Here is a 72,089-nt window from a genome sequence, read left to right as displayed (position 1 = left end):
AATCTAGCACTCTGCAGTGCAACTAGAGACTGAAAGTCATTAATCAGCAGTTCATTTGACACTGGAAACTGTTAAGGTATTTTATTTATTCAAGGGGAGTGGTGTTGAACAAACAGAGGATGATACAGGCTTTTCCATCACAGCATGTGCAGTCTGACTTGATAAAACTTAGGAATATTTTAATATCATTAAACAGCTGTGTTTGACTAAAATAAATCAAATGGCTGATACATCTCTGTACTCTAGGGATCCTGATCACTGACAAAACAATCTATGATATCCTGGTATTTCAGGTGACCAGAACTATTGCAGAGAAACACAGTTAAAGTTACCACTGAGTATTACCTTTCTGTGAGTACAACCACAGAGAGGAGAAAGAGAAGCAACTCAGTTGCTTGCAAATAGTCCATTTCATGATTTTTGAAATGAAAAAGGGTCGCAAAAGATTTTATTCTTCCAAAACACTCGGCACTAGTGTAGGGATGGTGTTACTGGGATTAGCAGGCCACCAGTCTCAGGGCTTTGGAAAACAGATACACACAAAGTACTTTGCTGAGCACATTTCAACCAAATTCTATGTGAGCTAACAAATCCCAAGTATATTAGAGATCTAAAAAATGAACAGTACAGACCAAAGCTCTCTTTTGCCCTCAGATAGAGTTGTTGATCTTTTCCCTTTCACTTTTCTCCCCTCCCTCCTCCAAAAAAATCACATACTGAAAATTAGACAAATAAGAGTTTATCTTTCTGTCATATACGCACAGCCGAATGCTTAAGTGCTTTTTAAGGATACTTATTGTTGAAAATTGTATTATCCTGCATAGGTAGAGAGATGATTAGCCAACATTATTAACTATTTTTGTTAGATCAGTATTTATAGTCTTCAGGAAGTTTACTGATCTAGTCAGCATACAGAGTAGAAAATAACTTCTATTTCAAGAGCCTAGTATTCTCCGGTTTCTTTTGCAGAGGGAATTTTAAAAGTAGAATTCTGCCATTCAAATTATGCTGATTTATGTAGTGCAGATACACTCACTTATGTAGCAGTGGCAAATTACACTGGAAAGAAAACCAACATTCTTGTTCGGGTATAATCACATTCACATAGGAAATCATGCTAGTAAAATGAGACAAACAAGCACTCTACAGATAACTATATGAAAAAGGTTACCACTCATCAGTCTGCCCCCAAGCATCTCTGCAACACCATCTGCCAAAGGTCATCACCTCCTCAGCCCTAGCAGCACCACTCACATGTTTGCTTCCAAAGATGTTTCTGTCAGACCAAGCCAGGTTAACTTGCACAGTTTAAACAGATTCAGGTTTGCTTAGCCTAAAGCTAACCTGGAAATGCTCTTGTAACCAGCTTTGCTCGTGAATCTGAGCAGTGGTAACCTCTGGAAAGCTATAAACATCTGGTAGCATTTTGTACCAGCACAGCAGAACCTGGAGAGAGACAAAGACATTTGAACCCTAATTAAAGCCACAGAGATATGTGGGTAGGTTTCCCCAAAACATGAGCCCACCTACAGAGCCAGGTGGTTTGAGGCTGGATGGAATGAAAACTAAGACATAAATGAGGAAGATAAACATCAGTGATCCCTATCGTTTCTCTCTCAGACCATTTTCTGATAGCAATATTAGAGCCATCAGTCTTGAACAAGCAGTTATAAGGAAGGTAACCACAGAGATGGTTCTACAGCTTGGCATGGGGAGGGCATTGCATACCTAAGGATTTGCCTGAAAGACAAAAGCAAATCGTTGGGATAAGCTGAACTTATGGAGGGTGATAAAAGGTAGGGGGTCAACTGCTTTTGTGGGACGATATGGAAAGGACTCTGATGAAACTCAGAACAGTGGTTAAAGAAGGCAAACTTGCCACTAGAATTTTGACTTCCTGATAATCAATGCAGAAAATCAAAGCAAGACGTGTTAAAAGGTGAAAGCACTAACAGAAACTGCTCACTGAAAGCTTGAAATGAAAAGAAATGCTGAAGAAAATGAAAAAAAAATAAAGACTACTGTGCTGCTGTGAAGGACATGCCAATGTCCAATATAGTGAGCTGAGTCTTAAAATTATCTCCGTGTGAATTAATGTGCATATATGCAAAAGTACTTAAAGGTGTCAGGAGGCGGCAGTAAGCCCAGAGGTAATTTGTTCTGGAGTCTCCAGTGGAAGACCTCCACAATATTCTCACATAGAAAGAAATTTGCTTGACCAGAGAAATCAAATGAAGGCACTTGCATTCATAATAGGAACATGAAAAAAATCCAAAACTAAAATAACTGCTTCAAGTTTCGTTAGACAGTTATCATCACTGTGAGGTTTTATTTGAAGCACAGGACAGCATGGCAGCATGCTATCTTTTTGTTTAGCACAGCGCTAGAGTTTGGGTTCCTGCAGCATGAGAGCAGATTTCCCTTCATTTCTACAGCCATAAAGGGAACCCACTGCATCTGTAATCAGAGAAAACCACTCTGTATAGGTGATAGCTCCCATAAGCATATTTGGCTATTTACGTTGGTGCACTATTTTCACCATTTACAGAACAAAAAAAAAATATTGTTTGTGTTCATCACTTTTCATGAACATTTCTGTGATAATCTCACTGCTCCTTGCTGCAATACTCTGAAAAGAGGATGAGGAGCCAAATCATTTGTGATCTTGGGAGGTTGCTTTCAGCAATTTTCCATTTGCTGATTCACTATGATAATAAGTGGGGGCTAGATGCTTCAGTTCCCATTACTAAGGGAGTGCAGGAGCTCATCACTTCACAAAGGCAGGCCTAGCAGGCTCATACTTAAACAGTATTGACTTCAGTGGGCTTCCGATCAGGCTGTGGTCATCTACACATTTTATGTGAGGGAGCAATGCCCAGCTGCGTGCAGCAGTCTCAGTGGGCAGCACAAAGAGGAAGATCTGAAGATACTGAGAATTATAAGACAGTGGTTACAGGGAAGAGAAAACTGAAAACTCAACTGAAGGGAAACACTGTCCCATTTAAGTACAAGTGTAAGCAAAAGTAAATGTACCAAATATTTTTCTAAAGAAACAGTATGTCTATTTTAAGTAGCCAAATCAAAACTGCCATGCCCACAACTGAACAGAAATAGGTATACTACTAGACTCTTATTGCTTCAAACAACATTATAATATTTAGTTACAACTAAGGACAGCCCCAAAGTTTGCCAGTTTAACCTTTGGCTAAACACGCACACAGCATCCCTCATCTGCTTTGCACCAGTTTAGATATTCATGAAGCATGCAGCATAAAGTACTTTTCATTTTTGCTATAATCGGTAAATGAGCCAGCAAGAAGGGAGCAGATAATAATAGTAGATTCCTATTTGATGACAGGATTTGATTTGATGCATCTTTTAGTGTTTTCATCATTTGGACTGAAGGTAAGATGCACACAATTTGGTAGCTGGCAAAGCGGGATTTAATAAGTCTCCTGTAAAACACAGCATGTATGCAAACAGCCCAGAGGATTAGACTCCACTTGCTTAGCTTAGAACTTGGTGCAGCCAACCTGAATAATCAAAAGGAGGAACAAAAGTTGTGAATCCCCTCAATGGACTGCTTCATTAGGATCTCCTTACAAAAAAAAAAAGAAAATGGGACTCATCTGATCAGCAGATTTTATGGCATCTGATTAGACCACCATTTTCTCAGCAGGTCCCCTTTCTTTAAACTGTTGACTATGGATGGCCTGCTGAATAGGATGAACTTTGGACTGCTAAATTGCAGCATTATGGTTATTTAGTGTAATTTATGAAAAAGAGAGAAGTCGTGATCACCTACTTCCTATTGCTAATGATATCTCCATTTATCAGAACAGGTATGAGTTTGGATCATCATTTTTGCCTCACAGTCACAGAACACTGTCCAATTAGATACCAAAAAATTATGTTTGCCAATGAGGCTGTACGAATACTAAATTAAGATTTAATAGTCCTTACATAATCACTTATTACTGTTGACTGCTGCCTTGCATTAAGTTCCACATCAGCATGTTTACTTCAAAATTTCCTATTCATTCAGTATTTTCTATTTGCATTTTACTGTGACTAGTCTAAAAAATAAAAAGAAAAGGAAAAAAAAATTGAACTTGATTTTTGTACTCTGTGATGTTTAATCTAAACAACAATTAAAACCATATCAAATTAAAAAGATGCTATGAGAATTATATTACAGTGATTTCAGTGTGAAAGTGCCCTCACTCTGAATGAAAAGAGGTAGATTTCTAATTACAGAAATTATCACTTTGTCTTTTTTTCCCTAACAAATAAGACTGCCAAACACTTTCCAGTGAGGCAAATTTCTAAATTGCTGATTATTATAGGTAATGATCTATTCACTACGTCAGCTTCCCAGCCATTCTTAAAAGCTGGAGTTAGGCAAGTTAACAATGAACTATCAGGGAGAGGAGGAACAAGACCAGCAGGCAATGCTACCAGGCAGAAGCCCATTACACAGACATGGCGGAAGCAGAGTACACAAGGACTGAATATGTGTCCTGTCTCTGATCCACACAAACCACTGGAAGAGGTTCTTGCCTCCAGCCCCCTCACAACTAGTTATATATTGCTAGCTATGCAATAGCTGTATAGCTCAATACTGGTAGCTGACACTTGCTGCACTGCTGCCAGGTAGGAGGTTGTATGGGCACTTCTACCCCAGGCTCAATGAGTCGGGGGGTATAAGCCCTAGAAACACACAGCCTTCAATCCAGCCAGGTCACTAGACTGAAAGAAGTTTGGGTAGACCAAGCATGCTGCCACAGGCAAACCGGAGGGCACTATGATCTCTGGCAGAGCACCTTGGGCATGCAGTGCGAGACTCCCTGGATGACTGGACTGGGAGGTTTGCCTAGAGCCTAATTCTGAATCCAGCCTCAGGAAATACATTTTTCTTGCCACTTGTTAATATACGGCCATGAGGAAGTTGTTCTGGAGTGGCTAGAAACTAAATGTGAAATTATTATTGCACCATCGCTTCTGGGATAACGGTGTGAACACTTCTGTTCTGTTCTGGTTTGAATCCACTTTGGAACAGTGAATCTATTCATGCAGTTCTTCTAAAAGAAGAACCTGTCTTGTCAGCTTCCTCCTGCAGTCAAGCCTCCACATGCTTTATTTGGTGTCTTCTCTGCAGATATTTCTGCTGTCACAACTCAGATTCAGTATCCTCTACTACATAAAGTTTTTACATAGATACTCTCTAAGACTCAGCAACTTTCTCTATAGCCCTCAGCAGAAGCTATTTGCTCTCTAGAATATTTTATTAACATGCTGACTGCAAGAGTACAGTAGGATTATCCTGTGGTCACAGTCCATATTTGCTCTCACAAAGACCTAGAAATCACGGTAGACTGATAAAAGTTCTGAATCTTTGGATTTTTATTATTAGAATCAAACAGTAGGATACAGTGAAACATCCCCAGAGTGCACTCAGGTGGGATGGAGAGAAAAAGCAGCAACAACTGAGGATATGTCTGTCAACCCTCCACAACAACACTACCCCTCAGAGGCAGCAGAGTTCATTACACTGGACTAAGACCTTGAACAATTGACAACTTCTATTTATTTCCCATCCCAAATTGCTATTTCTTAGTCAACAAAGGAAAGCTTGCTGCAGCAGTATTCCCAGGCAAAGACTTTTTCTTAGATTTGCTACTGTTCAGATCTCCTAAGCCATTAGCTGTTAACCAGCTGTAAAGTTACTAGCACAGCTCCAGCTATGCCAAGTAGTCTTGTTCTCCGTATCCAAGAGAGGTCCTAATTTGCCCTCCTTCTTACTCTGTACATGTTGCTCAAGCAGATTCTCAAGAGAAATGGCGAGAAACTCTGTACAGAGTAATATTACATGATGACATGTCTCCAGTGTTATTCACTGTAATAGCTAGAACGTTCACCCAAGATCATCCTTGTAAACAAATGCCTGTCTTGTACAAAATGGTTGTTTGTTAGGAAAGTCAACAAGGGGTTTTCTTAGGCACCAAATGCAGCTTTCTGACTGGCTCTGCCATATAAGATGCTGATGCCTCCCATTTGCAGTGTGCTCAGTAATAACAAGTAGAAGGGAGGAAGCTAGAAGAAAGCCATTAGTTCAGCTGTCAATGTACATAAGTGTCCACAGGTGTCATCAAGTGTGAAGAAGCAGTGGCAGCCTCCGTAGAAATGTTTACAGCAGAGGCAGAATTTGCTAAATTGTGCCAGTGCCAAGCCAGAATTCATCATCTCGTGGAGCATGGTATCTCTGGATAAAAGATCCCCTGGCAGGTGAGTAGAGAGAAATCAAGGAAAACTCTTGGGCAAGACAAGTATGCAGCACACAGACCTTCAATTCTTCTGCAAGTAGCAGGAGACAGAGCTCTGCTAAAGCTCTCCAAGCCTCCCGCCATTGCAATATTTGTGTGTTGGTTGTTAAAGACCAGCATTGCTCTGGGTACAGAGCAGGGACAATTTTCTAAAAGACTTCTGTTGAACTTTCTATTGGTGTTTGTGGAAGAAACCTTCCATCTCAGAAATCACCTGCTTGCATTGCACCAGTACAACCCTCAACAAGCTCAGCAGATCCTCTGAGGGACCTTGGCACAAAAAAGATGGTAGTGGTAGTAATGCATATTACGAAGCTGAGGATGAAAAGCAAGGAAGGTACAGAGGTAATCAATTCTGTGGGAACGAGTTTTTCAGGAAACAGGCTAAATGAAAGCATGACTCTTCCTGTTGCTGGAACCACAGTAGTATCACCAAATGAACCTTGGTGACAGGAACATAAACAGTAACTTTTTGACCATTCTCACCTCCACACATACGCTATTTCCCATGTAACACAGAATAAAGAAGTAAGGGGTTCAAGCACTTAGAAACAATCCTTGGTCCAGAAATAGATTTTGAGTTGTATCATTTTATGGTATTGGTAATTTGTGATTGTAATTTAAAAATCAGGTCTACAAAATGGCTCAGATATGTTTCAGTAAGACTTCTTTTCTCCCCTATGGAAAAATGCAATATGTATTCTAACAAATATTACACCTTTATTCTGTGCATCAACTCTGTTTCTAAATGTTTGAACTGACAGCATGTCTGGTCACATGAGTCCAGTCGACAAATTTGGCTAACGGTAATGCTTTAGGACAAAATTATGAAAAAAATGACAAATTAGCAATGGCACCTAGTCAATAAATGACACAATATGGAATCCATGAAGCTGATAATGCAATCTCACAATTCTCTCATTTCATAAAATAAATTACTAGACCTAAACATGTGCAAGATGATGTCTCATTTCCAGTTAGTTCTCCCCAACCAATAACAAATTTATCTGGAATTATATAGATTATATTTCTAAAATGATCAGCAACACACAATTTTTAGAACCTGGCTACATTTAACCCTAAAATAGCCGTTAATAACTAGCCTACCATGTGCCGTTGCCTCAAGACACCCTTTGACGGAATATGGTGTGCTTCAGCAAAAGTTCCCAGCTACAATATTACCACTACACTGAGTAAAAACCAGGAAATAGAGTGACAAATGAGTTTATCTTTCCTAAAGGAACTTGATAACTTCCCCACTTCATCTAGAAAAATACTACCACAGCACTGTCACTTTGGGAAGAACTCTTAAAATATTTAAAGATTTAACTGGCTTTCAAATAAATTTTCTGTCATCACAGTCAAATCCTATGTTAAAGTACCTCAGTAATAACACTGTGAAGTCTGAGATTACTTACCTTTATTCTTACAACTAGCTTTGGTGACTTATCTAACCTGTGCAGGCTGACGTTTCTCATTATGTGGTTTGCACAAAAAAAAAAATTCATCTTCAAAAAATTCTGAAGAAAATCTGTTTTATGATTTTGAAATTATCAGAGAGCAAGCTGAGTTAATCACAGCAGAGAAATTACATTCAGGCATCCCCTTTCTGCTATTTTCTGATCACTCAGAGCAAATCTAGATACAAAGAGCCCAAATCAGCCATGTACATCACGCATTGAGGGAAATGTGCTTTGTCAATTTACTTATCTGGAGCGGTATTGAAGGTACTCCAGTTGGTGGGCAGCAAGTGAAGGACCCAAAAAAAACCCACTCCTTAAATTTTCTTTAAAATGCATTTTGCAAAAATCAAACAGAAAATGTCAAACACAGTAGATGCTGGCATGCTCAGAAGGACAGATGAGATCGACATTTTTATTTTCTTGTGGCTGTGTATGAGAATCAGCACATACTTTTGCATGAAAGTATACACAATTGAATGAAAACAGCTACAAGAGCAGAGTCCTATATTGCCAGCACACGAATGTTGGTTTTGGTGAAGAATTTAAAACCTTGTTGTTTTGAATACGGCAGCCATGAATACAAGTCTCTATTTTTCAGTGTGTTTAACAGGGGGAGAGGAAATGTTTTATTTGAGGGAAAAAGAAACTGTATTTTACCGTGATAAAAAGAAAGACTTGAAAAATAAATAAATGAAGTTACTTTGTCAAAAGCTATTTAAAATCTAAGAGACTTTGCAAACAGAGGACTTTGCTAAAAAAGAATGCCTTAATGTCCTGACAAAGAAAAATAATGATGTTGATTCACATAGTCAAGACAGACCTGTTTGCACCAAGGACTGTATTTAACTCCATATGCATATGTCAACCTTTACTGTTAAGAGTACTTATATTCCAAATCAACAGAAAAAGTTATAGATAATAAATTGCTAAATAAAAAGGGTTTTTTTTCTTATCTTGAAAAATTGACCAAAGATACACATTGATAATTTTTAACCAAATGCCTTAAACACACAATTCTGACTACTACATGTGCCCTTGCAGCAGAGAGCATCACAACGTTCCCAATCACACCTACAAACATGACTTCATTGCTTTAAATCTGTGCTACACTAAAACGGTTCACACCACATTCCTTGTTCACAGCCACTCTCCTCTTACACTTCAGCTTGCAAGAGTTAATTCAGCTGAAAAACCATTCTGGAATAAAAACATTAATTTACAGCAGCATCAGCTCCTTGATCCAGCTGACCATAAGAACACTAGCCCTGGCATAAAGCAGAAGGCAGCACCTTCAGTTGCAGCTCAGACTTACCATCAAACTGTACCCCAAGGCCTCCAAGTCCTACTGCCAAGCACTGCCACTGCATGAACATTAAGTCAATAAAATAGCATATATAATTAACAGAATGCCAGCCCAGGACTGGAGGGTGTTTGGCAGGAAGATATCATTCCTTCATGCTTGGACTCATACCACCCAACATGTGCAGTGATCTCCAAGTTAAGTTGCTGTAGTATATTTTGGGTCAATTTACACACACCTCTGCACAGGATCTCAAAAAAAAAAAAGAAAAGAAAAAACCAAACAAACTTATTTCAACAGATTTTACTATCACCTGGGAAAAAAAAAGAGATACAATTAAGGGCCCTTCGTTTGCAAAAATACCAATTCAGTATCTACATTCAAACTCAGAGGAAAATCTTTATCCTTGGCAGAGACAGGTGAAAACTGCCCAAAGTCACCAGGAAGAATAAGCTGTTAGAAATACTGCAGTGGTAGCTCTACTAAATTATCTACAAATATTTATGTATTTCCCATATGTCCCTGTTCAAGCACTCCCAATTGTTACTCTCTAAACAGACATATGCTTGTGTGTGTATGACAGGGAGAAAAGAGATTTTAAGTATGATTACATATCCTTTGAAAATCTAACCCCTCAAATAAGCTATTTTCCAAGCCCGTGGAGAAGGCTGTCTCCAGCCAACATTCAGAACAATGGGCGGTGCAGAATATACCCCCAATTTATATTCATTACGATGAAATGTGTCTCTATCACCTCCCGTCGCCTTAATGAAGGGTTAATTTAAGAACCTAATTGGGAGCTAAAAGTGCCGATGTTATTAACTGTCTGACTGGAAGTGAACCTGCACAGAGACAAAATACCTGCTAAAAGCACTGGGCAGATCTGCAGCTCTTGATTGTGCTCAACGACTTGTATCTCTGCTGAAGTAATGCCTACCACACCGTGCTTTCAACCCATAAACACTTTATAAACGTTAGCTTTGCTACAGAATGCCAAAGATCAGGAAACTAAGGCATAAAAGGGGGGGGGGGGGGGGGAAGTCACTTGTGTAGCAGATGTAATGATTGACCCTCTAGAAATGGGTAAAAAGTTGCAATTACCCTCCTAGGAAAAATCCTACACATACTGATGTATATCCATCTGGACAACCAAACTGACCAAAAAGTCAATCCCAATTTTTTTTTTTTCTGGTTAAAATTTTCAGTTAATCTTAAAAAGAAGCTCTTTTCTACCTTTAACATTATTTGCAACAAACTGAGTCCTTTGCTCACCTATCTAGCAGTGCTAGCCTATAACCAGAGTTACGAGCCTTTGCTTCCAGACAATCCTATAATCCATCTCCACATCACTTTTAGAAATCTTGCTCCTTCATATTTTTAATGTTTGCATCATTAGTCTCATGCCTTGGTCAATTTTGGCAATCACATCATTTTTGAGTGGTTTGGTTTTGCTTTTCTTGTGCCTCTGTGAAATTTCACTTTTACATTTAGCATTACAGAAGGCATCGCTGTGTTAAGACACCACCGCCTTTGCAAGGAAGCGCAGGTGAGGCCAGCGTGGAGAGCCACTGCTCAGCTGCACTTTGCAAAAGTCTAGGCTATCATAAAATGTCTCCTCTGCTGTAGCTCAGGGCAAAGTTAATCAGCCCTAATCCAACCCTCAGCATCTTTTTTTTTTCTAAATACTCAGCCATATTTTTATTAATTCAGGGTAGAGGATAATAAGAATATCTCTTTTCCAGAGGTGAAGGGCTAGGGGAAAGATGTTTCAGGGTTACCTGGATATTTTCTGCTTATCATCAGGACAGATGAAAGCAAACACGCTGCTTCCGACCGTGCTCCACCCGTGGGTGGAAGAGCGCAGAGGAATGCGGTCCCCTCCCAGCCCTCAGACCAGGATGGGCCTCCACCTCCTCCCCGGCCAGCACCTTTCACAGGGACTTTACAGGTCGGGGTCCCTCCTCCCCCATCTGATCATCACAGACAACAGTAATGCCAAGGACATAAGAAGATCGCTTTAGGGCTCAATAATGGGTTTATCACACTTGGGGGTGGCAGGTTGGACACCTGGCAGTGCCCCATACGTCCAGGCAGCAGGGAGAACAGCGGATGGTCTCGTGTCCAGCCCACGGGACCTTGATTCTTGCTGGAATTGTTCAACCGGGGCTGCTTATAAATGTGAAATTAATGTGCAATCATTCTCTATACCTCTGAGTTTCCCAAAGGGCCTTTCTGCATGGCAGGCAACGCTGCTAGAACAGCACTAGACATCTGTACCACTCCCTGGAAGGGTACTGCCCATTTGCTAGGGCAAAACTCGCTGTGCTCAGGGCACTGGCTGGGAAAAATGGGGATGGCATAGTGTGGGGTTACCCCAGCGCACCCCAGTACATCCCCAGCACAGCCACAAGCCAGGCAGCTGCTGAACTCAAGTGTTGCACGTTTTTAAGCAAGCTAAAATCAGTCCGTTTCCCTCAGACATGCCACTTTACCGAGCAGGACAGCTGAGCAACCCGTTCCTGAGCCGCCGAGCTGCCCGGGCAACATGGGTGGGGTGGAGAGCTGGGAGTGGTGAGCTGGTCCAGTGCCTGCAGCTATGGATCCCTTTGTCAATCGCTTCACTTAAACAGCCATCAATGTGGGGCTGGCCTCCATTCATTCAGATCCTGCCTGTAAATCCTTCTGAGCTGGAACATCTACATCCAGGTCGTGACTAAGCCCGGTTTGCACTTTTACACAAAAGGGTGAGCCTTTAGCACCTTCCTCCCAGGCCCTCACCAGCCCCGCCACCGAAGCCACAGTCACAGCTCTGGGCTGTGACCGCCCAGGGGGCTGCACTAGTGACCTGGATGGAGGGGACAAGGCACCCATCCTGCTGGTCTTTTCTGTCTGCAAGAATTTTCAGAAGCACCTTGGGCTCCTCTGGCCCAAGTATTCTTAAAATTGGAGTTACAGAACTTTACTGCCTCCACAGTATTCCTTGAAAAGCACTGTGCAAGACCTAGAGTTTAACAGTACCAAGGTTGTGTGTCACATAAGATGACAATTTCATGTTCCCATGTCTTTGCAGCAACCAGCAGGAACTGGCTGCACTGCGCGGATCGGCTCAAAGTCAGGTACTGAGTAACTCAGATCCGCACCCAACTCTTCTCAGTGATTTCAGCACAAGGCACCAACGCTCACATGCTCCATGCTGCTGTGAGGTCTAAAAAGTTACGTGCTGTGCTGTTCATTTAGGGACTGGAAAAGGTGCTGTAAATCCCTGAGAGCTCTGCTGCACAATTCCCACTGGATTCAGTGGGGGAAGCTGCACAGATGCTCCCCTCAGACGCTGTGTAAATACTCTGGGCTGCGAACAATAAGGCAGGCCTAAGGGTGGGTTATGCTATAAACCAGACTGCGAATTGCAGCAGTTCAGGAGCACATCCCTGCTGCAGTTCTTCTTTAGGCAACAGGTGATCTCAGGCAGAGGAGCAGGAAAGGCAGATGAATCGTTCAGCATGTTGCCAAGCTGCTGCAGAAAGTGTTCCCAATGCCTGTATGCCCCTCACTGCACCGAGGCTGAGCTTGCTAGGTTCCAGTTTGGGAAACTGAAGGGTTGTAAGTTTGATCTATTGCTTGGCGTCACAAAGAGTCATCGCATATAGTAAATATTTGTTAAATTAATTGCAATTAGTAATCACTTAAACTGTCACAGCATAATAACACCTTTGTATTTTTCATTACAATACTTAAAATTTACTTCCCACAGAAGTGTCATTTTTTAGAGGATATAAAGAAAAAATTAAAACCTGACTTTAATGCTTTTTCTAAGCCAAATGGGTTTAATTTATTTTACAGCATCCTTCTTAACACTTCCTCTAACACTTAAGACTATAGTGTGTATGAGTGGCTGGTGTCTAATAAGTTAGACACCAGGTTGTATTCTCCAATATAATTGTAGGTCCCAATCTTAGGCAGTTGTGTCTTTTCTGATATGTCAAAAAAAAACTCACAGTGTTTTAATTCCATTACTCTTATGCTAGTGGGCTTGGAAAGCAAGTCTCTTTTTCCCAAAAGGAAGAGAGGAATTTACCAGAGAAGGTTTACCAGAGAAGGTTTAGAGTCTAAGAGAATACGGGTTTTATCTTTGGGGCAAGATAATAGAAGATTGATGTGAAAATATGTGGCATCCACCAGATACCCAGAAAGATAGAGAATAAAAATATTCAGCTTGGAAATAAAGAGAAAAGACATTCTGGGTGCTGAGTCTGCAAGCTAACAAATAACTCATTCAGCCCCGTGCTTCAAGATAAATTTTTTTAAGATGAACTTTTACATTACACAAATCAGTTCAGGGATGCCTCAACCAGTTGTCCAGCCCACAAGCGTGAAAAAGAGTTACGTAACACCTGTAGAAAGAGAGAAAAAGTTAAGTGACTATTTTTGATGGAAAAAACCAGATTCTCAGATCTATTAAAGAAGATTAATAAAATGTAATTTATAAAAAAAACCTGTACTACATCAGCTAAAGGCATAATATTAAACGGAGTTATCTTCGGTGCATGAACACACCCTCTCTTTACACATTCAGGCTCTAACATTTTGGCTTTATTGTCTGTAAGCCTATGCCAAAGGTACATATTTCTAGTCTCCAAGGATCTCTTATCATTATCCAGGGATCACAGAATCATAGAACGGTTTGGGTTGGAAGGGACCTTCAAGGGTCATCTAGTCCAACCCCCCTGCAAGGAGCAGGGACATCTCCAACCAGATCAGGTTGCTCAGAGCCTCATCCAGCCTGGCCTTGAACATTTCCAGGGATGGGGCCTCCACCACCTCTCTGTGCAACCTGTTCCACTGTTCTACCAGCCTCAATGTAAAAAAATTTTTCCTAATAGCTGATATAAATCTATCTCCCTCTATTTTCAAACCATTACCCCTAGTCCTGTCACAACAGGCCCTGATGTTGTAAGACTCCTAGGATCCTGGGCACCAGGGAGTATGGGTACTTGTGTCTGAACTCACTGAAGTCTGCACAGTGATTTGAGGTCATTCCTGGGTGGAAAGTGATGTGGGAAACCAAAGTTTGTTAAGATATGAATGCAGATGCAGGATGCCACCCGACAGCTTCCAGTCCCTCCATGGCTCGCTCATTTACTGCGACTGATGGGGCACTCTGGCATCCCTGACGTTGACCCACTGATAATCAGGACTTTGTGCATTTGCTATCACCTTATGTGATCTGCCATTTTAACTCAGAAATGTTGAAAATTCATCTAAGGGTGAAAAATAACAAACTCATGAGTTATCTTACGAGCCTACTTCATACTGCAACTGTGTTTTTCAGTGCTGTACTCTGAACCAAGCTTACGAGCAACTATGATAGAATTGAAGAGGTGTTAGAAAAGAGTCACTTAAAAGCAGTATGCTCAGAGTCCCCTTTAAGATTTTCGCAGCACTGTTAGCCATGCATTTTTCCTTTTTCCTTTACAGCTACAGCTAACTGTCTCCCATTTTTAGGTTCTTCCAATTCTCCATCTGGTTGATGGATTATTAACCATCTTCTAGCCCATGGGATCAGAAAACAAGGAAGGCAGTGGTGCTGGGTAGCAGGACTCAGAAAGCCTTGGACTTAAATGAGCCTTTCTATATGGCACACTTAGCAGTATTTTAGTTTTCTCACATGAGCTAGCACATCAGAAGTGTTCATCATCACATGGCAGATGGATAGCTGTCTCACTCATTAGAGAGGAAGAAAGTGTGAAGAGAGCAGACCTGCCAAGCAGTTGTGAGCAATGCAACACAGAGGATTCAGGCTGATCCTAAAGGGTTAAAAGTGTTCTTTTCAAGGAAGATTTTGTATCCACTAGCATTGGCTGCAAATACAATAAACTCGAAGGAGTAACATCTGGCAAACACCAGCATGATACTTTCTTTGACAGTCCTGTTGGCTGCCAGAGTATTTCCTATTCAACAGTCCTATTCAACTGTCCATCTACTAGAGACCTGAGCAACGCTGCTCTTCTGTTCAACTGTCCTTTTACTAGAGACTCGAGCAAAGCTCTTCGTCACTCTCCGTTCACGTACCATGCGGCAGTCACTGCTCACCAAGACACTAATAACGCTTCTTTAGATGAGTAACTGGCGTCATCACTTTTCATTTCCTCTGAAATAAGTCAACAACAACTAATATAGGATGAGCTTTACTGGTCTGGAAAAAATCAAACTTAGTTTTAAGAAAGGAAACCTCACTTCAATAAGGCTTTTTTCTATTTATATTTTTAATAACAGCATCATTTTAAGGAACTCTTTACCCCTTCTTTCCTGAAACAACCTACAACTTTAAATCTCACATGTAACAGGCACTTTTGGTGGTTTTGCAGAGTCCTCCTGGATTATATTGCAGTTGTATTCCTCTCACACTACAGGCCTTGGAAGTGAAACCTACAGTAAATTTTTATTTCAGCCACACCTTTGTAAAACTAGTTATTCCACACTAAAGCATATAACAGAGATTGAAATCTTGACCATTAGTGCTAGAAGCAACAACTCTCAGAGATGATAACCTCTGGGTAGAGTTCCAGTTGTGACCCATTACTTACATAAAGCAGTCTTACTGAAGATGGACATCATGCACGTGAAAGTACGTAATTTCAATTATAATTTTAGAACAGAGTCTGGACCTGGTTTTAGAACAGAGTCTGGACCTCAAAAAAAACCCCAACTTATTCCCCATATATATTCCACCTCCATTCCCACCAGTGTCTCTCAGTGCTGACCTCCCCCAGCCAATCTTTTCAAGGCACATCACCACTCAAGTCAGCAACCCATAACACAGCAGAGACAAGATGAAGAGATAAGCACCCAATCCTGCATTCCTCCCACACTCAGAGCTCCCAGCCAGAGGGCAGATAAAGACAAGGGAGCTGGCCCCTAGGAGCAGTTATGTTTGAAACCACTCAAATAGTGTTGCTAAATGATTATGTCACAGTATTTTAAGACTTTTACAGGATGGAGGCTGAGTATGTGCTTGATTGTTTATCCCTCTGCATGTGCTTGTGTCCGTTCCTGATGGTCCATTTAGTAACTGGCTTGCAGAAATACCTGATGTCAGTTGACTCCATCCAGTACCCAAAGCAGACACAGAGAACAAATCCAATGCCCTTTGCTCACAAAGGCCCAGTTCACTATGTTTTGAAGTCAGGTTGTATACTTTAAGCTTTTACGATGCTGCAAACAAGCAGGCAGCCATTATTATGATATTTTGTTTGGTTGTATGCGCAAGGAAAATGGATTCTAAATTGTGAGCTGTTCATTCAGAATGCACAGCATAAATTCTGTGGCTTTAACCGGGACATTTTGGTAGGATGCTGTACAGAAGGGTCACATAGAATGAAAAGGCTGAATAAATCCCATGGCAAATTACATGGTCACTGAATCATGAAAAGGCCAGGCTCCTGGAATTTTGCAGCTGCTAGTAGATTCAACGGATGCAGCAAATCAGCAGCAAACTCAGCTACAAGTTACCCTGCCACAGATTTGATTTGAAACAAAATAAACTTACATCTAATCCCCATCCTTTGGAAGTTTTGCAAGGGAACACTGATAGGCTTTCATTCCCATTATCATTCCTTGTCTTTAAGATTCATCTGTATACTTTACTGCAAAACACATAAAATGCCCTTCGTGTGTAATGAAAAGCATTATATAGGCTTCAAGAGACTGTATTTTTAGTAAAATTAAGCCTAACATTTAAGTGTGGTTGTTTATTGGGAGGAGGAAGGGTATCTTTAAATTAAAAATACTTGAATGAATTTGTATTGACTGGTTTCTGAAGTTCCACCTAGCTTGTAGCACGAAGCACCTCCTGCACACAGGGCCTTGTCAGCACCAGAGAGGGCATACAGATTCTTCAGATCTCCAAAGCAATCACATAAAACCTCCAAGAAGGCTCAAACAGTGCTGAGTAGCCGAGCCATCCTCACACACTACTAGTTTGGCTATCTCTAGAGAAGCTCTGGCAGTCCACACAAGGAAAAAATAGGAAACAACTACAGGACTGTTTACTGTCCCTCTACCAGGGCAACAAAGCCCATATGACACAGCAAGATCACCAGCCCTCTACGATAAGTAGTCCAGTGTGTCTGAAAACACAATTGGGTTAAGATAGTATGCAATGGCCGAAGAGCTGGCATATATACACTTCCCTCTGCAAGGCTAGTAACCCTTAGCAGAGGTCTAAAGAGAAAATTGGGAGCAATGCCCTCTTAGGGCTGCTGGAGCCCTCCTGGAGCCATCAGCAACATAAGAAAACACTGCAGGTAGAACAACAATAAGCCCAGTTCTGAAATTTCTCTTCCAAACAGTGGGCAGAGCATTAATCTGAGACAACGGATGACTACTGGCTCTGCCACTGCCTTACTGGGTGTCCCTGAACAATTTTCCTAATGTAATCAAGTCAGACCAATTTCCTTTGCAAAGTGCTTTGAGATCAAACAGGGAAAACAAACTCAAAATTAGGAATTATTATCAAACCACAAGTTCTGTCCCAGTATAGCACTCCCAGGCTTCCATAACATTCAGGAATGCACCTGATCATGTATGTTTCAATCAGAGCAAACCAATTATTTTGCTAACGACTGAGTGCCCCAGCTCAGTCAAAGCCTGAGTTCATGCAGGAGAACAATACAGAGAAACTTGCTGGAAATACAAGTCAAATTGACCACCCTACATTAACTCCCAGTGCTGACTCACAGCTATTATGTGCAGTGAACAGTCATGAAACACCGATCTCCCCTTATTTCAACACAAGATTTTTCTCTGCGGTTCACAGATATTTTATCCAGTCTTGCTTTAACATCTGAAACATTCCCCTGGAGAGAATCTTGTACGTCTAACTTTTATTTTCCTGGCATTCCTTTGATAAAATCCTTCTTAACTCTAACCTGGTTGTGTCACAGGGGACCACCCAGCGGAACTATTTTTTCTTTTTGCATCCTTCAGATATTATGCAGACTTCTTCCTCCCTTCACTAGATATCACATAGTCCCACATTCATCTACCTTCTTATATCTCTCCTGAGAATGTCTTCTAGACCTCTTGCCTCAAAGTAAGTTTTTTAGCTGCAGTCTCAAACTCCTACAACTGCTCTGTGTGACTGACAACGTGGTGCAGAGATGCATGCTACATCCCAGGTACCAACACTTGGGTAGACTGCATCAACATCCTGGCCACCTTGCTTTTACCTGATTTTGTTTTCTTTAATTGAAAGCACATACACTTCCATGTCTGTACAGTGCCTCTATGACAGCTGTGACACTTGAGAGCCACTGACAAATCATTACTGATTGTGAAATCTGCCATCTTCTCTACCTGCCAGCGAGGACATAAATCCACAGATCCCAAGGATCTCTGATATGCATGACAATTTCTACACCATCTGAATTTTCATTATAAAAATACTTTCCCAGCCTATTGGCTCTAAAGACACCTTGACAATGTGATCCTAGCTAGTTCTTCAGTATTCAGCCATCAGAATCAGCAGCACTAGCTAGGTGTTATCTTCCCTTTCCCTCTTACCTCAGGAGGCTGTAAATGTTGAATGTACTTAAGGCCACTGAAATAGAAATGTTGTCAAATATTTAACAGCTGATTCTACTAACAAATACTCCAACCTGAAGATGATGCACTTCACTGGACCAAGGAATGAGAATGTGCTCAGGTAGATACTTCACATTTAAAAGTTTCTATTTTCAGTTTATGATTAGTCAGATTTTACCAGAGAACTGCTATTACTGTCCCTCTTCAGGTTAAGTTTAACAATGAATATGAACAATGCTATCAAATAAAGAAGTGGCAACATGGAAGCACTGTTTGTGGGATAACATGGGAACTCAATAGTATATTTGTTTTCTGGATTACTTGATTCAACAGTTATTTAAGTAATTTTTATGTCCTATATTTTAGCAAAAGTTCTTGCAGAAATATAAGGTGATGCACATGAACATGTGCATTTATGCATAATCTACTAATACTTCCTGTGCCAAAGGGTGTATGTTCGTGTATGTATGCCGTATGACACATCCAAGTAACCACAGGACCTTCTTTTAGTAGTTTGCCTGTCCTCTCACATATCTGCTGCGGTCATGCTGCTCCATGCTGTGTCTTTCTTAAGCTTTTAGACTGCAACATGTCAGAGAAGATGCTGTAGGGGGAATTCACTGACTGTACAGTCCTGGTATATACTTATATATTGTTATATACTTATATATTTTAAGGTCAGAAGGGACCATTATGATCCTTTACCCTAACCCCCTGGGGCACAGCTGAGACTATTAAATTTTACCCAGCACTTCCTGCAGAGGAGAGAATTATTCTCTTCTTCTGCCTAAGTGAGCTCTACTGAGCCCAACAGCTTGTTATTCATACTGTAAGGCAAGCAGCACCTACCACAATTTGAGTGATGAAATAAATAATAATGTAGCCAACCAGAATGGGAGACAAAATAGAGAAATCCTCATCGAAATTCAGCAGAGTTGGACTAGCTCCCTCCCAAAGCTCCCCTGTCCTCCCCTTCACACAGAGATTTTTAGAGACAAATGCCAGTAGATCTCTATTGTTCCTGTTCATTCATTAGCTACAACTGATTTTTCTGTTGTGTTCACACTTCAAGGTAAGGATAAGCTAGATTCTGGTCATGTTGTGCATAGTAAAAAAGTAACTATGAGACACAGAAAATACAGATGAATTTTAAATACAAAATAACATTGCATTGTTTTCTTCACAGTTTTAAATAATCCTCAGAAGTGAAACATATATGTTTCAAGGTGATAAACTCCTTTCATCCCATTATCTTTGGGCCTTCTCCTTCCATCTCCATTAGTTGTATCATTCTCCTTTTTTACATCTAATCTCCCTGCCCAGTCTTCACTAAATGGACTCAGAAAAAAACCTCTTGGTACTATTTGTCACAATGCCATTTTCTATATGCGTACTTCTCATGTCTGCAGCAAGAGAATGATACTTGTGATTAAATCATAAAAGCCTACTTTTAAATTGGCACTCTGTCTCTAGTCCTCCCTTCCACATGCGCCACTGCAGATCATGAACGCTGCCTTACAAGGCTTCAAAGAAAAGGAAAGGGTCTCAGTTTAGCTGGAACAATGCATTTCACAGAGCCACAGCTTTCACTTACCTCCCATGCTGTGGGTTACTATTTGCTTTCCCACACTTCCCTCTGGGCTGCCAGTCTTTGGAACTGGAATTAAGACAGGCACAAATGGTGATTAAACCTGCTTAGATATATGAATGAGTCTGATCATCAAAATCACACCTAGTGCTTTAGAAGTTGGGGAAAACAAGTCCTAGTCCTCTGAAAAGCTCACAGTCTAAAGCACGTTAAAATAAAAAGTGCTCAAGGGTTATTTTTGCAACAATATTTGTAATGCAATTTATTAAAATCACCTTCACCCCATTTGGAAGCGTTCTTGTTTCTCATGGAGTAGGCAAGGTAAACCCAAATCCTCTTCCTCCCACCTGAGCTGCTTAGCCCTATGCTTATAACCCAGACTTTCTTATGGTCTCCATGATGATGAAGGTCTATTCCACTTGCTTCTTCTCTCCACAGTGCTTCTATGGGCAAACCAAGGTAGAAATCTTACAACCTACAACTGACACTGGTTCTTATTAGGAATTGTTCAGGAAATTCTCTCGTGGGTTCGTAACAATCTCAGCCACCACAGTTTTGAAACTCACCAAGGAGGTTACCCTGTGGACGGCTTCTCATTCAAGGACTACATCCACCTACTTCAAAGCAGACTATAGTGCTATAGCACTTACAAAGAAAGTTCATATGCCCTTACTTCAGCATCAGACTGCCCTTCTTCTTCAGGCTTCCATCCAGATACAGAAACTCTGGCTTCACTTAATAATGCTTTCAACCCAGACTGGCTTGCCTGTAAAGGGATACAGACAAAAGGACATTTGCTACTCATCTGCGTATTCTGCACTGAAGATGAAGTAGATCAAGTGCCAAATGTCTACCAGTATCTTTCCAACAGCACTCCTGGGCAGAACTTTGAGGTGCTCAGGACACAAATTTTGCGATATCATGATGTCAGCAATATTTTCATATCTTGTCAGCAACTGACTAGAAGTGTGAACAGCAGCAACAAGCTTGTCAGCAACAAGCTTCTGGTGTGAAGTTGTTTGGAACTACAATTTGATGAAAACTAGAGGTTAGCAGTTCTCTTAGGAAAGCAGGGATTTTGCCATGATAAAACCTCAGCATAAGGAGACATGAACTTTCTCAAGATTGTTTGTGTCAGAGCAGTATCCTGAACTGACATTCTGACTGCCCAGTGAAAATGCATTTGTCTGAAAAAGAGTAGGACTGTATGGTCAGTACTGCTCTAGATGTGGAGGCTACATTCATATCCAGCTTCTGGATCTTGGCAGGACTGAGGAGGGAGATGGAGCCAAGCAGACCCAGAGCATAGGAATTGGACACGGAACTGCAAAATCTCATCTAACACTCGTTCAGTGCCATTGAAATCTGTATAGGCTAGCCTAAATTCTAGTCCTCTCTTGAATAATTGAAGAGAAAATGATTGTGGGCAAAGTTTTATGTAACAGGAAATCCAAACAATCCGCTGGATTTTGGCAGTGCCATGTAGGTCTCAAGTCTCCTCCTATCGTTAACTGGAGTGTCAGTCACCAAATAACAAAGTAACCGCAGCGCACAGACTGGCAGTCCTCTGCTAGAGGCCAAAACAGTTGTGCTTCCTACTCCAAAATCTCCAGCAGGAGATCTTTCAATGCCACCCCAGTCTAAACTCTTAAATATTCTGTTATACTGCTGTCTAAATGTCTAAACATAAAACGAACCAAAAAAAAGAAGCCTTATTTCCTTTAATGATTAATCCAAAATTATTAGTACCTGCTTATACAGGACTTTCAAATCAAAACATCTTGTTCTGGGCTAGAATCATTCCCCTTTGACACAAGTACAGACTGAAACCTATTGAGAGAAGAGCAGAAGAGTTATTGGAAAAGGAAGCAAAATACTTTGAAGAAGTTATTCTCCTTACCTTGAGAATAGTCTAAACAACCCCTTTCGTTCTAACACTGCATGCTCTGCACAAACCTGGCCAAGTCAGAAAAAGTTTAACTGTTCTTAGGACATTTCCCAAGAGAATGCAGACAGGGGTAATCCTTACCGCAGCAACTCATGTGGACCTGCTGAATGCCTGGAAAACTACACAGAATTACCGTGATGCATACGTTTGCCAGTTTGTATATTCAGCTCCTTTACTTCCTTTTACTTTAGGGGCATGACAATTAATTCAGTTACTATCCCAGCTCTGGTATGCTCATAAAAAATTCACACCTGTTTCACAAATATTCACCCGTTTAATAGACTAAAGCTTAAAAGAAAGGAACATTTTGCTCAATAATGAAAGTATAAATTACTTTTTAAAAGTAATTCCTACTATGATATTTGCTGTTTACAGGCTGTAAAATGAAAACTGCCCAATGAATTTTAACAGGAAAAAGAAAAAAAAAATGAGGGGAAAAAAAAGACTTGGATTAAAATATCTTTTCTTAACTTTATGGAGGAAAAGCTTTTCTAACTTGGCAGCACAGTACAATGAAAATGAAATCAATGCCAATTGCCTTATCCTGAACACTGAATGGGCAAAGTTCCCATTGACTTTCAAGATTTCTTCCCTTGCAAAAGGCATTCAAGAACAGTCGTTACATGCACCTAAGGCACATCCACCACTATGTTCTGTCTCTCCCCTTTATGTCAAGTAGATGTATAGAATTTTGAAATCAGCACAGCAAGCTGTGAATGATGATGCATGAAATGAATAAGCTGAGTCTAGTACAAAGGGAAAATCCTGAAGGCTTGGTGCAATCACTGCTATACTACTTCCTATGGCCTGTACAGAAAAGATGCATAATATTCTTCATGGAGACAAAGAAAAAAGCTCACCAAGGCCAGCAGTCTCAATCAGAAGCCCCAGAAGAGATAAATGACAGAAGCCTGCGAGTTTTTAACGTTGCTTAATTTCCCTCTCATTCCTAGGCCCTTCCCCACTTACACCTGACTCTTTTCGAGCTCTGGGCTGTTGTGCACGTGGAATATACACACAACAATTTGGGGCCCCGAGAACCGGGTTCACTTTGCATTTCTTTGCAAGCAGCTCAGCTTATGCAGTAGTTTGTTTCACACTTCTCCCCATCAGCCGAGGTGAGTTTGCACCAATACACAAGCATGTAAACTGTGATGGCCAAGGTATAGAGAAAGGTGTAGTTATTTCCAGAAGATCAACTGAACAAACAGCTCTGGGGCAGTAATGTGTTAAAACCCCGCAACTCCTTCCCTGTGCGGACATGAATCAGAGACTTCAGTTACATTAGCACAAGCATTTTTAAACAAGGCCAAATGATGCACAGATTGATTCAGCTTAATTTGATGTATTATAGAATAGAATAGAAAAGAATAGAATAGAATAATTAAAGTTGGAAAAGACGTCCAAGATCATAAAGTCCAACTGTCAACCCAACATCACCATGCCTACTACCCCATTACCAAATAGAAGTAACCTGGCATTAATATGGTATAATTGAACAACAACAATAAAGATGAGCATTCTGACTTAAATAAAATTTGAGTGGTACATACATATACATATTTTTTTTAAATCACAGAGAAGGTATAAATACATCTCTTTATGGATTTACTGTGACACCCACTGCCATTTTCTTGCTCTTGCACACACACTCTCACTCGGTGTGAGTGCAACCTTGCATTGCAACCTCCCCTGCTGCACCAAGTAGGTACAGATCTCATTTTAGAACCTGGAAAATTGAGGTATAAAATGGATAAAGAACTTCGGAGGATGTCTTTGGAGGAGGCAAATCTGAAATCCTGTTTACTTCACCAGCAACACAAAAGAAGTTGGCTGTGAATGGTATTCACAGCAAAGAATAATTAATTCCTCATCCAGAGGACATTCTGTTGTGAAATAAGTCACTGTGTTGCAATTATTATTGCATCTAGTAGCATCAGTAAAAAGTCACAATAGAGAAGCATATGGGAAACTATTCTGGAAAACTTAATCTGCATTGACCACTGAATTACGTCATGCAAACAAACTTGTGTTATTAGCCCTCCACTCCTTCCTTAAGAAACGGATGCAATTTCTTTTCTCTTTCTCTTCAAGATTTCTGTTTTGTCACTCCAGGTTTACCATAGAAATAATCTGAATCTGCACCATGTAAATTAGCTGGACTTGATTACAATAAATCCCTAGATTTATCAAGGTCTATGTAAGTAGAAAAGAAGCCATATCCAACTTGTCACGTTTGCAGGCATTGGGAATAGTAGCAGCAGTCCAGTCCTGAACATCACTTAACTCCACCTTTTCCACTGTATTCATTCCTCTGAACTAATTATTTTCGTGACATTGGAAGGTAGTTAGACAAGTTCCTATCTTTCTAATGTTCCTTTCTTAATGTCATATTTTATACAGCAAAGCACTGATTTATAAATGCTTTCATAAAGTGTTTGTGCTAATCATATGCCTTTTACTGAATCTCTTCTTATAGCAAAAAAAAAAATAGTAGAAATTCAAAAATGTGTGGTTTAACAAATATTCTTAAAATATCCATAATCAGATGCCTCTGCAAATTATTAAAATTTACTCTTAAATCAGACTGTCTCAGAAATTTTAATTTAAAATATTTTCACCTACCAGTTTTTGTTGAAATAAATTAAATCTGCAGGTCTTTGGTATACCATGAAAGCGTAACCCAATATGCTGTTTTTTGACAGACTAACAGTAGCACCACATGTGATCTTCTACTCTTCCATTCACAAAAGTGTAAACGCAAAAACCTAAATATTGTCATTACACTTAAATGCTAGCATTATTAACCTCTCCACAGCCGATGTTTAGTCTTTCTAAGGATAATGAATGAAATTGCATCTATTCTAGATGTTCTAGAATAAGGCTCTAGGTTTTTTAAACTGTGCTAATGATTTTGCACAAGTGACAATTCAGCATTTCACTTACAGGTCTGTCTTGCAAAGTGCTGTGAATGTCTGAAGCAAAGGATCTTGTACAGACTTATCTTCTGCAGAGCCAACATGTCTCATAAGTAACTGTTCGTAACTTCACCTGCTCTCTCTGAGGATGTTAATGGCTCAATTCTGATCCCTGCCATGCAGACAGGAGTACGACATTCTGCCCAGGCATTGCTCAAAAGGCATTTTGATTTAATACATGCAGGATGTTTGTCTATATCCAGAATAAACTGAAAGTTTCTCAATGAAGTTCAGTACAAACAAAACATACCTTCATTAATTCTAAAGGGAACATATTTCTGCATTTGTTCTTGAAGCAAATATCTTGAGTCCAAGGAAGGGATGTTTGGAAAAAAAAGTTATCTTTCAGGCAACGTCTCCCTCTAGGCTGTTGGCACTCTGATGGAAAATACACTCGGTGTTCGGGGAAGAGGCTGTATCTGTACTTGTGCTTACGTACAAGGCATCACTTTCAGCTTACAATGGGTCTCTGCCCCATCCAGTGGTACGTGCCTGTTCACAACCCTTTCCACAAGCTCTACCCACAATTTATGAACTTCAGGATGAAGTTCAGCCCCAGAAAGCTGAAAACCACGTGGAGGATTTTGTCCGGGCATCTCAAAATCAATAGCTCGGGAAAAGCATCTGCAAGCCAAATCACTGAGATGCACTTTCAGAGAGAGAGAACCAGCTAGTTTATACAAAGGCATCTCTGTGACCCATCAGGCACTCGCTCACAAACTCTCCTTAGGCCCTGACTTATGGCAAATGGGCAGGATAACTTGAACTTCTGTACTGCAAACTTTTGAAGAACAGTTTTTCTTTCCTTTCATGGCATAGAATCCACTTCCAGAAACTCAGATGAAGAGAATAACTACTTATAATGGTGCAACTGTAATTCACCTCCAAAGATACCATACAATTCCAGTGCTGGCAGTAGCTCATCTGCTCAGGAGCCCTAATTTTTGTCAGACTTGGACCGCACGCATGTCTGGGAGGTTCTGAGGGAGACCAGTTTCAGGGAACAGCAAGGAGAGTCTCCTTCCCAGAGCTGTTGTTGCACTGCGAGTTGCAGAGCACTGGGGAGCAGTTTGACCTTGAGCTGAGATGAAAATGGGAACTGCTGCAGCCCCCCCCCGCCAACCATACCATACCAACACCGCTGATTTTACACCTTCTCTGAGACCACTGGGTTATGGAGCTGCCTCTCCATGCAGAAGAGCATGCCTAACAGGCATGCTCCTACCTGAAGGGCAGCAGCACAAACAGGAGGAAGCAACACCACAGGTTTGCCAGATTTCATCAGAAATGTTACTGAAGGAGCTAAGCTGAAGGTATTAAACACATTGGGTTCTCACTTGCCAAATGATTACCCCCAGTTCTGGCACAGCTGTGTCGGAGCAGAGGGATGCCCGGGGACCAGAAGGTGACCGGTCCCAGGGGCTTCTGCCACTGGGGTGTCTCCTCGGGTTGAGGCCCCGCAGCAGCTGCCCCAGCACTCTCCCTCTCCCCGGTGGGGCAGGAGCCAGGCACCCCCCCACCAGAGAAGGAGACTCTCGATGCGGTTTGCCGAACGCTGATTTTTCTCTTGGAAGAGCAGGACGAAAGCCCTCACCGATCCTGGACGTGGCTCCCCGGCAGAGAACAAGGCATCCACGCTGCGGGAGGGAGAGCGGCCCGCGCCGTCCGCCGCAGACGGGCAGCGGAGGGGCGCGAAGTCACCCTGAAGCCGCTGTTCATAAGGGGCAAGCCCCCTTTAACCAAAACGAATCGCAAAAACAACCCCCCGTTCCCTTCCCTTCTGTACGGGGACAGCGAAAAGATGAGCGTAACCAAACGAAGGGCAGCGGCTCGTCGCGGGGGCCTGCGCCGTGAAACGCACTGACCGTCTGGAGCGGCCGTCGGACCGCGGCCCCGGGCACGCGTGGCGGGGCGGGGGGGGTGGGGATTCGGCCGGGAACACGGCTTCTGCCGGAGAGCAGCGGGAGAGGTCGGGCGGGGGACGGGGTCTCCCGCTGGGCCGGCGGCGCCGGGGGGTTCGTTCCACTGCGCCCGCAGAAATACAGCCACGATTAGCAGACCCCTAAAAAATACGGGGAAAAACGGAAAGAACAGTTGTCCAGAGTAAAAACACACTCGCCAAACACACTGAAAAGATTGAATTATTTATTTCCTCAGGGGACTCCTGTAACCACTCATTTTTAATGGAGTCTAATTAAGAGTTCCCAACGGGTTTTACTTTTGTAAATATTTCAGATGAGTTCCGAGTTTCTAGGAAAATCCTCTAGAGCAAAAAGCAAATAAACAAACAAAAAAAACCAACCAAACAAAAAAAAAAAACAAACAAACCCACAAAAACCAAAACCCGAAGCAACCGAGGCGCACACGTGTAATCCCTTCCCGTCGGGGAGGCAACAAGTGGAGGGAGAGCAGCAGGTTCAGCAGCACCGCGACGCTTTCCCGCGCGGTTCCCGCTTTTCTTTAGAAAAGCCACTCGAAGGAGCGCTGCCCCCCCCCCAACCGAAATACACCCACGGCGCGGCGGAAACCCGGCCGGAAAGCGATGGCAGCGCCTCGGTCGGGCGGCGGGACCGCGGCTGTGCGGGGGGATGCGGGAAGGAACACCCCAGCCCCCTCGGAGGGACCGGCTGCCCGCCCGCCCCCGCACAAACTGCCCGGAGACTGCCGGTGTGCCCGATATAAAATTTATTGATCTCTCTTCGTTTGGAAGAAGGAAGCAGATTAAGGACAGGGGGGAAGGAGTGTTTCGATGACTTTTTTTTTTTTTAAGAAATCCGGTAAACAAAACTAAAACGTTTCTTCATCTGATATGTCAAAACATGGTTCACAGTAAAAGTCACAAACCAATTTACATAAGTTTACAGCATAAGAAAAAACACACAACTTACTATAAATAAAAGAAATGCGTTTGCGACCCGCACAGCTCTCTCCCACCTCCCCTGTTTTTAAAGAACAAAACCCTAAAGTTAAAAAGTCTCCAAAGCTACAGATCGTGGATAGAAACCAAGCGAGGTTCGGTGGGAAGAACAAAACACTTAAGAAACCACAACGATAATGCGAACAACTGAATTTAAAAACAAAAGCCCGCCGGTTTGGTTTTTATGTAATTGCAACGTTAGAAATCAAACTGGAAGATGCAAAATCTTTTAAAAACTTTCAAGCAAATAACAGTGCCCAGCCTAGCAGAAACCCGGAAAGAAGTTGCCATGGTTTAAAAAATTCACAGCGGCTTCTAGGAGGCAGCAGTTGTGATCTATTAAAACAACAGCTCGCTCGAATATTTGTTTTTCGTACAAAAAAAAAAAAAAAAAAAAAGACACAACTAACGGATTTCCTTTTTAAAACTTCTCCAAAGTTAGTATCAAGTCTGCTAAGCCGAGCAACACTGCCGCAAGTCCCGGTGTGGTCGGGGAGCGGTGGTGGGGGTTAGGGATTAGGACGGGGAGCCGTCCGGAACAGCCAAGTTTATATGTGAGTCAGCGGTACGGTACCGTTCACGCCAGTCCCGGCACTCTGGTAGTGCTGGTGGACGCTGTGTAACCTGCTGCCCTGCAGGGAGGAAGGGTCTGTGGCGTCCCCCCCCGGGGGCAGGTACATGCTGATCATATCCCGCAGGTCTCCCAGGCAGGCCCTCTGCGAGTGGGAAGCGATGGCCGGGGGCGGCGAGCTGGGCTCGGATTTCACCACCGAGCCCATGGAGCCCAGGCTCATGGCCGTGGAGGGCTGCTGGCCGTAGGCGGCGGGGGACATACTGTAGGTGGAGGCGGCGTTCATGTAGGTCTGGGCCGTGGACATCATGGGGCTGTACTGCAGGCCCGGCATGTCGTAGCGGTGCATCTGCTGCAGCGGGGGGCTGTTCATCCCCGGGTGCTGGCCGTAGCCCAGCTGGTCTTGCATCAGCGAGTAAGCCCCGTTGGTCCAGCCGTTCATGTGGGCATAAGTGTCAATCCTCTGCCCCACCCCGACGGGGCTGCTCACCGCGTTGCCCCCTCCTGGGGCCAGCAGATTGCCGGGCAGCGAGTATTTGTCCTTTTTCAGCAAGGTCTTGGTCTTCCGTCGGGGCCGGTATTTGTAATCCGGATACTCCTTCATGTGGACCGCCCGCAGCCGCTTGGCCTCGTCGATGAAGGGCCGCTTCTCGGCGTCGCTCAGCAGCTTCCAGTCGGCCCCGAGGCGCTTGCTGATCTCCGAGTTGTGCATCTTAGGGTTCTCCTGGGCCATCTTCCGCCGCTGGCCCCGCGACCACACCATGAAGGCGTTCATGGGGCGCTTCACCCGGTCCTGGTCCGATCCGGCTCCCGCTCCGTTGCTGGCCGCGCCGCCTGCGCCGCTTTTGCCGTTGCTCCCCGGAGTGGGGTTGCCCCCGGCGCTGCCCGGCGTGGGTTGTGGCGTCTTGATCTCAGTCTCCAGCATGCTGTACATGGCTGGAGCCGGCAAGAGGTGCGCCAGGGTGGCGGGCAGGCGGGGACCAGACCGGGGAAAGGAAGTTAGGAGAAAAGAAAAGAAAAAAAAAAAAAAAGTGGAAAGAACCTGCCTGGGCGGCTGCTGCGGGAGGAGTAAGTTTTTCTGCCTGGCGGGCGGAAGAGCCGCTCCCTGAGGTGCTGCTGCGCGACTGTGGGTGCAGAAAGGAGCGTTTCCCGCGGGCAGCGCCAAGCGATGCGCACACCAATCCCAGGCGCGTTTGATTGACGGGCTATAAATGAGGGGCCGGCAGCCAATCAGCGAGCGGTTCCCGACAGCCCCGACACCGGTAACTGACCGGCTGGGGAGGGTGGGGGGAGCCAAAAAGTTGGCTTTTCGGGGCTGCTAGGGCTCCTGGTCCCCCAGCCCCCCTTCGCGTCCCCAGGCGCCACCGCCCCTCTCCCCCGAGCCCTGCACCTGCCTCCGCCTCCGGCCCTGGGCTGGCGGCCCAAGCTGGGGCCAGGGCTGCGCGGTGCAGCGGCCGGTGGGGCTCCCGCAGCTGCTAGCCGCGCTGCGGGGGAAGGAGCGGCCCCGGGCGGGCAGGGGCTGCCCTCGGGGGGCACGGGGAGGAGGAGCGGGGAGGAGCGCTGTGCTGCAAGGGCACGGCTCGTGCCTCCGCCGGGCACAAAGAGATTTAGGGCTCCCGGGTGGATGTGCAGCCCCGTGCCTGGCCCGGAGAAGCCGCCTGGAGACGAAGCGAGCCTGCGCTGCCCGGACACCCACCCTGGAGCGGATGAAGGAGAAGGGGCATGGACTAAATTCTTCCAATTCTGAGGGAGAGCCCACACTGCCCTGCCGGAACCGGGCACGGCCGCCGGGCGCTCCGTCCCTCTGGGAGACGGGCTGAGCGGGGCCGGGGCGGGGCGCGCTCCCCTCCATCCCCACCTGCTCCAACTCCGCTGCCGCTTGAGTTTTTCCACTCGGCTGCCCCAAAAAGAATCGCGGGGGGAGGGGACAGCATTTGCAAAACTCCCAAGTTTCATAGCAACAGCAAAGTTCCGTGTGAAAGAAAACTTTGGCGGAGGCTGTGTGACGGAGCGGAGCTCGCTGGGGCTGTCAATGAGGGGCTTCCCTTTCCGTCCCTCCCCTCCCCTCCCCTCCCCTTCCCCTTCCATCTTTCCTTCCTTCCTTCCTTCCTTCCCCAGAGGCGCGGGCACCCGGACGGGCAGGGCTTGCCAGCACTGCGGGAACAGAGCTTCCCAGCCTGCTCGCCCGCGGGGCCGGGGGCAGGCGGGGCGCGCTGCGCCGTCTCTGCTCTTCCTCGTCCTCCCCTTGCTTCCCGCTCCGTCTAGGGAAGCCGGACGGCTCTGCTGGCGCTGGGGGAGGAGAGGCAAACCGAGCCGCGCTGCTCGGAACCGCGCTGGGAGAGCCCCGGTGCCAGAGCAGGTGGGCAGCACCGCCGGTGTACCTGTGACCAAATTGCCCTGGGAGCGTGTGGGGCGCGGGGTGGGGATCGGGGGGCTTGAGGTGAGGAACGTGTCTGGGCATCACGTCCCGTACCCGGGGGCCCGCCGAGGAAGGAAGCGGCAGGCAAAAAGGAAGACGGCGAGGATAAAGAGGACAACCGGTGCGGGGGGAGAGAACGCCTGCGGGGCAGGACAAGCACAGCCCGAGCCGGTGCCGCCTGGCCGGGGAGGGGGACGGGACCGGGACAGCTCCGCCTGGCTCCGCGCAGCCCCCCATAGCGCTTCCCGGGGGAGCCGAAGGAGGCGGCTTAAAACCGTGGTGCTGTGGGGAAAGGACGGCGTCGCGAGGGGATTCCCCGTTGAGTGGATCTGAGCTCTGCTGTGGTTCAGCAGTTTAAGATGTCACTTGCTTTGCACGATTTCTGTTCTGACAAAATCATGTTGAACAAAGTCGAAGGGGAAATAAATCCCACTTGCGACGAGCTCCGGGGTAGTCAGCACTCTGCTCTTGGGTAAAGTAAAAATTTTGCAGCCCGAGAGGTCAGGGTGACAGCGGTTTCAGTCTTTCGGGCGGTGTCACACTAGAAACCACACCTCGGGTGTAGTGCGCTTGCAACTTCTGCAATATATTGGAGAAGCTTCAGACAGCTGTATTTAACCTCAGACCTCTCCAAATATTTTGACCGCTCCCGTTTAAGGTTTCAGATGTGCCAGGCTGGGCTGTAAAGGGGGTGATATATCCTGATAATTCTTTGACTTTACATGGACGTTTGTTGGAAGGACTGAACACACTTGCATGGAACGAAAAATGAGGCGATATAAGGAATTCGAGGACGCGCTGAAAGCCCCGTGAACGGTATTTCCTTCGCTGTTTAAATAAATGTTAAAACGTTAAGTTTCAGACTCTTACTTTGTCTTTCAATTTGTCTTTGTGCTGCCCGAGACTCCAATGATATAATTTTTCCCCAAGGGCCACGCTATTATAACCCTTTAAAGATCTATATTCTTTCAAAGCAAGACAACATTTCTCTTGAAACATCTCTAGTCTTGGAGATGAACCGAATCTGACTTAATAAAAAAGTAAGTCTAGATTCGTGTATTTCCACACATCGCAGATCCCTGTAAAGCTCCCACTGCACTAGGGTTTCCATGCCGCCCGTGCTCTGAGGAATACGTAAAAATTCGGCTGATTTCTGTTTCCAGGAGAAGGGGTGAGCAAGGACACGCTACTTGAACCCTTCTGCCTCGCCAGCCGTGATGGGTGTGCACGGGGAGCTCTCGGTGGGGTTTCTGGAGCCGTTTCGGCAACCGCAGAAGCCAGCTCCTCTCCCAGGCTCCGGGTCGGGGTGCCGCACTGGGAGATGCATTTAAGCCCCCCGCCAGCAGCACGGCCAGCCGGCCCCTTCCCCACCGCCCACCCCGCGGCTGCGGCCGGCTGCCCCCCGGGACGGAGCGGGGCGAGAGGGCGTGAAGCAAAGCACGGGCGTGAGGGAGGAGGCTCGGCGCTGCCCCACCGCCTCCGGGAGTGCGAGACCTTGCCCTGGTCTGAAAACCACAGATGGCCATGGGAGGAGAGGTGGGGAGAGGGGAGCGAGGGCAGCCCCCACTATACCAACTCCCTGAAGTTACGGCTTTCACAGGTCCGCTCCCACCGCCCACTCGGCAGCCGCCAGCGAATTCCCGGCTCCGTCCCCTTCCTCGGAACGGGTAGGAGCCGGGAAGGGGCGGAAGGCAGGAGTGGACCCAGCCAGCGCAATAAACGGGGAGGTGGGAGCTTCATGCCTGGAGCCATTTTCTTAACTTCACTCCCGGGACGAAGGGAGAAGCCATCCGGGGCGGGAGAGCCCCGTGTGTCTGGTGGGGGTCAGGGAACGCTTGGGGTCGTGTAAATATAGTTGTCAAAAGCAGAGAAGCCCACCTTTTTTTTTATTTCCTTTTTTTTTCTTTCTTTTTTTTTTTTTTTTTCTCTTTTTAGTGACAACTGAGCATGAGGCGAGATCGGGAGTTTACAGCACAATCCAACTTGAACGCGAAAGAAAACCCACGGTTGAAAAAGCACATTTGAAAGGGACCGTCTGCTTCTTACACGATCAGTGCTTAATAAGCAATAGTCATTAATATATGTTAATTGCAACTCCAGCAGAGCTTGGGGGAATCTTGGAACCGTGTCAGGGAGGATCGCTGGCTTTTTAAATAATAACGTTATGCACCAAACCGGCCCCATTTAATCCTATTATTGAAACATCCCTCCGGTCCCCAGCCTAACTCCCGACCGGGATCAGCGAAGGCTTGTCCTCAAAACTTGCCCAGACAAGGGAGCTTGAGCACTGCTTTCGTTTGGACCCTGCTGACCCTCGCTAGGATGATCCTCCGAAAATGTCCAGCCTTTTAGGGATGCTTAAGATACAAGTTTATGTGCTTTTTCTGCTTGATCCCTGTTTTAGGCTCGAATCCACATCCTCCTCCAGAAGTTTCCAGCGTGGTAATGTGGCTGCTAAATGGGTCATTTTAGGCTGTTTCTGCAGTCCAAATGGTTAGGAGATTTTTTATTCCCCATCTAATGGTGCCACATAAAAAAAAAAAAAACAAACCAGCTCGGGATTGCCTGCGAGGCTGCCTGCCTTGCTGAGGGGCTAACATGGCTGGACTGACCTTCCAGCCCAGTGAGAGGGAGAACAAATCACCATTACTGTCAAATGAGCTCCAACTCCTTTCTGTGACTTCCCCAGAGCCTCGCTGCACAGATATCAATGCTGCCCTAGAGACTACAGATGTTCCTGCTGCTCATGTATACGGGGAAAGTAAGGGATGCTTTTGATGACATCATTAAAAAATAGCGATATTTAACAACAACAAAAGAAATCCTAAATGCTTGTGTAAAACCCAGGCAGTGTCGTTTGGGTACAGATCAATTCCTTTGAACTGAGCCTCCCAGCGCATTCAGGAGGCAGTGGTGAATGCTGTTTTGAATCACTCTTCCCCCCCAGCTGAACTTTTTTTTTTTTGGCTTCTGCCAACAATAGCGAGCTGCAAGCAGACCTCTCGGAGCGCCCACTGAATAGACCCTTTTCGAGCCCGGATTGTTTCCATCGCCACAAAAAAAAAAAACCCAACCAGTAGCTCCGTTTCTTAATTGGGTTGTTCCTGGCCCTCGTTCATTCAGGTGTTCGCGAGGAATTTGTTTATTAGCCTTTGACAAACAGCTCCGCCTGGCAATCGCCTCATGGGGTTGGCTTTTGCGGGAGCAGGGGATAAGAAGGGGGAGTGGGGGCATTGCTAATAAGGACCGTCTCCATCTCCAAGTTACCAATTAACGGGGTTGCAGAAGGGACCACCAGCACAGGACGGCTCACCAGGGCTCGCTGCGGAGCCCCGAGCAAACGATAGGCTTCGCTCATGTGTTTCCACACGAAAATACCGAGGAAAAAACGAGCACTAAAAACGATGCTAAAGAGATCACCGCTGCCCCACCCTCATCGGCCCGCAGGAATCTCTTTCTTGAGAGACGAGACAGTAATGGGAACTTTCCGCCACTTCTTGCCTCCGTCAGTACACACCAGCCGCGTGGTACCCCCGAAAGAGTGGCCGAGCTCCCGAGGAAGCTGCCCTGCCCGGGGGAGCGGCGGAGTCACCCTCCCTGCCGGGATGAGCAGAACGCGGGGATGCGGAGCTTAGGGACAGGGTTTAGTGGCGGAGCTGGCGGTGCTAGGCTTACAGCCGAACTCGCTGATCCGAAAGGGTCATTCCAACCGGAATGGTCCCGTGATTCTACCGTGCCCACACCTCCGCTGCCGCTCGGTTCGTTCCTCCCGCCCCTGCGGAGCGGAGGACGCCGCGCCCGGCGTTTCCCAGCCCCTGGTCCCCCGACCCGCCCCGGGCGCAGAGCTGCCCGAAGGAGCCTTGCGCGGCGCGGGGACACGCGTAGGAAGGGGCGGGAGCGGGAGCAGCCCGGGAACCCGCCTGCCTCCACCCCGGCCGGTTACTTGGTGCGGTACTTTTAGGACTCTTTCCCTGGCGCTGGTGACAACGGAGACGTTGCTGCACTCCTCCTTCAGAAAAAAATAAAACGACCCGAACCCAATTGTCTCTGGTTTGCCACTTTAAAACTTCGTGAATCTTTCCTACAATGTTTTATACACAGGTCGGCAACCCACCTTGTTTGCTAGCCTCCTTTTTGAGAGTTACATTAGAAATCAGACATTAATTGTAAAACTCTAACTTGCTAATTAGCTGCAAATAAACTATTAATTAGTAGCAAATTAAAATCAAAACACACCTTATCCCTACTCTCTGACATACAATTTTGAAGGCATATATTGTTTCAGACTACAGCCTGTATCACTGGCACAGCAAATTGAGATCCTGAAAGGTTTCTCTCCAGGATAAATAATTAAAATATATTCTACTTTAATTGACATTATAGAGGACACAAATGAGGTTTTCCTTTTAGAAAGAAATAGCAGTTTCTAAATAAAGCTTTGCAGGCTGCAGAATAGAGGTTTCAACCAAATGAATAGTCATTACTACCTTTTCAGTGATGGGGGCCTTTTGATCAGAAAAGAAATTAGCTCTAAAGGACAGACAATAGGAAGCCTGCCCTGCAATAGGAAGAAAATTAGATGGCTAAGGCTCTGAACAACACCTATTTCTACAAACCATGGAGCTTCTTGCTTTTCAATTACAGCTGTTCATTTCATATAAGAAAAGTGGAAAAACACGGGGGGAATGTAAACTCTGTTGCACCAAAAAAGCCCGGGATAGGGCAGGCAGTCAGTCTTCGCATTTCCCTTTGTTTTTATTATAAACAGTTAACTAATATTATATTTGGTATTTTATAATACCAAGAGTATCCAATGTAGTGTTCTCTAGGTCAATCAAGAAATCAAGTTGGACTGTATGCAGTAAAGGAACCAGTAAAACATGGCAGACTTTAAGTTAGGTACTTGAACGTTTCTACTGCACATCGAATAAGGTATTTTGCACATACATCTCATTCTTGTGTGCATTTTTCAGAGAAAACAAAACAAGACTGAAGAACCTGAGGAAAACAAAATGCTGAATAACACTCTACTGTCTTTTGGTTTAGTAAAAAACTAACTGAATTTCTTCTGAATTGAAATGAATGTTCTTTCATTATACTCAGAACTGAGGGATTACTTCAGATATGTTCTCCCCACATTACTTGTAACTCATATATCTTTATTATTTTAGAACTCACAGTCTTACTTTTAAAACTTAAAATTAACTTCTTGTGTAATAACTTTGAAATATGGGTTGTCTTTCAAATTATTTCGTTTAGACATTAATTTTTGAACACTTATTTCTCCTGAATATAAAAACAATATAAGTTTTCTTTTGAATCTCAGACACAATCATAAAAGCACACCTTTCTTCCTCCACCATTTCTCCCTAGCCACACTTTTATGATTAGGTATAACAAGTAGATGACAATTTGTTATTATCTATGCAATATACTGTAATTGAAACAATTTTTCAGTGATGATTTTAACATATAATAGCCACAAAGCTTTATCATAGACAAGTCCTGTTCTCATATTGGCTCACCTGGACTACAGAGATCTTTTTAACAATAACATAAAATTATAGAGATTCCTCTCCTTTTTTTTTTTTTTAAATCCTATTTATCTATTTATTTATCTATCTTTCATTCTTTCTCCTTTTTCTCTCCCTTTCCCTTTTGCTTTCTCTTTATTTTTCTCTTTCACTCTCTCCCTATTGTACTATTTCTTCAGAAATAAGGCTACACAGCTAATTCAAAGGGGTGATCAAATATATATGAAGTGTTTTTACTATGATAAGGTGTCTTATAATCATTGTTTTCACCCTCAAATAAGTAAGGGTTCAACAAAAATTACTTGTTCAGAAAACTAAATCACATTTATCTTCTATCTAGAAGTAATTTTAATACAAAATATAAACAACAGCTTTTTATTCAGTGTCTGTATCCCCCTCCACTCCTGCTTTGGCCTTGTCATATATAGGAATAAACAGTAGGAAATAGTTTAATCTGTTAAGAATTATTTCCTAACTCACAAATTGGAGTCACTAGTGTCAGTATTTGAAGTAATCTCCCTGCTCGAGAGTACTTAGAAGATTATGATTAATGCAAGTCTCTGCCTCACTTTTTACTGGGAAAATACTTTTGTTTTGTAAGATCTTAATTAAAATTCCATTTTATTCTAAACTGATTTGTCTGAGAAAAGTTACCCATACTAGCTAGTGGGAAAAACTTCCCTCCATGCAAATAGGCAGCTCAAGTGTCATTGAGGCTTCTGCAGTTCACAATAAAAAAACCCCAACTACATAAAGATCTACATCAGTGAGGAGATGAAGAACTTGGGAAAACCCAGTACTGGTGCTGCAATTCTCAGTCCAGACCTCACAGTGATGTTTTACTTCTGATGGTACCTTCAGTTCCTCTAAACAAGTGAAGGGTAAAGAACTGTCTGCAGGAGAATAAGGGAATCTAAACCAATCTTGACTCTCAAAATCTGAAAATCTCACCTAAAATTGTTGAAGTATCAAAGCAATGAGATTTTGAAGCAAAGTTCTACTAAGAATAGAGAAGTAGGGAATGTAAAGGGCTTTGAAAACTAGAGTATCTAAAAGACACCAATACATGCTCAGTGTTAGCAGGGAGAGGTTTCCATTCCTTTAACCCTCCCAGTCGACTATGGAGAAGACATGACAGTGCAACTCACTACACCTGAAGATCCTTTCTGCTCTTTTTTTTTTGTAACATGTATTGATAAATGAGGGCAATGTGTGCTTCATAGCCTTTTGTAAAGCAAATATATGCATATGCATATACAATAGATATAAAATATCCAGATTGTGAAATCCAGAAATGGAACTCACTGAAGAATCAATATTATATGGACTGCTTTCATGACACACATCTCTGACCTCAATATGAGTCACAAGTAACTACAGCATTGAAATTAATATTCATCACTCATGAATATCACTCTGTTTCTGTAATAGCTCAAATCAATTACCTGATTATTGAAGGCACCTCCTAAGAACTGCTCAGTTCCCAGTTTTGCTGAACAATGCAAAGACTCCTGACTAACCACTGTCAGAAGTCTCTGCTACCGCTTACTTAAGGGTGCAATGACTGCTTAGGGCTATGAACAATGGAGCATATGCTCAAGGTTCCTATTATCTATGTTAGTTCTCAAGCTTTTTGTTGACTCTGTAAATAACACTTCTTCTCCTAGCAGGGCAAGTATATTTGGCACTTGCAGAGGAAGAACTTATGCAGTTATACAGAACCTAAGGACTTGTGAAATAAGTATTTCAAGGCCATTTTCAAAACAAGTAGACCAGTCACACAATGTGCACCTAGAGGGACACAGTGGGTCTTGCTGCTGGCACACCTATCACCTTTCTCACCCAAAGAATCTGATCACAACACAATTCTTGTTCGTTAAGAAGCCCTTTTTATTCCACTAGGTTCCCTTCTCCATACCTACCAGGAACATGTGCAGGGTAATTATTGGAAGATGGTGCTCCTTGCTCCATGGCACAATGATGAGGTACATGAGTTTAAGGCCTTTCCAGGTGGATTAGACATTGGATCTGAATGTACACGAGGATCATAGGACCATCATCATGTTAGAAAAGAGGAAAAAAAAAACCAGCAAACACAACCTTATTCTGGTAGATGAAAACAAAAGCCGACTCAGTGAGTGTGGCATGAAGGGGAAGAGGGGATTTTGTATGCAGTCCTGAGGCTACTACCTGTAGAACCCTGTTAGGAAGTGAGGAGGAGGATGTTGTACAATGCAGGAGAAGCTACAGGGGGAAAAAGCTTCAAAAGGAGCCATTTAGTGGCAGAGAAGGGAAACCAGGTGGGAGACCATACAGTCTGTAGGGCAGTTTCCCTTTTGCGATCTTCTCCTGTTGTCAGCTGTCACTATCTTCCTGTCCCACTCCATTCACACTTTTCCAAAATAGCCCATCAGTGTATGGTTCGGTTTCTTTTTTAAAAGGATTCCATGACTCCTTGGAAAATAATGTAATCTCACAAAACTTCCATACTCAACTTTGACTTTGATTTAACTACGTTTGAAGACTTCACAAACAAGGTATATCTAAAGGATGTTTAGTGAAGTGCTAGGTTTAGCATTTGGAACAGAGGTTATTTAATCTATAGGATTGTCTGGTCCTATATATTTATTAGAGGATATTTGGACAGGAGCTGAAAAACAATTGTAGGTTCAAAAGGAAATACTTCATTATTTCAATCAGTGCTAATGCACTCTTGATTTCTGTATCTAGTTTCCAATTTCTATACACAAACTCCGTAAAGACTCAAGCCTGCACCATTTGCACACCAGCAGCTCCCAGTAAAGCTAACGTAAGCTTTACTGTGTGAGGTAGTTGTGCCCTACTGTTGTGTGAAAAAAATAGATTGTTCCTATCAACAGTGATGCTACTTCTCATTGCAGGTTCTGTCAAGCTGAACTGCATGAAGAATGCTAGCTAACTCACATAAAGCATTGCAACATTCATTTACAGTCTTTAAATCAAAATGAGGACCTTATTCTCCCATTCTCCCAATACTATAAAATAAAATGAACAGCATGTTCCACTTTGATGCTTTTATGGCTCTTCCTACCACGGTATTTGAATATATTACAATAATCAGGGCAGCTTTTACTTAACACCATTCCATGTGAGGTAAGGAAGTACTAGCTTTATTTATAGATGAGAGATTCAGACAGTGGACATAACAGTAACGCATGAAAACTTTCTGAAAGACACAGAAAATATGTGGAACCAGATCTCTTGGGCTAGAACAGATTAGTCCAGGGCTTGATCATCTTGCATATCTGTAATTGACCATGCCTATAAATATTATACACTGAAAAGGACTCAAAGCAAATCTGAACTAATGGAAAGGGAACAGTCAGATCTACATTTTGTAACTCACTGGGAAGAGTCCAAGCAAAACACCAGGACAAAAGAATCCAGAGAACGGAGAAAATGTTATCAATCCCATCTAAAGCTCTAAATTTTTGTAACTTGGTTAAGTAATATGTAAAGAATATGTTTTGAATGAGCTGGGAACTGACTAGAGTGGCATGGAAAATGTTCTATTACAGTAATTATAGCAAAAACAGATGAAACTTCCTAAAGAGTAAGAGTTAGTCAGCAAAAAAACATTTATTTCAAGCTCATGCAAGACACAATTATGACAGATGATCTTGGCTCACAGCTGCAATTTCTGCTGAAACACAGAAAACCTACACCTTTGTATACTAGCAGAAATCGGAATGGTAATCACATGTCCCTCCTTTACAAAGGTCGTGTGGCTTCTGCACTGCTTGGTTAACAGGAGGATTTCCTAACCTAGGTAAGGGCACTCTATGCTTCCCACAGCGTTCAGGTGCTTCTCAAGTGCTGCCACAGGACGCATAGCTACCAGGTAGAACATTGCCATGTAAGGGAAAAGTGTTACTATTTTTCCTATTCAAAACTAATCATGAGCCATAGAACATACTTCAATCTACAGTGTTCTTATTCCTTTGCATTTCCTTAATTTTAAGTGTCTGAGGAAATGAGAGCTACAGAGAAAAGGTCTGCCCTGTTGTACAGCATGAAAATGAACAATCAGAATTAAGCAACAATCAAACTTCCCAGACTAATCATTTATCATTGATAACTGTTACACCGTGAATGTAGATTAGTCAAGTAAAAATGTGAGCTTCAACCAACTACACATTTTTAAGGTTTACTACCTCACGCTAGGGAAACCTGCACACTTCAGATTGAAGGCTGATGGGAGAGCTGATGGATTTACACGGGATTGATACTCACACTGTTACAGTTTACTTAAAAAACTTTGAAGACTAAGAGCAAAGCCAAGTTCTGCTGTTTGCTGACGTGTTATCTTCCTGCTCAAAGAAGGACAAAATGCTACAGAGGACATGACCTGGTCAAAAGAAACCCTTAATCTCTAGGTCTTTGCGTCTGATCGTAGAGGGTTACAAAATAAAATAACTGCTATCTGGTGGGTGTTGCTGGCATATGTACACTGAGCTGGAAATTCTTGGTTCTTTTACCCTGTATACATTTTTGCATCATTAGCTCTTCAATAACTTGTGATTATAACTCAGTCATTATGAACTGAACGTCGTAAGAGGACTGTACGTAGTGCTCCTACATGTAAAGAGCCCTCCAAGTTAAATTGCCAGGAAAGTGTGGATAAATAGGTCTTGTTTCTGTTCGTACCATTACATTTGTGATTAAATACAGGACTTTTGAGTTGAAAAAATTGCTAATCAGGCATTTCTCCCTATTTCTGTGTTAACATCACGTACCTAAAAAAGCAATATTTCCACATTCAGAATTATACCAGAATTACTGCTGATACAATATAAAGTAGCACTCAATTTTTTCTTGTAACTTACCAGCTGGCCCTGCTACCACTATATATCTTTCCAATCTTTGCTTTCCATCTCTTTGGAGGAACACATTTGCTCTGTTTTCTGTGGAGCTAATTAGACAACTAGCAACATGAACTATTTATTTATAGACTTGAAGAAATACCTGACCCTGGGCTTATTGCCTAGGATAGAGCTGAAATGATTATACTAATCACACACCTGCCATTTTTGTCAACCACATGTTTGCAAAATGTGAGGGATTTTAAAAATTATTATTTTTACTTATTATGCTCAGGGCATCAGGCCAGGTCATGCATGTTTGCTCAGTAACATGTTTCAGAACCATGACGGTTACAGTTTATATATCTCAAAGTCATGTAGTATCTAAAGGATGATGATAGCAGATACTTGTAACACACTGTTTAGCTTTTAATGTTATGCCTGTCATGCCTTCCAAATTCTAGTGATTTGATAAAAATGCTACAGGTGGGACAAATATATATATGTACACACACACGCATGCGCACTGGTAAGCACAATCACTGGGCGACTTAAAGAAAGAACAAGAAACCAAAAAATCTCTTTCTACTTTGTTTATGTGGTGGTTGTTTGAGACTGAAACAGGATTCCCACTTAAATACTAGTGAAGCTTCAGGCTAGGCTCTATACAGCATAGATCTTCACTTATTAATGGTAGAACATATTTTGTTCTGTTGTTCTTTTTACTTAGAGTTAAGGCAACATTATATACAACTATCAATCTTTCCCAGTAATTTGTTCTGCAAATAAGTCAGTTTGCATTATGATTTCTAAAGTTCGAGGCATAGGAGTAGGACAAGTTTGAGAAGACTCTCAGTTTTGAATTATTCTCTGCTGCATTTCTGGGGAAAGGGTAGTTAAAGACAAACACGATCAAAAATATACACAAGCAGGTATATAGTCTTTAGGATAAATTATCTATTGATGTAAATTTTACAATGTCGTTATACCATTGACTTTACTGCACCTGCAACTTACAGCATAAGATAATACAATACTGCATTTTTTAGAAAACAGGTAAGTAGTTCCTTTACTCCATCTTTATAAAATGGATAGAAGAATGACAGTTTAATTCACTGAGGTTGAATGGTATGATGGTATGATTTTACAAGTGGTTTCAATTAGCTGACTAGCTGATTAAAATTGGTTAAATGAATAGATGACTCCACCTGCTTGTTCCCTATGAAGAACAGGAGTCCATAATATGAAAAAAAAAAAAACATTAAAAAATAAAAATATGCACATAGCATATTTTCGGTTGCTTGGTATGAATTCTGTGTAATAGGAATGCATTTAGTGATGTTACTCCAGCTAATAGATTAGTGCAATAGGTGTATTTTTTTTTCTGCAGTAGCTTCTTGCTAAAAACCAGAAGTGTCCATGTAAATGGAGACCAGATAAATTACTATAAAGAAATGTGAATGGCTGAACAAGAACAGGATTAGAGACAATAAGGTAAAGCTATTTTAGCTATTTTCCGCACCCTGGGCTGCATCAAGAGAAGCGTGGCCAGCAGGTCGAGGGAGGTGATTCTCCCCCTCTACTCTGCCCTGGTGAGACCCCACCTGGAGTACTGTGTCCAGTTCTGGAGCCCCCAACACAAGAAGGACATGGACCAGTTGGAGAAGGTCCAGAGGAGGGCCACAAAGATGATAAAAGGACTGGAGCACCTCTCTTATGAGGACAGGCTGAGAGAGTTGGGGCTGTTCAGCCTGGAGAAGAGGAGGCTCCAGGGAGACCTGATAGCGGTCCCCAAGAAAGATGGGGAGAGGCTGTTTAGTAGGGCCTGTTGCAATAAGACAAGGAGTAATGGTTTTAAAATAGTGGGGGGTAGATTTAGATTAGATATTAGGAAAAAATTTTTTACAATGCGAGTTATAGAACACTGGAACAGGTTGCCCAGAAAGGTGGTGGATGCCCCATCCCTGGAATCGTTCAAGGCCAGGCTGGATGAGGCTCTGAGCAACCTGATCTAGTTGGGGATGTCCCTGCTCCTTGCAGGGGGGTTGGACTAGATGACCTTTGAAGGTCCCTTCCAACCCAAACCATTCTATGATTCTATGATTCTATAAATACCAAAGTGATATTACCACTACATGGGATTTTTGGGTCTTCAAGACATGCAACAGCGCATAGACTCTGCATGTGAAGTTACCATGATTGTGTGTGCGTATGGGGTATTAGCAGGTGTGAACGGCCAACAAAGTACTTGTCTATTTGCATGTGTTATAAGGGTAAACAGACACACGAATTAAGCTCACATCTGCATATTCATTATGTAGCCAGGGCAGTTTTAGATTTTGAGTACCAGACCTACAAGGTCCATCTGTAACATACCTAAAGTCATTTTAAATTACAAACTGGAAGAGTTGGTGTAAACACAGCTATTACAAGGTTGCCAGAATGCATACTAGGTTGGTTTTTTTTTTATTATTGAAATCTGGCTACAGCTTACTACCACCTTACATACTATTGATGAACAAATGGGGTATGATGTGTATCTGCAAAGTTTGACAGCAATATCAAGAAAGTTCAAATATGCATTCTGCCTAGACGAATAATTTAACCTTGCTTGTTAGATAAATTACATTTTTTTTTGTTGTTGTTGTCGCTCTTTGAGAGAAAATATTCTATTTTAGGACATTTCTCATGTAGTAAAAATCAACTGCATCAGAACATTTATGCTTGGAGTAGCATCATCCAGTTTGTTGGAAAAATATGAACAGGAGCGTAGCTTCTTGACAAACAAGATTTCTGAGTGCTAGCTGAGATCAAGTAGCAAACAGTAACTAATCTGAAATCTAGCAATGCTTGCATGTGTTATGTACTTAAAGACTAATAGATACAAATTAAGTTAAAATGATGGAAGTGTTTTGGGGGAATTTGCCACACAGCTTCCATGAACTTCAGGCAATGTGGAGAGGTAGTAGGCACAGGATATTTGCTTGTAGCAGCAGACTACATAAAGGAACTCAAGATAATTGGACCTATACTCATCAGTTCTGAAAAAGTCGATACAAATGCCATCTTGAATTGTTATTGCTTTTCAATTGCTTACTGCTTCCTAATTAATTTCACTCTGAAACTGAACATTTTTTATTGCATTTTCTAGTTTTTATCTAACGCATCTCAGGGTCCTGCTCTACTCTTCTTCTGAGAGTTAAATTTAACTAAGTTACTGGATGACAGATATGTTATTGTGTAGGTGTCATATTACCAATAGTTTGATAGGTAGTCATCTCTATTTATATTATTCAGTTAGTCACTGAGATTATCTCCAGGAAGTACCTTCCCTTTCTCCCTGGTCTAGACTATTTCTATGGCTCTGTCACATGGGAATTGAACACTCCTGGTCTTACAGCACCTGTTTTCTTAAAATATTTACTGATCTTTAGTTCTGATATCATGATATCAAGTGCCAGAATAAAAGCATTCTGGTACAAGTGTAAATCCAATGATACAGTACGACTCCTGCTGAGTTACCTTACATTTATCGCAGTACAACTGAAATTCAACCAGACACTGGAATCTACTTCTTTTTGAATTTGATCTAGATTTTCAGAAAGAATATTGCTTAAAACTAGAGTAGGATTTAAGTTAGGCCTTTTAGGTAGGATTCTAGATATCCTGAATCAATGGCAAAACTTAATGTAGGGAATCTACAGACTGTTGTTATTTGAGAAGATCTAGTCCAGCCAACTCAGGTCTATGAGACTCTTTCCCAAATTAACCCTGCAGAGACATACAAAGCAGCACTTTCCTCCCAGCTCTGGTCCTGGTCCTGTCTCTAACACAGATTCAAGCTCTGGTAAGGTAAACACAAGATGTGTTACTGAAGGATCAGACCATTATGTCTGTTATTATGTATTGATTTTTTAAAAATCCATTAATAAATTGCTGTGTTATTTTTAAGGATCTCTCCCTGTCCATATGTCAAAACTTGAGCCTTTTTTTTCTTTACTATCTCTTCCTATTCTCTTCGAGGGTGGGGGGAGTGAGAGAGAGACTGTGTAGTTTGGTCCTAATTGGGGCTGACTACAACACTTTAAGGAAAAGAAATAATAATCCTCCTTAATAGTCATCAAGCTGTAAATGAAGCTTAACAGTAAAATTTGATTTAAAAAAGGACAAAAGTTACAGTTCATTTTCCTCAAGAGGGATTACAGTCATTTTAAAGTCAGAACACTTTAGCTAGCTACCTAAAGCCACTAGTTATCTGTATGAAAAGAGTAACTAAATTATAGGTGTTTCTTTATTCCACCACAAATTGACATGTTCTAACAAGACAGTTTGTTTGCTTTTATTGTTCAAAAGCTCCAAAGTCTTTACTCTCTGCCTCTCCACTTGTCTTAAATGTTTGATTAAACACTGTGAGAATTGTCAGTATTGATAAACTTCTTTCCAGTACATTAAGCACTCTAATCCTTTACATTCCTCCTCTATCTCCATTGCCGAGTCAGTCAGCTTCCTTAGCATTTGATTTTAGGCCAATATTTGCATTAGCAATGGTCTATAAATAAAAATTACCGCAATAGTAGGAAAAATTGTTTTTCTGCATCTGAAGAATTCCGACAGAAACAGTACATGAAAGGCTCTGCTTGTTCTTCTGTAATCACAGGAATTAAATATCTATCTAGTAAGCTAATTAAAAGGGGTAATTAAACTCGGCACTTATTTCCAGTTTTCTAAAAATCTTAATTTTGATGAGTGGCAATGCTATTATCTTTTCTTCACGAGCTTGAACTAAGCAAGAGTTTTTAGTGCCTGTACTCTATTTTGGATTAGACTGTGTGTTTAATGTGATAATTTAATAGAAGGAGGTTCAAATCAGGAACTTCAGAACTCAGTATGAAGTCTGTCAATTTTTGGCACTGTTAGGGTCAGCATTTTGTTTTTATTTTTTATTGCGTTCTTTTCTTCGTACTGTTCCAACATTGAAATTTATACCTCAAATAAAGAATGTGTCAAAATACATTTTTTCAAGCATAAGATACTTAATTTAGAATGCAATATTGTACAGTTTGACTATGTTTCCCTTTATTTCCTTTTCGTGTCTTCGAATTTCACTTGGGTGAATTCTGGGGATAGAAGTGCATTTCGAGGCAGCAGTGACATTCTGTAAATGATGTACAGACTTGCCTAACTTCATCAGAATCAGGAATTATTATCATCTGTCTCTGGCCATACCTATGAGCTATGTGAAACAGCCCGGTTCTGTTGTCCTTGCTGGTGCTTCACAGATTTCAGCCAGCCAAGGGTTTGCCTGCATATGTGTAAGATGCTGTCAGAAAAATCTAGCATCTCCATTTCTGGATTTTGTGAATGTAAAACTTCTGTAAACTCAAATAGGCAAAAAGTATTTGGTATTTCAATACTAGTACCATTTTAGGAAATATATTGACAGAAGCTTAACATGTCTTTACCTTGTCATGACTGCTACAGAACCATACAATTTCTAATGAAATCACTGCATGCTCGTATGTGTTCATACGGAAGGCTGACCAAGTTCACTACATATTTTGCATGTTTCCCTCTTTAAAAGATGCTTTGGGAATGCCACATGCAACACAGAATGAACAACAGTGGTTAGCCAGCGCAGAAGTGTAAATACCAGGTCCTAACCCTGTAATCTTTACAGAGACATTGTTTCCAGGGACAGCGGTAGGTATTTTGCCTGAGTAAAAGCAGGAGGATCAGGCTCCACAGTACAATTTTATATGAAAATGAAGTGGATGAGACACTTCTATCAGGCTCATTTAAAATAAAATAGGAGGGCTGCCTTTTGTCTGCACTGCTAATAAGAAAAATATGCTAGAATAGAAGGTAATTGTAATAAGGTATGTCCCCATTTTTCTCAATTTTGCCCAGTTTTCTTTGATATGATTATGGATGTCATATATAAATGGTATTTCTTCAGGGTGGATTTATTAATTTTGGAGATGTACATTCTTCTAGTACATATGTAAGAATTAACCATTTATATATAGAGGAAGAGAAAGGGTAGAGGGACATACAGAAAACAGACGGTGTAGCAAAGAACATTGTGTCTACAGCATTCTTCATAAATAACATGAATCACACAGAATTGCCAGAGATTATTTTAATGGCTCAAACCTTATGCTGTTATGGTAATTACAGAGAGAGTTTTAAGCCCCTCCACCAGGGAAACTATGCATTGAAATAGTAAAATTTTGTAATGAATTTCAATTGTTATTCAAAATTCTTTATCAGAACTTGGGGGATTAATAGTTCCAGTACTTTTTTTCCTTCAGGAGAACCATAAACAGTGCTTTAAAAAAAAAAAAAAGCAGAAAACATGTGGTATATCTAAAATTGATGCAACTCTTCCTGATTTCAGTGAAATGGGGCTGATTTACCCCAAATGAATTCCTGGCTCATCTTTTCTACATGTGGGAGAAAACCACATCAGGATGAAAGGCTTCTGAATAGGCAGGGACATACTTTATGACAGTTAAGTTCATTTAAGTCCACTGTTTACCTGTTGCGCTAGAGAATCAGTTAAGGTTACATATGTCCAGAGTTTCACAGTCTGTCCTTTCTTTCCTTGTGGAAGTTCTGTCCAGGAAGAATCTGCAGAGTTAGCCTCTTTGTCTCTGATTTCTGCACATCCGGCAGTCAGGTCAGAGGAGTGGCAGATACCTGAGTAAGTGTGTCTTACGTGTCTTACGCACGATGCATTTTGTGCCACTGCACTGACTGCTGTCTGGGGAATCATGGACATATCTTTGGCAAACCTAGTGATTCATAATACCATTGTAAATTTTCTGGTTCAGAGCGAGATACCGAGCAACAGATTTTCAGAATTATTTTGACCTTCTTATCTTCTACAACAGGGCTGAAGAAGTAGAAATAGTGACCACTGCCTGTATTCTTGCTGTGAAGTAGCTGCTCCATCAGAATAGAGCTTACCCTCACTACATTCAACACCAAATGCTAAACTCACTTAGACTCTTTTTCTTTTTTTCATCAATTGCTAATGAACTGCAATGCATCCTATTAATTTCAACTTAAAAACCCTGTGCTGTGTACCAAAGGAAAATAGAATCTGTCTCTGAATAGCTGAATACACAGAAATAAAAGGTCTGTCTGCAGAGGAAGTGGGCTAGCACGCAAGGTGCTCTCTGTGAATGATCTGACTGTAGGTGTAGATTTTCCATAGGTGAGAGACAATAAGGCATTGCCTACACGTAGAGTTGGTACCTTCTAAATTTACCTCTGTACATTCATATTGTAGCTTAGTGCTCACTTGCTGCCTCTTGTAGACAAGCCTCAAGATAATTGTCCATATTTTAAGACCTGTTCTTTCTGTAGCAGGAATCTTCTCTCTCTCTAAAGCAGTATATTAAAGACAGATTAGGGAGAAACCCTCTAAAGCTGCTAAACAGATGTAAACAAAAACATCAGGGTATTTTATACACATGAAAAATGACGATACAAGAGTTTTCCAAGTATGATAACATCACTCCTTGTATCATACTAAATTAATAACATCTCTCAAGCACCTGCCTCAACCAGAAGTCTTTCCAAGAGACTAAGCATAACCTCTCTCATTAAATCAGCATTCGGGGGCTAACTAGCAGATGCTGCTGACATGAACCCAAATGTAATCTCTTTAACCTTGTCCTGTGGGGAGCAGACAAGTCATGACCGAGTAATTCCAACTAAATTAGAATTTATGTGAAAGTGTATAATCTAAATTAAATTTGATTAAAATGATTCACTGATTTGTGTTTGCTTTTAAAGGTCCTAATGTAGCCAAGGTGACCAGTTTTCAGTAATCTGTGTAATCAATTTATTTTTACATGCTTGGATCAAGATTTTTTTTATCCATCAGATTTTTCTATATTAATCATGTTTCTCTTGAATATCCATGGATAGATTAGGCATTTTCTATTCAGACAGAGGATCATTGTGATTCAATTTTAATTGTGTTAATGAAGAAAACGATGAAATCTAACTGTGATGTCTATAAAGATGTGTGATATAAAATATCAAAAACTAACTCCAAGGAGAGAATCATCACATCATCAGCTGATCAGAGGACAATATCAAATGCAAAAGACTGTAAGACAGGTGAGTCAGAAAGGGCTAGGGAAAAGGTATTTTTCTGTTCTTCTATCCCCAAAACCTCTTCAGTGGGAGGCTTTGCTCAGCATAGACTCACCGAAGCAATATGAGAGAAATTCTGCAGCTGCCTGTTTGTGTAGTGATAAATTTCCTGGGTTTAACCCCTTCACATCCTCTTCCCTTACTAGGAATTTATGCAAGTGGGATGAATCTTGATCACTGACTTTATTACATTTTAAAATCTTAATACTGCGAGTACTGGTTAGTGACTGTATTCTCAACGCTAATCACAGTCTGCAATCAGCAAACAACATATAGGTATTTATTAAATTAACATGATAATTTTATTGAATGTATAAAGTCAGGGGTTGCTGTGTGCTGAATGTAACTTTTCATTTCAATGGGAAGAAGATAATGGACTTTATACAAGAATATCTGCAATTTTTTTATAAGAAGCTGCTGTTACAAGTTTTTCAAGTACTGTTTTTCTCCAGTGTCTGGTTGCTTTTCTTTTTTTTTTTTTTTTTTTTTTCCCTTGGATACCATATATTTCCATAGTTAGAAGGCCCTGCTACAAATCCACAGTTCTATAGTGCACAGGACTTACTAAAAGGTTATAGGTCATCTTTAGAGACATTAATAGGTCTGAAACACTGCCTAATTATGTTATTATGAAAAGGCTTGAAGTTGTAGAAGGAAATTAAGATATATTATCAGTGATATTACCCAGGTAATACTGCTGTATAACCCTCATGTTAAATTTTGGGTTACGCACATATTAACTGCTAACTACTCCAGGTAGCTATGATAGAATATTGGAATAAATCAAAGGGAATAAGATGCCCAGTGTTTACTTGGCATTTTATTCCTTTAGGCTGCTCAGACTGTTTTCCCACCCTTAATTACCACAACTACAGCTCGTTGCTCATTCTTCCTTATCACCTCAACAGACCCTGTGTAGACCAGATAGCTCACTGAGCCTGTTCCTCGTCTGTGGAGCAAACCCCTTCAACTCATGTTTAATTTTAAGTGTTGGAATATCTTCACAGATTAAAATTAGATTCTTCACAGGCTTAAAATTCAGCATGAGTTTCTACTCTTTTCTGGAGTGGAGCAGAGGAAAACTCCTCGTTTCCTCAAAGACTCTGAAATCTACTCTGTAGCACTCATCCACTTGTTTAACATTTTCTCTCTCTGGACAACATCTCTGGTGTTAAAACTCTTATGAAGAAAATAAAAGCGTGATTCAGTAAACTGTTCCCTTCTCTACATTCCCCACTGGAAACAAAGCAAAGCTATTCCACCTGAGGATCACTCCTCAGTCTCTTCTTAGCATAATGAAGAAAACCACACTATAATTCAGTGACACTTTTTAAGCTTTATGTCTTTTTTCTAACTACAAATTTATCTAAACCTTTTGTTGAACATATGAAAAAAATCAGTTATAATTTTCTGATTAGTTTTTACTAGATACAGAGTTGGTGGAAACTACCCATATTCCAAAGATTCAAATTCAAAATAATCAAAACACGAATAGAAGTAAATTGAAACTACTCCATTTATAGATTTCTGTACCCTTTACCTATATTCTTGTTGTGCATGAGGCATTCATATTAGCCTACTAAATAGTCAGGTTGCATTCTGCTTGTTTAACTTCTAATGCCTCTTTTTTTTTTTTTTCATGTCTTGAGACAACTGTGCTCCTTTTCACTTAAAGTAACAGGATTATGAATGTCAATGCTATGACTTGGCAAAACTCATGCCTATGTGCTAAATTTTACATACACTAGTAAGCCCTAACTCAGTGAGTGGAACTTAAATAAACAATAGTGAAGTCATTGGAGCAGCTCTGCTTTTGAAGGTGAGATAGAAAAGCTCTTTGAGGAGCGAGGAAACAAGATCAGATGAGTGTTGTTCTAAGAAAGCTTGTAATATCTCTTCAATCACATCCTCTTTCTCTATATTTTGTGTATGACAAACGCTCTTTCACTGGATCTTGAGTAACTACCCAAAAACAACAGTAAAGAAGAGAGAACCTGTAGCTCTTAAAAAGCAAGCAGGGATCAGCCTAGTAAGCTCACTTATACTCATTGACATTAAAACCACAGTTTTATGTTTGGGAAGTTTGTGAACAGAAAAGTTAAATCCTTCGCAGAATTGTGTTAAATTTTTAAAAATTACCGGTCATTGTTACTATAAAGAATAGCTCCTTATTTTTCATATCTAAAAGATTGAACCCTTCATCATGATTAATAAAGCCTGGTTGTTATCTACTTTTGTAATAAAAAATGATATACAAAAGAAACAGTCTGAAAAAACACAAAGGTAAAACGCTAGCATGAACATTTGTTCCGACATTGCTAATTAAAAGACTTAACTTATTAGTCTTTAAGTAGAAAAAAAAAGAAACAAACAAGTATAATTTGCAAGATTAATTTTATGTTCTGTTCTATTTAATCAAACTATACCTATAGTGAAAATGACAAATCTGAGTTGTCAGACTATGGATGATAAGAAAGATAAAGGTCATATATTTTAATGTCATAGAAGGTCTTATTAAAGGAACCCTAATTACATTAGGTATCCATGAAACATTAATTAAATACTGTCTGAAATAATTAGGTCCAAGTTACTGATGATTTAATTAAACTCAGTTTTTTATTTTATAAGAAAACTACAGGTCCGGTATCAGTCTGCTGGCAGAATAATTGATAATGTGTCAGAAGAGCAAAATAGTAACCTTGACCAGCTACATCAGAAGGACACTGTGGTGAGCAGGTTGTCCAGCTTGCCACTCCTCATGGGGATGAAAACATGTGGTGTGCTTGATTCATTTCAAAGGGTGCAGAACTCGGAAGAAAGAAAGAGAAAGGTTTTGGCCCATATTCCTAACATGTGTAAACTGTCATAGCATATCAGATGGTAGTTCCTGACCTCTTAGTCCTGCGGAGATTCTCTGAAAATTTTGGTAAGGATTCTTTGCCTTATCAAGTAGTAGGACTTCTACAACATAAAGCAGATACACGCCTAAAAGCTTGGTGTTACACGTCTACCACATGCCCCCTAAAGATGCAAACGCTTCTCTTATTCCCCTCTACAAGGAAAGAATTATTATGAAAAGAAGCTAATGACTCCTTTGCATACAGCAGGCCCTGCGAGCTCCATGGTTATATATAGAAAAGGAAAGCACTATTGGGTTCAGATCAGCTGGCAAGGTGCTTACCTGATCTTTTAGAACGAGGGAAATATTGCATGAGTGAAACATCATCCCCTACTTAAACAAAACTGCCACAGAATATATCTGAGATTGTTTGGAAAGAAAAAAAAAGTACCGGAAAGCTGAGAAATATGTATGGTAAGTTTGAGTGTGGAGTTAGGCCCTGAAGGCATCTTGAGGAAAAAGAGCCTTTTCCTGTCTGTACCATGACTGAGAAAACAGACTACAGAGCATTACAGAGATGGACACTATGACTTGACTCTGAACACCCACATCCACTGGCAAGAGAAATCTAAACTCTTGGTTTTGCCAAGCTGACTGGGTGATCTCAGACAAGTAAACCTCACACTTTAGTTTCTCCTTTTGTAAAATGAAAAGGAACATCTTCAGTTGCCTCATAATTATAAAAAGTACTTTCTAATGCCTGTAAGTGATAGTGCTATAGAAAATTACTATAGAAATGCAACATATTGATTTGAGAGTTCTAAGAATCAAAGGCAGTCTTATGCCTACAGTGAAGAGCTAAACTTCTTTAAGCAATCACCAAGGGTTACACAGACAGCTTAAACAACATCCTTTCTAGATATGGACAGTACCTAATTAATAAAAATGTTCCAGTATATTGTCTGGACAACTAATACAGGTCACATGTAGAGTTCTGGATAAAGAGACCAGAAGAATCTCTGTGCAATTAAAACTTGTATGCCTCCTAAATATAATTTTCCACAGAGTGCTTTTTATTTTTGAAAGGGAATTAACTTGTCACTATACAATGAAAAATATTTTTAAAAGTGAAAAACAGATTAGGAACCTCTCATAGTTTATACTGTACAGAGTAAAGCAGATGCAACAAAGGAACACCTATCTTATTCTCCTGATGAAGTTATATGAGTTCTAGCAACCACTGAAATCAAAAGATCATTGAAGAACCTATTATTTCACCATGGAAAAGTAATAAATTCTTAAAATCCTAAAATTTCACCACATTGTTTGCAGGATGATTTGTTTTGTTTTGTTTTGTTTTTGACCATGATCACCATCATGACACCTAATGAATATCCATGTTTTACAAGAGATATGTGAATGATTCCAAAGTGCTAAGGAAATGCTAAGATATTGACTCAGTAACTACTCAGTCTCTGAATTAAAATTAGAAATATAATTTTGCAATTTGGCAATAAATTTAACAATTGACTGGTCAGCTGGACACTTCTGGCATGACGGAGTGTTTTACGTATCATGTATGAAAAACATGACAGCTGTACTGGGCACTGTACCTTTCACACCGCTGCTTTCACATCTTCCTCAAGATGTTCATGAAACTTTTCTCTTAGGCTTTCTCAGTCTTGAATCTCCTTTCATTAAAGATGAAAACTGAAATAGAAAGAAAGTCTGTTTTTAAAATCAAATGGAATTACTCTTTTGTTTGTTTTTAAAGAAAGATTTGTTCAAGTCATGCAAAAGACAAAACTAGAAGTTAAAGTTTCATTATTTTCCTCTGCAAACTCTGTATGACATTGATTCCGAATTTATGATGTGAAATAGTCCTACATTTTACCCTACCTAATTGCTTGTGCCAGCTATGTAATGGTAATGCTGTCTGTACAAAAATCCTTAACCCCTTCGGGTAAAAGTAAAATTTTATTATGAAGTTTTTTTATTAAATCCTGACAGACACTGTTACAGTAATCAGTATAACAATGGCATGAATTAGCGCCTATATAATGTTTCAAAACTATTAAAATTATAAACATACTAGGTACCAATAAGCAATGTAGAAATCAGACCTTCGTTATTAAGATACCATTAAAAAAATTCTTTTGTCACTGTTCAGTATCAGAGTACAGGTATAAAAATGACTGGTTTTATTCCAAAAGTTTTAATTTCCACTGAAATAAACTACATTTTAAGATGTTTTTCATACCCTTTTTAAAATACAGAAATCTTTCATGTATTTGACAACAATATAATTGTACAAATACCACTAAATAAGGAGTACATCACTCATCTGCCAAAGAGACTGCAATCTGTTAAACAATGTATTATATGCTGCTTTTTTGCTTATGCATATATATATTTATATGCACACATATACTGTGAGGTATTTAACGGTCATTGTTTGTCTGCAGACAGTATACAGACAAAGCAGACACAGGCACTGAAAAGAGTCCAGGATCTGGGACAAAGAGACAAGCAGATGAATTAATGGGAAACTGATAACACAGTGTCAAACAGGATGCTGTTCAATACCTAGATACTCTATCCAGAAGGATACTCCACATCCAAGTTTTATGTTGTTCAGTATATAATGCCTGTCTTACTACAGCACACATTCTCTGGGGTCTGATATGTAAGATCTTTTCTCATACTCAGTCGTATGGGTTTGCTCCATGAGCGCTGCTTCTCAGATCACCAGTTTGAACCAGTACTGTTTCAGTCTTTATTGGTATTTCTTGCCTTTGTGAATTTACCTTTACCTTTCTTACTGTGAAAATCCTAAAATATTTAAGTGAATAATATTAAATGTAATATGGTGAAGTATTAACTAATTTATTTGTACAAGATGATGGGCCATATCCTGCTTTCCTAATCTAGGCAAAATACAGACTGCAATGGAAATTCTGCTTCAGTTTCTCCAACAGGGTCAAGTACTATACAGTGCTATTCCTTCATGTCATTGTAGCAATCAAATAATTTAGAAAAATGATCTCTCAAATTAATCCCTTTCAAAGTGACATTAGCTGTCAACAAATAAGATGGAGAGTGAAAGGAAAACAGCTGCTTGTATTTTACCTGTTTTGCCACCTGTTAACTGAAACGAATGAATAAACTGAATGCTGTTGGGGAATCCTTTGATTTCCTGAAAACAATGCCTAGAAAATTAGCTTCCATTCAAAGATACATTGGTAACTAAGTTTATATAAGTTAAATTACAATTATCCCATATGCAAAATAAAATTGTATCAGATGGTGAAGACTAACAACCAGTTTAAAAAAAAAAAGATCCTTTAAATGGGTTTAGTACCACAAATTCTAGACAGAAACAAGCTTGCACATTGATAACAACATTAGCAACACCTGTTACTTGAAAAATCCATAAGCTGTGCACACATTTGCAACATTTTTCCCCAGATATTTCTAAATATTGCTTTTAGACTTTAAAAGCAATGCAGATCCAGTACTAATTTCTTTATATGAGCAAAGATGTCCTGCTAGAGATGTCTCAGGGCACACAGCTACCCACAAAATTGTAAAAGTCTGCAAAACAACCTAGCAGAAGCAGACCTACAATTAACAAACAAATTTGACAAGGCAGTTGCCAGATCTTTACTTATTTTTACGTTACAAACACTTACCTGATGTCTCGTGCAATATGCTATAAAGATATTTCCTACAAGATTTTGGCAAATGAATTATGTACCTGAAATGTAATAATGAAGGTAGAAATTTGTCCTGTTATCAGTCACACACATTCAAGCAGAAACCCAGTGCAGCACAGTAGATAGAACTATAAGCTCTGGGATCTTCTCATTCAACCAAGATTGCTTCATACAAAAGTTGACAATACACCAGTGAAAGCCATTGTTGGTATTCAACATTTTTTAAATAGCTGAACAGAATAGACAATAAGGCACGAAGGAAAACTTGGATAGGAGGCTGACCTGGAGTCTAGATTCAGAAAGAAAAACCTTTGAAAATGGATAATAAATATATGATTCTCATTTTTAATTGCCCTGTATGTGTCAATTAACTGATCCTTACCATGCTGAAATTCCACCAGTTTTAAAGGAAGAATAAAATATGAACCATAATTTTTTTTTCATCTATTAAAGACTAGGTGCAGTTTTAAACATTGGCACTGAAAGAGATGTATGCTTCCATGGTTCACATACACCATTTGCTAAGGTAAATTAAGGAATTTGCAAAATCTCTGAAAGACCCTCCCATTAATTGTTAGACCCATCTGCCCAGGCTGAGGAGACCATACATTTCAGCTATTATATCAGAAAAAGAATTCATGTTAAATACTTTTTAAACTACGAAAAACCAAGTATTCATATTTCCTGTTCCTATCTCCTACCCCTCTATTTCCTCAGTTAAAAGAGATCAGACCACTATGTCCACTACAGTCCTTGAAGAACGTCACAAAATTTTAGAAACCTTACACATATTGGAAAATGTCTTATTTTAACAACTGTTTGTGTTGTGTTTGTATTGACTAAGGTTTCAGTGCCAATAAGGTAAAATTCTACCATTTATAACTGAAAAACTGACTCAGTACAAGCAGATCTTAATCTTCTCTACAGACGCACCTGAAGCACCTTGCGTAGATCATATTAAAAACACTATGGTTAGCAGCCAGTAAAGGCTGCTGTTTCTTGATAATCTAGATACTTCAGCAAAACATTCTGCTTCACTCTGGAGCTCAAATGTATGGTTGTCTCCAGCTCTGTTTTGGATTTCATTGTATTGTGCTTCATCCACTTCATTCAGTACTCCCTTCAGTACTTTTGGTTTGGTTTTTTTTTTTTAAGGGACAACACTGTCAGATTATTTCAATCCAGATCAAGCAGTTAATTATGAATGTTGGTAGACTAATTTAGCAGGTTTGGTTTTTTTTTTTGTTAACCCTGTTGTATTATCCACTAATTCTGATCTTGAATTGAGAATGTGAAAGGTAACTGCATTTTATGGTGCATCTTTCCCTCTTGTTTTCAGCTAGTCCTATTAGGTGTGGTACTAGAATTTAGACATCACCTACATTATTTAGACTTCCTTGAAGAAAGGAAGTTTGCCCATTCCATATCTGAGCTGTTTGTTCCAGGAAAAGTTTGAAAGCTCATGTGTGTTCAACACTTGGCACCAAGCACATATAGTGTTTTCCTCATCAGTCTGAACTCAACTTGAAACCAGATTGCCTACAAATACTGTCTGCCCTTGCAGCAAAACCGCTTTTGCCAGTGAGTATGACTAACGCAAGAACTGATCAACAGATGACTCTAAACAGGCTGCCAGGGATCCGGCTTCGAGCAGGGAAGAGTAAGCTTGTGTACATCCTTCTAAATGACTGTTACTTCATTATCCCTTAAAATGTTTTCCCTAAAGGCAAGGATTGAAACCAGCTGATGAATACTTTGCACTCTTGCAAAGCACAATGGGTACAGCCCTTTCAATTTGAGTAATGCTCACAGGTCCTTCTAGGAAAGTTCTAGAATATATTCTCCATTTTAGTTGTATTTGACAAATCATCCATCCTGACTTTGTCTACAAGTCATCATCAGAAAACTGAGTGGAAATATATTGAATTTAAGCTGCTTTGGTTCAAAGTCCATTATATGGCATCACTATAAACCAGGTTTTCTCTGACCTTGCAAACAGAAGCTGTGAACAGGAGCGACCAAATCACTTATTCAACCACAGAAAGCCAAGAGAATGAGAATGAAAACTACTGGGCCTTACATCATTGCAGCTATAAGTGTCTCAGCAGCTCATCTGCTAGATTCTTGGATGTGACAATTTACAAATTAAAAACACGAAACAGATAATTGCATTGGCCTTCATAAAGCTAACTCATTCTAGACAATCAAATCCTACAAGTCGTCCATCTCACCATGAAACATGTTTTCTGAGTTAAAAAGAAACAAATTTGATGCCGCCTTTTACGTCAGAGAGAAATAAGACAAGCACAGAACACTTTGCTTTACAAAGACTTGCCTTCAAGTCTAAGTCATACAAAGATACATATAGCTATTTCATTGAAATTAGTTCCATTGATTTCAATTAGCTCATTGATGTCAGTAGAATTGTTCATGTGCTTGCAAAAAGTCTACAGGATTGGGTCTAAAACAACTAGAGGTATGACATCTGTATTGAACACTATTGCCTTTTCCGCTGTTCCTACAAGATTGCGAAAACAACTTTCAGCAAGAAACCTAAACATCAATTATCAATATAATTTGCAATATCTTTTTACATGCCTTCCTTCCTTCCTGATACTTAAAATGATTACTTTTCACTGTGATTTGCAATCTAAACTATTACATAAACTTCTAAGTTTTGCCGGGCAGGAAATCTTCTAAATAGCTGTGGCAAGATCTTTTTCTGCAGTAGTTCTCATATGAAAACTTAGTCTTAAATGCACTGTAGGCTGCACTCCAAATGTATGTGAGAAGAAATCAGAATTTGAACCTGGGCTGTCTTTACATCTTATCCAAAACTATGAATCATAGAGCACCCTAGCTTTCAAACTGGCAGACGATTTGAATAAGAAAAGGAATCCACCACTAGTTTTCCAGATCAGGTTCCTCCTGTGTTATTACACAGATTCTATAGATACACTGTCTGTTTAAAATGTATCTGTTCTTAAAAGGATAAGAAATTCTCAAACTCCCAGTGTTTCACCCAGTGGAATTCTAAAATTGTCAGTAATAATTCTGTAAATTATGTCTATAAGAAAATTGCAGTTTTATCCTTCTGAAGGAAAGGATTATTTTACTACATAGTTCAGTGTTCATCTCTGAAAATCACTTACTAGGTTGCTCTTGGCAAATTCACAAACTACAGTTGTCAAGACTATCATGAAGTTGTATGCAACATCAATTTAACGATAACATTACACTGTTTTTTTTTTTTTTTCTCTAGTGTTGCATGGAGCCTGTGAATTTGTGGGAAAGAGATATTCAATACCAATGTATTCATGAACAATGAAGAAAATGACAGATCTGCGTTCTGAGGACATAACATACACCTTGTCCACATTTCATTTGGATCCTTTCAAATGACTGCTAATCCTGCTTCCAGATAAGTATAGAACATTACATGTATTCAGTAACAGTTTAAGTTATTTTAAAGTTTTAGGTTACTACTTTAATTGCAAAGTCTTAATTTTCCTCTCTTACTAAAGCCATGATATGAATTCTTCTCCCATTGTTATAATTTTCTGTGATAGAAGCCTGCTATAATTTAGCATTCAGCTGCATTGAATGCCATTATGAACTCTCATCTTATATCACACAGAGTATATCTGAGTATAAAACATAAAATGCTTAGCTTGTAAGGATAGAGAGCTTGTCATCTCTTTAATTTGATCACTGAAGTGAAATTTTGGATAAAGAAAAAGTTGGACTATAAGAGCAAGATAATGCTAAATATCCAGATTTTTAAAATGAGCGACACACTATGCATTTCAGAGATAGAGATAGGTGTGACCTTCACAGAAGTTAATTAAAATATGGAGATGAAAAATTCAAACTGCTTTTTTCTAGGAACCTTGTATTGCAAATGTCCCTCAGCCTAAGTAATAGATGGGATAGTCCAGTATGTCTGCTATTCCCCACACAAGGTCCTCTTGAATAATTTCTTTCTAGGGGTTATCATAGTGAGGATGCCCTCTGTCGCTCAGATTTTTATGTATTTAAAGGTCCATATGTGACATTGCTTTAGACTTTGAACATTTTGTCTGTTTTCAAGAAATCCTGGGTAGTTCTCAAGTGGGACATCTGTATTGACCTTGCAATACTATCTAATAATTTGTTTCCTTAATGTCACTATCTTAAATTTGTAGTAATAGGAGTATGGACTCTTTGGTTTACTGAATTCTTTTACAGCAGTAAGAACAAAGTGTTAGAAATAATGTAACACAGAAATAAAAATGTTTTGTTTCGTTGATGAAATAACAGTAACTACAAGAAATCACAGACTGAAAAACCCAGTGAGTGTCTTAAAGTAGTATTAAATAAATGGTCATGAATAAGCTAATAAATAAATGTTTGCTTGCAATGTCTTTTCAAGCTTGAAGCAAATTACTCTTGTACATTTATCGCTTACTAACTGTTCAACAGGTAAAATAAGTTACTTAAAAAGGTAGAGACCTATACAGAAAAAGGAAACTATCAGAGCTGAATAGGGAAATAACTTTCTCATTCTACCAAGTGTTTTATTGTTTCTCCAGATTTCACATTCTAGATTGCAGTGGAACAAACATTAAATTCCTCCCCCACTCCACTCCATTCCAGAACTTTGAATACTACTGCAAAAGCAACATGCTGGTACAAGGGCATTTACCTATGACACAAAAGACCTAGTTCAAGTTTCCCTAATCTGTTCCACCAGAGCTAATTATCATAAGCACCATGCTACTAAGCAGTCTAAGAGGCCGCATACTTTCATCTTTCTTATTGGAGCTGTGCTACTTTGCAAACTAATTAAATGTTCTTTCCATATGAACTAGAACACAGATCTGCTACAATTCAAGAGAATGGTCTAAGCATGGCATGAAAGACTGCCGCAAGATTCTGCCAAAAGTCTATGTCACACCTTATATTCTCACAAATCCAGTCCTCAGCTTGTTTCTTTCCATGTCCACAGTTGCCTCGTTTATCTGGATTCTAAATTGTGAAGCACATTCAACAGGGTAGACTCGGGGAAATCTACTGTACAATAAGCAACAGCTTCATGGTCAGGCTGTAATTGTCCGGGTGGTGAGAGGTCGGTTATAAGAGAGATTCAGGTCCTAAGCCTGAATACTATATATACTATATACTATAGTATATATATATACGATATATACTATATACTAAGTCTGTGGACTGTCTGCTGTTCCATGGTATGTCATCTTAACCTTGAGAAGCTTTTTCCAATGAAAGTCTTACGGAACAGTTGTGATCCTGTGAAAAGTTTTAGTTTCAATGAACTGACATTTTCTGATGAGAAAACATTTTGTGTAAACATTCCTCAATAGTGGAAACGTAGAAAATTCTAACAATGACTGCCTAAATACTTGCTGCTTACATAAAGACTTTTTTTTCTAGCCTAATTGTGGAGCATAAGACATGGAGGTGGGCTTGGGGGAAAAGGTTCAATAAACAGCAGACTCTTTTTTGCAATAATTTTTCATAAAAAATATCTACAAAAAGGCCAAGTTACCAGTGTTGGATATTACAATGTATTTGATTAATTTTTTTCTTTTTTAATATAAAATTGTCAGATAATCTTGTCTTGTAAAAATACTACATTTTAAAAGTCACCGTGGAGCTGTCAGGCACCCACAGCCTCTTAGAGCTAGAGCTGGTACTGCGCTTGTGCTCCTTGTCAAAATTTAATGAGACGACCAGTTCTAAAATAATTGAATTTTCATATCAGAGCGAACCAGGATTACTCAGACAATAAAAATGCTGAGTCCTATACTGTTACTGGCAAATACCTTTTGCTTTGCTCATGAAATCAGTATGTAAATGTTCAGGGTTTGTATTTAAGGCATCTTATGCATTTAGAGTTGTAGTACTAGCAATAATTTCAAATGGTGCCGTTGATAAGTAGCTGGGTGGTTTTTTTTTTTTTTATAATGTTCAAACTGTAATTTGTTTGGTGAATCAGGATAAGCATTTGGTTTATATTTTATATAAATGTTAATGCAGTTGCAGTTTAATTATGTTTCTTAACTTTTAGCATTTCAAAAGTAGAATTTGAAGACCACTCCATCAGATTGTCTTGCTTTCATGGAATACTTATATGAGTACAGCCCCACTGACTTATGACTTTAAAAAGTAGAACTGTCCAGAAAGTTAGTGCCTGCAACAAATATGTGTGGAGCGGTGAGGCATGAAGTGCAGTACAATGTTGTATGTAGTCCTCAGCTTGAAGGTTGAAAAATCAGAGATGAAAGGTCATTGTTAGACATACAAAAGGATTAAAAAAAAAACAACCAACCCCACACCCCAAATTTGAGATTATTTACATAAATACTTTGAGTAAAAATAAAATGTACTTCAACAATACAGTGATTAGTACTACAGAAATGGCTAGCAGAAATAATTTAATGGATTCTCAAAAATTATTAAACTGAATATTACTGTCAAATATTTATTTTATTTTATTGCTTTCCAGACATTACTATGAGGTATAAAACTGCAAGAGCAATGAGGGCTAAACTTTTCAAACAGGGCAACTGTCTGTAACTGTCTTAGCAACAGGAGTTTTGCACAACTGCGCAGTTGTGATGAATTTTAAATGTGTGGCAAACACATATTTGACTAACCATCATTCACAAGGAAGAGATACTGAACAACTCCTAGCACATAAAAGGACTCTGATCCATTATCACATAGTGCTTTCTAGCACGTCTTTCTATGAAACACATCAACCCGTCATCATTATTAACACTTAAGGCAGAATTAATTAGCAACACACATAATTTTGTTTCCCTGACCAGCTTACCTAATTTAATAGATGTTCTTGTGTAGTTGCCCAGATATGCTACAGAAAATCTATCAAAGAGAAAGGAACTGGGAAAATACATTTCCAAACCCAAAAGAGTTTGTGAGATTAATTCCAGTCTCTAATAAAAGATGAACTGAAAAAAATCTCTGCTGTGATTCCTGTCCTGCTGTCCTCCCCTCTTAGTCAGGGAAGAGAGTTTAATCCTAAACATTGAATTAAAACAAGGAAGAAAAGCAGGAAAGATGCAACCTGAAAGAAAAGGAATCTAGCTCTTGTGCTTGACTTATATGATGGTAGAGTGTTGTGGCAGAGATCTTGTAAGACCTATAGGGCTAGATGAACATCTGAAATCTTTGTTATTACAGTACTATTGGTTAGGAAAGTGATTAGTCATAATTATATTAAACCCTGAAATTGCATGGAACCCTTGGAAACATTCCCACAGATTTTTCTTTTTTGTCCTCGTAGCCCCTGAAGTAAGTGATATAGCTAAGACTTTGGACTCATTAATTTTCAACATTCAGATGTTTTTTTTCCTGCTATGTTTACTAAATATTGCTTTACTTAACTATGGTCTTGCTGCCTTACTGAAAGTTTTTTTTTTTCTATGCAGAATAATGAACAGTGATTTTTCTACTTTACCTGATGAGTTAGTTAATATAACAAATGGTAGACTAGAAACTGGAAAAGAAGATTAATAACCAGAAGAAAAAGCTCAGAAAAAAAATTAAATTAGAAAATCCGAGAAACTGAACAAAGCATTTTGGGGACAGCTGACCAAGAAGGTAAAACTACACTCAGTAAGTGTATGGAGACTGTGAGTAGTTAGTCTACTGAACTTTAAACTCTATAAATTACTCCTCTAAGGTAATAGCAGATGCAGTAAAACATTCCCATGTCCTAAAAGGAGTGCCTTCCTGAGGTTATATAGGCCAGGGAAAGGGGACAGCATGTAAGTAACTTATCTCTCTCTAATGAGGCTTCTCTACATCTAGAGGTGGAGTGAAACAGTATGCATATCATCAAGCAACCAACTTGGGCAACTTCAGGCTGTCTCTGTCTCTTTTTTTTTTTGCCTCACATCATTATCTGGTATCACGGCACCTGACTTACCATATCCCATTGATCCCTGTTTAAGAAAGAATATAGTATTTACTGGGAAATATTTTTTTTTCTCTGTTCCTCCTGAAAGCTTTCCAATTCTAGTATGACTTTAATAACTTTAATATTTCTCTCCCTCAATTATGAACAGATTTTACACAAAAAAAAAAATTGCTACTGGCAGGAACTGTGTATCCAGTAATTGCGTATAACATATGTGCCCTAGAGAACCCTCTTAAAGATAGTAAGAGTGGGCAGTGTACAACTGCATTAGGTGACTCGTGAAATCAGCAGACTACTATTTTCTGAAATAAACAGAAAAAAATGTGTTAGATATAAGAGACATACAAGAGACAAAATTCTGAAGCAATTTCTTAAAGCCTGTGGAACAGGGAAACACTGCAAAGCAAGTTCAAACTTTATATTTCAAAACATGGGTTTCTACCCAAATAGTCATTCACAAGAAAAAAAAAAAAATCAAAAAAAGACACAACAAGATTTACACTTTTCCTACTGAGTACAGTGAGACCATCACTTCCCTAGTCCTGCTGGCCACACTGTTTCTGATACAAGCCAGGATGCTATTGGCCTTCTTGGCCACCTGAACACACTGCCGGGTCATATTCAGCCATCTGTCAACTAGCACCTCCAGGTGCTTTTCCACTGGGCAGCTTTCCAGCCACTCTTCCCCAAGCCTGTAGCGTTGCATGAGGTTGTTGTGACCTAGCTGCAGGACCCAACACTGGCTTTGTTGAATCTCATACAATTGGCCTTGACCCATCGATCCAGCCTGTCCAGATCCCTCTGTAGAACCTTCCTACCCTCAAGCAGATCAACACTACTGCCCAGCTTGGTGTTGTCTGCAAACTTGCTCCCTCATGCACTTGATCCTCTCATCCAGATCATTGATAAAGATATTAAACAGAACTGGCCCCAGTACTGAGCCCTGAGGAACACCACTTGTGACTGTCCACCAACTGGATTTAACTCCGTTCACCACAACTCTTTGGGCCTGGCCATCCAGCCAGTTTTTTACTCAGTTAAGAGTATGCTTGTCCAAGCTATGAGCAGCCAAGTTCTCCGGGAGAATGCTGTGGGAAATAGTGTCAAAGCATTTAATAAAGTCTGGATAGACAACATCCACAGCCTTTCCCTCATCCACTAAGCAGGTCTCCTTGTTAGCTGATCAGGCTGGTCAAGCAGGACCTGCCTTTGATAAACCCTTGCTGACTGAGCCTGATCACCTGGTTGTCCTGTACATGTTGCGTGATGGCACTCAAGATGATCTACTCCATAACCTTCCCCAGCACCTGTCAGACGGACAGGCTTGTAGTTCCCTGGATCCTCCTTCCAGCCCTTCTTGTAGTTGGGCATCACATTTGCCAACCTCCAGTCAATGAGGACCTCCCCAGTTATCCAGGACTGCTGGTAAATTATAGAAAGTGGCTTGGTGAGCACTTCCGCCAGCTCCCTCAGTACCCTTGGGTGGATCCCATTTGGCCCCATAGACTTGTCTGTATCTAAGTAGTGTAGCAGGTTACTAACCAATTCCTCTTGGATTATGAGGGCTTCATTCTGGTCCCTGCCCGTCTTCTAGCTCAGGGGGCTAGGTACCCAGAGAACAACTGGTCTATTAAAGACTCAGGCAAGGAAGGTGTTAAGTACTTCAGCCTTTTCCTCATCCTTTGTCACTATGTTTCCCCCTATGTCCAATAAAGGATGTAGACTCTCCTTAGTCCTCCTTTTGTTGGTAACGTATTTATAGAAAGATTTTTTCTTGTCTTTTACAGCAGTAGCCAGATTAAGTTCTAGTCGGGATCTGGCCCTTCTAATTTCCTCTCTGCATAACCTCATGTCATCCTTATAGTCCTCTTGAGTTGCCTACCCTTCCTCCAAGGGTCATAAATGCTCCTTTTTTTTTTGTCCTGAGTTACAGCCAAAGCTCTCTGTTCAGCCAGGCTGGTCTTCTTCCTTGCCAGCTCATCCTTTGGCACATGGGGACGGTCTGCTCCTGCACCTTTAAGATTTCCTTATTGAAGAATGTCAAGCCTTCCTGGACTCCTTTGCCCCTCAGGACTGCCTCTCAAGGGGCTCTGTCAACCAGTCTCCTAGACAGGCCAGTCTGCCCTCTGGAAAGGCCAAGGTAGCCGTTCTGCTGACTCCCCTCCCTATTTCTCCAAGAAACAAAAACTCTATCATTTCATGATCACTCTGTCCAAGACAGTCTCCAACCATCACGCCACCCACAAGTTCTTCTCTGTTTGCAAACAACAGGTCCAGCAGGGCCCCTTCCCTAGTTGGCTCACTCACCAGCTGTGTCAGGAACTTATCTTCCACACGCTCCAGGAACCTCCTAGGCTGTTTCCTCTTCACTGTATTGTATTTCCAGCAGACATCTGTTAAGTTCAAGCCCCCTACAAGAACAAGGGCTAGCAATCATGAGACTTATCCCAGCTGCTCCAAGAGTATTTCATCTGCCTTTTCTTCGTGGTTGGGTGGTCTATAACAGATTCCCACCATGGTATCTGCCTTGTTGGCTTTCCTTCTGGTTCTTACCCATAAACAGTTGACCCTTTCATCACCATCATCAAGCTCTAGACAGTTAAAACACTCCCTGACATACAGGGCTACCTCACCACCTCTCCTACCTTGCCTATCCCTTCTGAAAAGTTTATAGCCACCCATTGCAGCACTTCAGTTCTGTGAATCATCCCACCATATTTCCATGATTGCAACAGTATCATCGTCTTCCTGGTGCATAATGGTTTCCAGATCCTCCTCTTTGTTGCCCATGCTGCATGCATTGGTGTAGATGCACTTCAGTTGGGCTCCTGATTCTGCCATCTTTTTGAGGGGAGAAGCCATCATTCCTATGTGACCATTCTCAAGCATCGACATGGTTTCTAACACGTCAATAAACCTTGCGTCTTTGCTGCTACATGGATCTCCATCCCCTACCTCCACTGACACAACAGACCAAAGGACTTGTTAGTGTACCATCCCTCAACATTGGCATGCCCCGCCCCAGGCTTATCTCTAGCGAGCCTAGTTTTATCCCTTTCCCCCTTCAAATCTTTAAAGCTCTCTATCTGAGTCCTTCTAATTTCTGTGCAAAGATTATTTTCCCACTTCGAGACAGATGCACTCTGTCTGTTGCCAGTAGGCCTAGCGTCCTGTAGACTGACCTATGATCAAACAACTCAAAATTCTGCCAGTGACACCAGGCCCAGAGCCACGTGTTGATCAACTGACTCTTCCTGCTTCTTCCTTCATCATTTCCTGCAACTGGAAGGACAGAGGAGAACACTACCTGTGCTCCTGATCCCTTATCCAGTCATCCAAAGGCCCTGTAGTCTCTATTAATTGCCCTTGGACTTCCTATTGCAACTTCATTCCTACCTACACGAAAAATCCATAATAGATAATAATCTGAGAACAGGAAGCTTTCTCTTCACATTTTTAACCCAGGCCCAGGGATCCAGCAGACTTCCCTAAGAAGTGGATCCAATCTGCATATCGGGCCTTCTGTTCCCTTCAGAAGGGAGTCTCCTGTGACAATGATCCATCTTTTCTTTCTTTATGGAAGCAGTTTTGATGCAGGGCATAGGTTGACATAATCTTGGTGACACCTCCAAGCTAGATGAACTTGTTATTGTTCTGTTCCACTTGCAGAGCCTTGTACCTATTATGCAAGGGCACCTGGGAAGGTGGGGCAGTCACAGAGGAGACATCCCTGCTGCACCGGGCAGGAATATGTTGTCATTGCCCCCTATCCCTTAAGTCACTGCGTTCTGCCAGGTGGAGAGAGGATAGGGAGTCAGTTGTGGTGAGTGCAGAGCTCAGAGAAGCCATGGCTTTCAGCCCTGTTTACCACTTTGGCTAAAGGTGATTGCCTTGTGCCAGATATAGTATGTTTCTCTCCTTTTTTTGAGGGCCCTTTTCAGGTTTACAGCAGGAAAAGCTATAGCAATGATGATGTTTCTGCAACTAGATACTAGTGCTGGTTTTTTTTGGGGGGACAAGCAGTGGTATTTAAACAAAGTGTGATTTTGTGTTAAAATCCTAAGTGGATACAGTCAGCTAGTTTCACTCACTCTGCTGCAGTTCTGGTAAAATCTAGAACAGCCAGAACAATAGTAAATGAGTCAGGTTTGTATTATGTTTATACCATTTGCCCAGGGTGAGTTCCTTTTGTAAATACAGACTTCTGCTAACGTATATGAATGCTTTCAGTGCATTGGCTTTTGAAAGTATGACTAAATTGTGATGGAACAGCTAAAAAAAGGCAGGTAAAAATCATTAATGTATTATTAAAAAGTTCAGATTGTTTAGAGATTAAGAAAGCCACTTTTCAGCTTGAACCTAAAGTTCAGTGTTGCTGTTTTTACTAATGATGCATCATTACCCCTTCCCCTCCCCTTTCGCATTTACATTGGATTAACTTCTCTTAAAAGCAATTCTGTAATAATATATCATTTATATATACATTTATGTCCTTACTGTGCTTTTCTGAAAGGATGTTCATTTAGATGTATCAGTTGAAATATGCATTTTGTCCCATGACTAAAAAAGGTAAAGAGTCACTAATATGGTCTTTTAGCCCTAAAAGACTTTAATACCAGTTTTCCTTATCTTAGATCAACTTTATTATAATACAGTAATTACACAGAAAAAAAAAAAGTAATGATCATAATGTCAGCCACATTTAACCTCCTTTGATCTCCCATGATTCTTTGCACTAAGGGCTCAAGAAAAGGCCTTCACTGACTTCTTGATAACTGGATGAGTGATTATCCTCCTTGTTAATGGGCAATGATATAGAAAACTTCCATATGTACAGAATATTCATGAGGGGGCTGCACAAGCTGAGATAAGACTATAAGATGCCACAAGCAATCATTTACAAGAACACTACGAAAAAATATTCATACTCAGGGACACCACCAGATACGAGGTTTCTGGGTGAGGGACAGAGGAGGGCAGATCCGCTGCCATCTGACAGTGTGGAGAGAGGGCCTGCTTCCCTTGGGCTTCCCGTGACTGAGTTTTACTAGTTAAGTGCATTTGGCAACATGACTATGTTAGCTACCACACGTCAGAATGAGATTTACCTTTACCTGGTATCTTAGCTCCAAATATGTGCAACCAAGACAAAGTTCAGACGTTTGTTAGCGATCATACAGTAGGGGCTGGAGTGGCTTTCTTTGGAAGAAGCTGGCACTGTCTGAGCACCTGAAGGGCTGCCCTTTATCTATGGGAGCTGAAGGTGAGGCAGTTGCATATTTCTTTTTCTGGGACTTCCTTTTCTTGTGGGGACTCAGCTTCAATATCTGGACATGAAATGTGATCACAGTTAGAAGGTGCATCACACAGGTGCACTACCCTGAACTGGGTGCATTTGTAAGGCATCAGTTGATGGCATGACAGTATTTTCTCAGACCATCTTACTAACATCTAAGTGGTGGTAACAGACACTAAGCATAGTTCAATGGTTTCCAAGAGGAGAATGGCAAAACTCATTATTATGAAATATTAAGTGGAGATTCCCTTGTCCATATACAGCAGGTACCATAAAGGTGAATCTGAAGAAATTAGTTTAGTGCAGGTACATTTGTTGTACTGAACTAATAGGCAACATTTGGCCCAGCTGTTGCTAACTGATTAGCTACCTTATCAGCTAACTGATCAATCTGTAGAGCAAATAGTTTTATTGTCCTATTGCAGTTTGATAATTCAACATTTTTTCCCAAATGAGATGGAAATTGTAACACTTGTAAATCTTTCCACATCAATAATTTGAAGAATATGTGGTTTTGTTCAATCAAATCTTTACATGATTTTGAGATTTATTATTTAATTTTTTATGTTAACATTTCACAATCTTTTTTAAAATTGTATTTCTTAATATGGAAAAGCAAGTTATTTATGAAAAGAAACGACATGTTGATAACTGCAAAATTTCTTACCTAAGTATGTTGAAACAGAAAATTCATACATATAAGCATCTCTCAGTTTCTGTTTTATCAAACTGGTGTCTTCCTAAATAAATCACATTTTGGAAAATAAACTGATGATGATGATTCTTCCTAAATTAGTTGTTCTAACCACATAGAGCAAGACTCCAGATCAGTACACATTTTTGAAATGTAATGAATTGCAGTGATGGGAGATCTAGTATTCTGTGCTGTGTTTAACGGATGCTCCATTCTCTACTGTGGTTCTTTCCATTAAAGGTCTTTTGAAGAGCAATACTGTATGCACTGAACTGAAAGAACATGTATAGTGTGATTAGCTCAGCTAGGACCAGTCATGGTCCATACTCGTTTGACAATAAGCTCAATTCCTTGAAACTGCTTTTTGGTGGAAAATGGGTTTCTGATTGTATAGACTTCTGTTGGCAAAAAATCTTGTTTCTATGAGAGATTTTCGTCTTCCATTAAAACTTGATTTACCACAAACTTTTTTCACCAAACTAATTTGTTAAAAAAACCAAAAACCCCTAAACGGTTTATTTTCTAACAGCCTTTTCTTGCACTAAAATAAAGCACCAAAGTTGTGTGGCTTTAGTTACTTGACAGTTTATTCTACCAGGATGATTCTGTTAGTTTCCTGAGAATCAATGCAAACGTGAATCAGGGAAATCAAACAAAACCCGGTCTGAATCTTCAGGGGTTTTTTTCCAACCTAAAGCTAAATCTGAACTGATGACCTGAAGTTCTGTTGAACTCATACCAGACCTGAACCAAAACAACTTCAGTCACAGTCAGATCTGAGATGAACTGAAAAATGCACTAGTTTGACTTTCCAGCAGTTACAGATTGGTGGAAATTAAAGAGGAAATTAAAGTGGACAGGTAAAGCAATCTATTCGCACAGTATAAGCCTGAAGCCCAGATTAAAAAATACAGAGTCATCAGATGGAAAGGCTTGTGCCTTTGCCTCTGGAAGTCACTGGCAGAGTGTCTGCCTGTTGCAGAGGCACTGTGTAGTGGTAGTTCCATCTATATACCTCATACTCTGTACACATCTTTCTTCTAGCACTGCCATCAAAAGCAAACCACAAATAAGTACAGAAATCTTATATCCATTTTTGTGCATCATACAGATATTCTGAATACTATGATGTTGTAGTTCAGAGATAGGTATACAGGTGGGGTCACAGAAGAGGCTGTGGATTTCTCAGTATACCAGCTACCGAAGACTGCACGCCCTGGGCTGAGTGTGGGCATTCTGTTAAAGTACTTTTGCAGAGGTTTCAACTATATAATTCAAGTGGTGGTGTATCTAGGGGCTATACGAGTCTGCACTGGCTCTATGCACGCGAAGCAGGATCTGCTGGCTTTCAGTGCAGCACCAAACAATATTTAGCTTTCTTTACACATGGGAAATACATCTTATCCTTTTTTTCCTGTATCAATAGAAACATAATTTTCGTAATTTCTAAAAAATTTCCTAGATTTGAAAACTATTTCTGCAAAAATCCTTTATCTGCCTCCCTTCAGAAGTGCAGCAAATCCTAATATGATTTATCGAATGTCCTTGCTTCTGAAAGGCATTGTGGCTACTGAAATAATGAACTACTCGAAAATCACATTTAATTTACTTCCAAAGAAACAAGCTAGCATTGCTCAAGGTTGCTGGGGAAACAGGAAAGCTGCTTTAGATCCGTTTGCAGCAGAGAAGAGTTGCTGATATTTTGCAATTTGCACATGTTCACCATAACTTTAACAATCTCTTATTTTCCAAAACCTATTTCTGACTTTGTGTTAAATATTCGTCTTCATTTCCACAGCACGGCCTTGTTTTCCGTTGTGGATTTAGGTTCATAAATCTGACTTAAAAATAAGCTGTTTTATCAGAACCATGTACATATTTATTCTTTTGGGGTCATTTGATCAAAGAATGCATCCAATTTCAGCCCAAGAGAAGCCCACAGCAGCCGTAAAAATCTCATTTCTTGGGT

At 40.9% G+C, this 72,089-nt stretch overlaps 1 protein-coding gene and 1 long non-coding RNA gene across 2 annotated transcripts; one reads left to right on the top strand and one right to left on the bottom strand.

Annotated features, from left to right (window-relative positions):
• Positions 1 to 27,850: 27,850 nt before the first annotated feature.
• Positions 27,851 to 29,745, bottom strand: LOC104475510 (transcription factor SOX-3). The gene has a single exon (XM_010115603.2). The coding sequence runs from the start codon at positions 29,602 to 29,604 to the stop codon at positions 28,648 to 28,650; it is 957 nt and encodes a 318-aa protein (XP_010113905.2). The 5' UTR covers positions 29,605 to 29,745; the 3' UTR covers positions 27,851 to 28,647.
• Positions 29,746 to 30,323: 578 nt separating this feature from the next.
• Positions 30,324 to 31,958, top strand: LOC147599386 (uncharacterized). Its single transcript, XR_015259796.1, has 2 exons — positions 30,324 to 31,029; positions 31,748 to 31,958. It is a non-coding gene; the product is annotated as an uncharacterized LOC147599386 (long non-coding RNA).
• The last annotated feature ends 40,131 nt before the right edge of the window (positions 31,959 to 72,089 follow it).

Source organism: Chlamydotis macqueenii, chromosome 11 (genome assembly GCF_036417535.1).
Source record: "Chlamydotis macqueenii isolate bChlMac1 chromosome 11, bChlMac1.mat, whole genome shotgun sequence".
In the NCBI taxonomy this organism is placed as follows: domain Eukaryota; kingdom Metazoa; phylum Chordata; class Aves; order Otidiformes; family Otididae; genus Chlamydotis; species Chlamydotis macqueenii.
The sequence above is the reverse complement of the archived record's forward strand: the minus strand, read 5'-3'. Positions and strand labels throughout refer to the sequence as shown.

Excerpts from the sequence above, each read along its gene's own strand:
- LOC104475510 (XM_010115603.2), bottom strand. The coding sequence starts at position 29,604 with ATGTACAGCATGCTGGAGACTGAGATCAAGACGCCACAACCCACGCCG.